This window comes from Lolium perenne, chromosome 6 (genome assembly GCF_019359855.2).
Source record: "Lolium perenne isolate Kyuss_39 chromosome 6, Kyuss_2.0, whole genome shotgun sequence".
Lineage (NCBI taxonomy): Eukaryota > Viridiplantae > Streptophyta > Magnoliopsida > Poales > Poaceae > Lolium > Lolium perenne.
The window spans coordinates 50608572-50680660 of NC_067249.2; the positions used below are offsets into that span (position 1 = coordinate 50608572).

The 72089-nt window shown below is 43.0% G+C and overlaps 3 protein-coding genes across 4 annotated transcripts; 2 read left to right on the forward strand and 1 right to left on the reverse strand.

Annotated features, from left to right (window-relative positions):
* Nucleotides 1-15748: 15748 nt before the first annotated feature.
* Nucleotides 15749-18466, forward strand: LOC127307956 (uncharacterized). Of its 2 annotated transcripts, none has more exons than XM_051338715.2 (4): nt 15749-16057; nt 17745-17824; nt 17911-18032; nt 18139-18466. In XM_051338715.2, exons 1-3 carry the CDS (start codon nt 15830-15832, stop codon nt 18026-18028), a joined length of 426 nt encoding a protein of 141 aa, XP_051194675.1. In that variant the 5' UTR covers nt 15749-15829; the 3' UTR covers nt 18029-18032; nt 18139-18466. The 2 variants fall into 2 exon arrangements, with proteins under 2 accessions (XP_051194675.1, XP_051194674.1); XM_051338714.2 differs by having other exon boundaries at nt 15750-16057; nt 18160-18466.
* A 3435-nt stretch (nt 18467-21901) lies between these two features.
* Nucleotides 21902-24753, forward strand: LOC127307957 (uncharacterized). Its single transcript, XM_051338716.2, has 3 exons — nt 21902-22229; nt 24159-24295; nt 24387-24753. The coding sequence occupies exons 1-3, from the start codon at nt 22008-22010 to the stop codon at nt 24502-24504; spliced, it is 477 nt and encodes a 158-aa protein (XP_051194676.1). The 5' UTR covers nt 21902-22007; the 3' UTR covers nt 24505-24753.
* A 9687-nt stretch (nt 24754-34440) lies between these two features.
* On the reverse strand, nt 34441-35831 carry LOC127307958 (transcription termination factor MTERF15, mitochondrial-like). Its single transcript, XM_051338717.2, has one exon. It carries the CDS (start codon nt 35741-35743, stop codon nt 34592-34594), a length of 1152 nt encoding a protein of 383 aa, XP_051194677.1. The 5' UTR covers nt 35744-35831; the 3' UTR covers nt 34441-34591.
* Between the last annotated feature and the right edge of the window lie 36258 nt (nt 35832-72089).

Below are 72089 nucleotides of genomic sequence, written 5' to 3' on the forward strand. Positions count from 1 at the left end.
CTAGCATGGCCGGCCAGCCCTAAGGGGAAGGAATCCCAGGTGGATTCCACCCATGGTGGCCGGCCACCCCACCTAAGGAAAAGGTGGGAGTCCCACCTTGGGTAGGACTCCCCCCTTGAGTAGGTTTCCCACCTTTGGGAAGTTTTGGTGTTGGGGTCTTATTCGAAGACTTGGACTACAACTCTTGGGGCTTCCACCTATATAATGAGGGGCATAGGGGAGGGGGCTGGCCAACACAGAGCCATAGCTTGGCCGCACCCCTTGAGGCCGGCCACCCCCTCTCCCAAATCCTAGCCGCCCCCTCTCTCCTCCTCTTCTCCCGCACGCTTAGCGAAGCTCCGCTGGAGATCTCCACCGCCACCGCCACCACGCCGTCGTGCTGCCGGATCCAAGGAGGAGCTACTACTTCCGCTGCCCGCTGGAACGGGGAGAAGGACGTCGTCTTCATCAACACCGAACGTGTGACCGAGTACGGAGGTGCTGCCCGATCGTGGCACCGTGATCAAGATCTTCTACGCGCTTTTGCAAGCGGCAAGTGATCGTCTACCGCAGCAATAAGAGCCTACTCTTATAGGCTTTGGAAATCTTCAAGGATTAGTCTTGATCATCCCTTCGTTGCTCCCGTCTTCTAGATTGCATCTTGGCTTGGATTGCGTTCTCGCGGTAGGAAATTTTTTGTTTTCTATGCAACGAATCCCTACAGTGGTATCAGAGCCGTGTCTATGCATAGATGGTTGCACGAGTAGAACACAAAGGTTTTGTGGGCGTTGATGCTCTTGTTGTCTTTAGTTTGAGTACTTTGCATCTTTGTGGCATAGTGGGATGAAGCGGCTCGGACTAACTTTACATGACCGTGTTCATGAGACTTGTTCCTCGTTCGACATGCAACTTGTATTGCATAAGAGGCTTTGCGGGTGTCTGTCTCTCCTACTATAGTGAAGATTCAATTTACTCTTCTATTGACAACACTAGTATCACCGTTGTGGTTCATGTTCGTAGGTAGATTAGATCTCTCTCGAAAACCCTAAACCACCTAAAATATGCAAACCAAATTAGAGACGTCTAACTTGTTTTTTCAGGGTTTGGTGATGTGATATGGCCATAATGTGATGATGAATATGTATGAGATGATCATTATTGTATTGTGGCAACCGGCAGGAGCCTTATGGTTGTCTTTAAATTTCATGTTGAGTAGTATTTCAAAGTAGTTGTAATAGTTGCTACATGAGGTGAACAACCATGAAGACGGCGCCATGAACCTTGACGCTACGCCGACGATGATGGAGATCATGCCCGTTGATGATGGAGATCATGTCTGTGCTTTGGAGATGAAGATCAAAGGCGCAAAGACAAAAGGGCCATATCATATCACATATGAATTGCATGTGATGTTAATCCTTTATGCATCTTATTTTGCTTAGAACGCGACGGTAGCATTATAAGATGATCCCTCACATTAATATCAAGATAATAAAGTGTTCTCCCCTCGTATGCACCATTGTACAGTTCGTCGTTTCGAAGCATCTCGTGATGATCGGATGTGATAGACTCAACGTTCACATACAACGGGTGTAAGCCATGTTGCACACGCGGAATACTTGGGTTTGCTTGACGAGCCTAGCATGTACAGACATGGCCTCGGGACAACGGAAACCAAAAGGTTGAACACGAGTCATATGGATGATATGATCAACATGTTGATGTTCACCATTGAAGCTACATCATCTCACGTGATGATCGGTTTTGGTGTAGTGGATTTGGATCATGTACCACTTAACAACTATGAGGATTGTTGTATTAAGTGGGAGTTCATTAGTAATTAGATTAAAACATGAACTAATTATCATAAACATAGTCTGAGTAGTATTTTGAATTAATTTTGTAGTATTGGCATCCGTTTTCTACCATGCGCTAGTCTTGTTATTGAGATAGAAATACTGTTAAAATCTGACAAGAAACTTTACGGATTGGTACCGTATTAAAGAATCAAGAATTGATTAAGTCCTATTGCAAACTTTTAGTAAACCTCACATTGTTGATTCAAAGAGCTATGGTTTCAATTAGTACCTAAAGTTATCTTGTCTCCGTGAAACTTGAAGTTTCAAATCTATTTGAAAAGTAAGGAGCTGAAAATTTAGTTTTCAGAAATAATCAAGGTATGAGATATATGTGATATCTAAGACCTTATTGCAAGATGATAGAATATAAATTTGGTGAGACTACATAAACTCATAAGTTTTATGGGAATGTATGAAGGTTGAAGACGCCAGGCGTCACAATCCTCCAACTATTGGGGCACTAATAATATTCGCATATCCATGAAGTTATCATCCTTAGTATGCACCGTTGCTAAGACTCGTCGTTTCGAAGCATCACGTGATGATCAGGTGTGATAGATTCGATGTGTACATACAACGGGTGCAAGCCAGATTTGCACATGCGAATACCAAGGTTAAAACTTTACGAGCCTAGCATGTACAGACATATGGTCTCGGAAAGTCGTCATGATATAATTATGAGTGAAATTGTTCATCATATTACAAAGTTACTAATAGTGAAATCTGAAACACTTGTCATATGATGATCAACTTAAAATAAGAACCTCAAGGTTATTGGTATTCGACCAACAAACCTAGAAGTTAATAATGTTAAAGTGTTTTTCTGAATAATGAGGAAAGCTAAAAGAGAAACTGCAAAAGATATTTTGGCAAAAAGAAAAGAAAAGACTAGAAAGTCTAGGTCAGGTGTATATAAATATACATGTTATGGTTGTATTCCTAGTTAAGTCACACTAAGAAATTCTTGGGTATTTGTACCATATTGGTTGGTATGAAGTGTCATACAAAACAACGCAATACAAGAATACAATGGCCTAAGTGACTGACAAGGAATATGATAGGAATGCACGACTGGAACAAAATAAAGTGTTATTATGTTCATCGTTAGCATTCTATCTAGCCCTTAGAATTTATAATAAAGAACTTAATAATTGTTATTTTGCTCTGGTCAAATGAAAACAATGAGTTGTTCAAATTATGACATTACTCCATATACGATGGATAAGTTATTATAAATCTTAATGGTGAAACACACATACATAACACTGACGCTAAAATTCCATAAGGCAAATGATTTGAATTCTACTTATTTGTGGAACCGCCATTTAGGTCATGTTAGAAAGGAACACATGAAGGAACTCCATGCAAATGGATTTCTGGAGTTATTTGATTTTTTGAATCATTTGGCGCTTGCAAATCTTTTCTAAAGAGAATGATTAAAATACCGTTCATAGGCCAAGAGTTGAACGGGCAACAAACTTAGTGGAAAAATACATGATGATGTATGTGGTTCACTAGGCATAGTTGTGTGCGGGAGATTCTTCTACTTCATGAAAACTTCCAACAATGATTTGAGTATATATATGTGGATATATTCGATAAGGAAGAAGTTTGAAATTTTTGAATGGATTCAAATAAATTTCAGCATGAAGTGGAAATCATCGTAATAGAAAAGTCAAATATCTATGATTGGATCATGGTGGAAATATTTGAATTACGAGTTTTAGCGAACATCTAAGAGAGTTATGAAATTGTTCTACAACTCACGTTTCTTGGAGTATCATAGTGATGATGAAGTATCCAAGAGATGTATCCAAACCTTGTTGGGTCAATGATGAGATAAGATATTGACGCCATTATATTTTTGTGGATTATGCTTTAGTGACTACCACTTTTACACTAAATAGAGCATCATCATAATCCGTTGAAATGACACCATACGAGTTATGGCATGAGTATGAACCTTGATAGTCTTTTCTTAAATTTTGGTATGCATAGCATAAGTAAATAAGTTTACAACCAAAATCGGATGAATGTCTTTGTTGGTTATCCCAGAGATTTGATTGGGAATTCTTCCCACGAAACAAAGACAAAAGTGTTTGTCAATGTTTCTTATTTCCGAGAAATTATTTCTAGCGAAGTATTTGAGTGGGAGGACAATAGAACTTGATAAAGTTTATGAACTTGAGCATAATGATCAGAGTAGCGCAGCATTGGAATTGGTTCCGGAAGCGGCCACGACGATCATGGCTCCCATGACTACAAAGTGTTTTAGCCATGTAGATCGAAGTACATATTGAACCTTGTAGGTATGGTTTACTTTGTGATCAAATAAATGATTTGTGGACAAAGGATTGATTTTGAACAATGATAAACCAACTACAAACAAAGAAATTATGATGGGCCCTGACTCTGTTAAAATGGCTATACGCCATGAAATCCAAGATAGATGAATACTTTTTGAAAGTAAATGGATCTATAAAATTGATGGACTTGGATGAAATATCTTTGAAAAAGCTTGACTTGTCGAAAAGTTGTTTACGACAAAGTTCAAAGAGTTGACTACGACAAGATTATATCTTCTGTAGCAATGCTTATAGTCTATATGGATTATTCTAGTAATCACTACATATTTCTTTTATGAGATATGTTAGTAGGATGGCAAAATACATTACTTGTCAGAAGTGTGTATACAAGATACAACCAAGAGTTTTGCTGGTCCGTGGAATACTAGATAGGTATACGAACTTCAATTGGATGAAGTAAGTATCGCGGAGTTGGAATCTTCACCAGATGAAATAGTCAAAGAGTTTTTGATTTCATCAGAGACGATGAAGAAGCTTGCATTTGCAAGAAATTAAGTGGGAGCGCTAAGACACATTTATAATACTTTATGTAGGTGACATATAGTTAGTTATAAATGATGTAATTATATACTTGATTAAAAGGTTTCATTGAGAAATTAATTTCAATGAAAGGATATGGACTGAAACATATCTAGTGTCAAGATCTATGAAGATAGATTGAAACACAAAATAAGTTTAAGTCAAAGTACATAGAATGGATATTGAAATAGTTCAATATAGAAATATTAAGAAAATATTCTTGTCATGTGAAGTTTTAACAAGACTTGAGTGTATCTGATACTCAATGAGTAAAAACACATGAGTGATTATGTATCACGAATAATATGTACACAATCAGATGTCCTGTGCTCTAAAATGTTATGAGCATATACCAGAATGATTCATGAGATGATCATTGGACGACAGTAAGAGTATCCTTGAGTACTTTAGAAGAACCAAGGATATATATAAGTTTTGTATGGAGAAACGACAAACAAATCGCTGTAAGGTGATTACACCGATATTTGTTTTGTCACATATAAAAATAGAATTTCAATCTCAAATTAGACTAAGTGTTGAGCTAGAAGTTGTCTATGTTAGATTTAGAAGAGTTCTAAATATTGTGACGGATTCTACAAACGAAGGCAGAGTATGTCATTGTTTTGACAAATGACTGAGGATGTTGAGTCAAGAAGTTCTTTGAGAACTTGGTGTAGTTCCGATAGTGTCAGAACTTTGAAGCTATATTGTATGTGACAATATTAGTGACTTATTTCAGACCGTGGAATTAAGGTTCCACCAGAAGATCAAACATATTTAATGCCAACTCATTTGGAAATGAGTGATGCGTTGAGACGCAAATGAATTACAAAATACATACGTTTCTGAGCATGTCAGATCCGTTGACTAAAACCTCTCCCGTGAGCAATACATGATAAAGCACCGGAAGGCCAAGGTGTTATATCTTTACAAATGTAAACTAGATTATAGACTCTAGTGCAAGTGGGAGACTGTTGGAGATATGCCCAAGAGGCAATAATAAAATGGTTATTATAATATCTTTGAGTTTATGATAATGTTTACATACCATGCTATAATTGTATTAACCGAAACATTGATACATGTGTGTTATGTGAACAACAAGGAGTCCCTAGTAAAGCCTCTTGTATAACTAGCTTGTTGATTAATAGATGATCATCGTTTCATGATCATGAACATTGGATGTTATTAATAACAAGGTTATGTCATTATGTGAATGATATAATGGACACACCCAATTAAGCGTAGCATAAAATCATGTCATTAAGTTTTTTGCTATAAGCTTTCGATACATAGTTACCTAGTCCTTATGACCATGAGATCATGTAAATCACTTATACCGGAAAGGTACTTTGATTACATCAAACGCCACTGCGTAAATGGGTGGTTATAAAGATGGGATTAAGTATCCGGAAAGTATGAGTTGAGGCATATGGATCAACAGTGGGATTTATCCATCCCGATGACGGATAGATATACTCTGGGCCCTCTCGGTGGAATGTCGTCTAATGTCTTGCAAGCATATGAATAAGTTCATAAGAGACCACATACCACGGTACGAGTAAAGAGTACTTGTCAGGAGACGAGGTTGAACAAGGTATAAAGTGATACCGATGATCAAACCTCGGACAAGTAAAATATCGCGTGACAAAGGGAATTGGTATCATATGTGAATGGTTCATTCGATCACTGAAGTCATCGTTGAATATGTGGGAGCCATTATGGATCTCCAGATCCCGCTATTGGTTATTGGTTGGAGAGAGTACTCAACCATGTCCACATAGTTCGCGAACCGTAGGGTGACACACTTAAGGTTTGATGTTGAAATGGTAGAACTTGAATATGGAATGGAGTTCGAAGTTTTTTTCGAAGTCCCGGATGAGATCCCGGACATCACGAGGAGTTCCGGAATGGTCCGGAGAATAAGATTCATATATAGGAAGTCATATTCCAAGTTTGGAAATGATCCGGTGCATTTATGGCAGGTTCTAGAAGGTTCTAGAAAAGTCCGGAAGAATGGCACTATGGAAGGTGGAGTCCCGGAGGGACTCCACTAGCATGGCCGGCCAGCCCTAAGGGGAAGGAATCCCAGGTGGATTCCACCCATGGTGGCCGGCCACCCCACCTAAGGAAAAGGTGGGAGTTCCACCTTGGGTAGGACTCCCCCCTTGAGTAGGTTTCCCACCTTTGGGAAGTTTTGGTGTTGGGGTCTTATTCGAAGACTTGGACTACAACTCTTGGGGCTTCCACCTATATAATGAGGGGCATAGGGGAGGGGGCTGGCCAACACAGAGCCATAGCTTGGCCGCACCCCTTGAGGCCGGCCACCCCCTCTCCCAAACCCTAGCCGCCCCCTCTCTCCTCCTCTTCTCCCGCACGCTTAGCGAAGCTCCGCCAGAGATCTCCACCGCCACCGCCACCATGCCGTCGTGCTGCCGGATTCAAGGAGGAGCTACTACTTCCGCTGCCCGCTGGAACGGGGAGAAGGACGTCGTCTTCATCAACACCGAACGTGTGACCGAGTACGGAGGTGCTGCCCGATCGTGGCACCGTGATCAAGATCTTCTACGCGCTTTTGCAAGCGGCAAGTGATCGTCTACCGCAGCAATAAGAGCCTACTCTTATAGGCTTTGGAAATCTTCAAGGGTTAGTCTTGATCATCCCTTCGTTGCTCCCGTCTTCTAGATTGCATCTTGGCTTGGATTGCGTTCTCGCGGTAGGAAATTTTTTGTTTTCTATGCAACGAATCCCTACACAAGTCTGGTGCCTCAATAAAATTCGTCTTTACGGACTGTTCTGTTTTGACAGATTTTGCCTTTTATTTCGCATTGCCTCTTTTGCTATGTGGGATGGATTTCTTTGTTCCATTAACTTCCAGTAGCTTTAGGCAATGTCTAGAAGTGTTAAGAATGATTGTGTCACCTCTGAATATGTGAATTTTTACTATGCACTAACCCTCTAATGAGTTTGTTTCGAGTTTGGTGTGGAGGAAGTTTTCAAGGGTCAAGAGAGGAGGATGATACAATATGATCAAGAAGAGTGAAAGCTCTAAGCTTGGGGATGCCCCGGTGGTTCATCCCTGCATATTTCAAGAAGACTCAAGCATCTAAGCTTGGGGATGCCCAAGGCATCCCCTTCTTCATCGACAAATTATCAGGTTCCTTCTCTTGAAACTATATTTTTATTCGGTCACATCTTATGTACTTTACTTGGAGCATCTGTTTGTTTTTTGTTTTTGTTTTTGTTTGAATAAATGCTTGTGTGGGAGAGAGACACGCTCCGCTGGTTCATATGAACACATGTGTTCTTAGCTTTTAATTTTCATGGCGAAGGTTGAAATTGCTTCGTTAATTGTTATATGGTTGGAAACGGGAAATACTACATGTAGTAATTGGTATGATGTCTTGAATAACTTGATACTTGGCAATTGTTGTGCTCATGATTAAGCTCTTGCATCATATACTTTGCACCTATTAATGAAGAAGTACATAGAGCTTGTTAAAATTTGGTTTGCATGATTGGTCTCTCTAAGGTCTAGATATTTAATAGTAAAGTGTTTGAACAACAAGGAAGACAATGTAGAGTCTTATAATGCTTGCAATATGTTCTTATGTAAGTTTTGCTGTACTAGTTCATACTTGTGTTTGCTTCAAACAACCTTGCTAGCCTAAGCCTTGTATTGAGAGGGATTACTTCTCATGCATCCAAAATCCTTGAGCCAAACACTATGCCATTTGTGTCCACCATACCTACCTACTACATGGTATTTCTCTGCCATTCCAAAGTAAATTGCTTGAGTGCTATCTTTAAACAATTCAAAATTTATCACCTCTTATTTGTGTCAATGTTTTATAGCTCATGAGGAAGTATGTGGTGTTTATCTTTCAATCTTGTTGGGCAACTTTCACCAATGGACTAGTGGCTTCATCCGCTTATCCAATAATTTTGCAAAAAGAGCTGGCAATGGGGTTCCCAGCCCCAATTAATTAACTTTCATGATTTTACAAAAATAGACACTCCTCCATGGTATGTGATTGTTGGACGGCACCCGAAGATTCGGTTAGCCATGGCTTGAGAAAGCAAAGGTGGGGAGGAGTGTCATCTAAATAAAACTAAAATAAAAAGGCACTCCTTCATGGTATGAGATTGTTGGCAGGCACCCGAGGATTCGGTTAGCCATGGTTTGTGAAAGTAAAGGTTGGAAGGAGTGCCACCCAAAAATAAAAATGTTTCATGGGAGCCGCTCTTTGAAAGTCTGTCTGGCAAGGGGGTTAGATTGCCCATTACCATTCATTGACAACAACAAACACCTCTCAAAATTTTACTTTTATGCTCTCTTTATGTTTTCAAAACAAAAGCTCTAGCACAAATATAGCAATCAATGCTTCCCTCTGCGAAGGGCCATTCTTTTACTTTTATGTTGAGTCAGTTTACCTACTTCCTTCCATCTTAGAAGCAAACACTTGTGTTAACTGTGCATTGATTCTTACATACTTGCTTGTTGCACTTGTTATATTTCTTTATGTTGACAATATCCATGAGATATACATGTTGAAAGTTGAAAGCAACCGCTGAAACTTAATCTTCCTTTGTGTTGCTTCAATGCCTCTACTATGAATTTATTGCTTTATGAGTTAACTCTTATGCAAGACTTATTGATGCTTGTCTTGAAAGTACTATTCATGAAAAGTCTTTGCTATATGATTCAATTGTTTAATCATTGTCTTTATCATTGCTTTGAATCGCTGCATTCATCTCTTATGCTTTACCATAGTATGATCAAGATTATGTTGGTAGCATGTCACTTCAGAAATTATCTTTGTTATCGTTTACCTACTCGGGACGAGTAGGAACTAAGCTTGGGGATGCTGATACGTCTCCGACGTATCGATAATTTCTTATGTTCCATGCTTGTTTTATGACAATACCTACATGTTTTGTTCACACTTTATGATGATTTTATGCGTTTTCCGGAACTAACCTATTGACGAGATGCCGAAGTGCCGCTCTGTCATTGCTGTTTTGGTTTCAGAAATCCTAGTAAGGAAATATTCTCGGAATTGGACGAAATCAACACCCAGAGTCTTAAAATTGGACGAAGCTTCCAGAACACCCGAGAGCCACCAGAGGAGGGCCCTGTGGGCCCCAGATGATAGGCCGGCGCGGCCAGGGGGTGGGCCGCGCCCCCTACTGTGTCATCGCCTCGTCGACCTTCCGACTCCGCCTCTTCGCCTATTTAAAGGTCCCTGACCAAAATCTTCGAGACGGGAAAATCCACGGTACGAGAAACCTTCCAGAGCCACCGCCATCGCGAAGCCAAGATCTGGGGGACAGGAGTCTCTGTTCCGGCACGCCGCCGGGATGGGGAAGTGCCCCCGGAAGGCTTCTCCATCGACACCGCTGCCATCTCCACCGCCATCTTCATCACCGCTGCTGTCTCCCATGAGGAGGGAGTAGTTCTCCATCGAGGCTAAGGGCTGTACCGGTAGCTATGTGGTTAATCTCTCTCCTATGTACTTCAATACAATAATCTCATGAGCTGCCTTACATTATTGAGATTCATATGATGATGCTTGTAATCTAGATGTCGTTATGCTAGTCAAGTGAATTTTACTTATGTGATCTCCGGAGACTCCTTGTCCCACGTGTGTAAAGGTGACAGTGTGTGCACCGTGTGGGTCTCTTAGGCTATATTTCACAGAATACTTATTCACTGTTATGAATAGCATAGTGAAGTGCTTATTTATATCCCTTTATGATTGCAATGTGCTTTGTATCACTACTATTCTATGTGCTACTCTAGTGATGTTATTAAAGTAGTCTATTCCTCCTCCACGGTGTAATGGTGACAGTGTGTGCATCGTGTAGTACTTGGCATAGGTTATGATTGTAATCTCTTGTAGATTATGAAGTTAATTATTGCTATGATAGTATTGATGTGATCTATGCCTCCTTCATAGTGTGATGGTGACAGTGTGCATGCTATGTTAGTACTTGGTGTAATTGCAATGATCTATCATGCACTCTAAGGTTATTTAAACATGAATATCGAATATTGTGGAGCTTGTTAACTCCGGCATTGAGGGTTCGTGTAATCCTACACAATTAGTGGTGTTCATCATCCAACAAGAGAGTGTAGAGTATAGCATTTATCTATTCTGTTATGTGATCAATGTTGAGAGTGTCCACTAGTGAAAGTATAATCCCTAGGCCTTGTTCCCAAATACTGCAATCGCTGCTTGTTTACTGTTTTACTGCATCTGTACTTCCTGCAATATTACCACCATCAACCACACGCCAGTTGTAGCAGCAAGCTATTTTCTGGTGTCGTTACTACTGCTCATATATATTCATACCACCTGTATTTCACTATCTCTCCGCCGAACTAGTGCACCTATACATCTGACAAGTGTATTAGGTGTGTTGGGGACACAAGAGACTTCTTGCTTTGTGGTTGCAGGGTTGCATGAGAGGGATATCTTTGACCTCTTCCTCCCTGAGTTCGATAAACCTTGGGTGATCCACTTAAGGGAAAACTTGCTGCTGTTCTACAAACCTCTGCTCTTGGAGGCCCAACACTGTCTATAGGAAAAGGAGTGTGCGTAGACATCATGTGTCACCCTACGGTTCGTGAACTATGTGGACATGGGTGAGAACTCTCTCCGACCAATAACCAATAGCGGGATCTGGAGATCCATAATGGCTCCCACATATTCAACGATGACTTTAGTGATCGAATGAACCATTCACATACGATACCAATTCCTTTTGTCACACGATATTTTACTTGTCCGAGGTTTGATCATCGGTATCACTCTATACCTTGTTCAACCTCGTCTCCTGACAAGTACTCTTTACTCGTACCGTGGTATGTGGTCTCTTATGAACTTATTCATATGCTTGCAAGACATTATACGACATTCCACCGAGAGGGCCCAGAGTATATCTATCCGTCATCGGGATGGACAAATCCCACTGTTGATCCATATGCCTCAACTCATACTTTCTGGATACTTAATCCCACCTTTATAACCACCCATTTACGCAGTGGCGTTTGATGTAATCAAAGTACCTTTCCGGTATAAGTGATTTACATGATCTCATGGTCATAAGGACTAGGTAACTATGTATCGAAAGCTTATAGCAAATAACTTAATGACGTGATCTTATGCTACGCTTAATTGGGTGTGTCCATTACATCATTCATATAATGATATAACCTTGTTATTAATAACATCCAATGTTCATGATTATGAAACTAATCATCTATTAATCAACAAGCTAGTTAAGAGGCCTACTAGGGACTCTTTGTTGTTTACATATCACACATGTATCAATGTTTCGGTTAATACAATTATAGCATGGTATATAAATATTATCATAAACACAAAGATATATTATAATAACCATTTTATTATTGCCTCTTGGGCATATCTCCAACATTCAAGACCAAGTCTAACCACATACGTGAACCCTCTTCGTCACATCTATGGATCTCGCCGCCGGCAGGTATGATCTTGACTAATGTTGATGTTTCTCTATTTGCCTTTTCTCGTCGCATGGGAGCGGGAGTGGTGATCCAAGACCACAGTGGTGAATGTCGCTTGCAGTAATGCTTACAAAGAGGTCATCATTCCTGAGATAGCTGAAGCAATGGCGGTGTGAAGGGCACTTACTTTTGCTAAGGAGGAGATGCTCCCTTTCCCCCGGGGATCCAACGCATGGCATCCTCCTCTTTCTACGCATGCCACGTGCCCCATGCATGCCCACGTAACCCTTTCCCAAACCTTAGCGTTCTCTCACTTCCGTCCCTCATCTTCCCTGTAAGGCGCTAGCAGCGCAGCCACGGGGAGCACTGGCTCCACCCGCTCACCCAGATTCCTCTTCTCCCTGTTGCGCGTGTTCCACCTATGTCTTGCATCGCTGCCCCTCCCGCTCTTCCTCATTGGGCTTTCTCTTCCTCACACGACCTTCCGCCGCTCTCACTTGTCTCTATAAAGTTGATCCACCATCTGCTCCGGTCGCGACCGGCCCCAACTCTCTCCAACGCCGAAAAATGTTGGCACCACCTTGCACGCTCTCCTCCTTCCTTGACTATCTCTTGCTAGCGGTGGGGCGTGGTACTACGAGCGCGGGTGCACACTCCTACAAGGGCCTGGTGGTGTTGCTGCCGGCAGTGGGGCGAGGTGCTACAAGAGCCTTGCGACATTGCTGTCGTCGTTTGGGTGCAGTGCTACAAAGACTTGGCGACGCTGCTACCGGCGGTGGGGTGTGGTGCTACAAAGGCTTAGCGGGGCGGTTGTCGACGTTTGGGAGCGGTGCTACAAGCGCTTAGCGGAGCTACTGCCGACATTTGGGCGCAGTGGTACAAGGGCTTGGCGGCGCTGCTGACGGAGTTTGGGCCAGTTGCTACAAGCCATGGGTGGTGTTGTTGCCTGATAGCTCCAAATTTTGATGCTTTTTACTACAGATGTTCCACCACCTATCTCTTGGTTTCATTGCGTTTTCATTGGATTTTGTGTTTCAACTAATGTTAATATCGCAATCTAGGTGAAACCTTGCTTTTGAATTATGTATTTCAGGAAACCATCATTTCTGGAGAATCCGAGGACATTTATGGGCTAACTGCAATGAAATAAAGACATTTCATTTTGAGGCCAAATCCATCTTGGCGATCCAGGAACTTTAGCGGGCATCGGTACAGGCGAAGGTGCCTGTACTGCCAGCCCATACTGGGCGGCGCCACCTCCTTCCCCTTATCAAACCAAACCCTTTTCGTGAAGGGCAACAGACGAAAAACACAACGCAGCAGCCACCATTCCAGAACAGAAGAGATCAGATCTGAAGAAGGAGAAGACCATCCTTGACTCCATCGAAGATCAATCTCATCAAGATCACCACCTCATCCATTATACCCCACTTGTATTGACAGAGAGAGATTCATACTTGTAAGATTAGGGATTGAAACCTCTATTCCATCTTGGTTTGTATTTGATTTGATCTTCAACTATTGTGGCTTGCTACGGTAATATCGAGATGAATTCTATTTACTTTGATATGATATCATTATGTTATTCTTCTCTCATGTGTGAGTAGATCCCATTGGCGTGGGAGATGTACGAGATTGGTGAGATATGATGTGCCAATTTTATTCCATCTATTTGTGAATTATGATTAAGATGATTATATATGAGTATGAATGTTTATGTGCACCTAATGTTGTTATCTAATTTAAGAGCCCAGATAGCATGATCTAAATAACTCATAAACATGAACTTGTGTGCTAGTGAATCGATGACCCCTAAGTGACACGACTGATATAAAAGAGGATCTAGCAATACTCAAGGAATCACAAGGAACCACCAAGCTTAAAGCTTTACTCCGATTTAACCACCTTAATTAATGCGCCGACCATAACTTTGGTAACAGGCAGAAGGATTACTAGAGGAAGATGAAATCTATCAAGAGGAATCTTTCTCTCTTGCAGGTTACTTGGGTTCTTAGATATAAATAGGAAAAATCATATCCACTTATCACTTTTATTTCATCAGGCACATTCACTATCACCATGAACTGAATCACCCCGCGCCTACCTTTTCATCTGCAGAAACCCGTTTATTTCTTATTAGCTGTTTAATTTTATGCACTTCACTTTATTGCATTATCAACACTCCAAAATCCTATCATTTACACTCACCATTTTCCATTTCAATTCTTGCAATCAATTCACCTATGACTTGTGACACCTTGGGTGTGACAAAAACATCGCAGATAAACATCCTCATACGCTCCTTGCTGGGACACGATATAAAAACCGAAAATAATACTTCCACGAAAATATGCACGAATTACCATGTGTTCTTGCAGGCTATCACTGCCGGCGGTAGGCGCATTGCTACAAGGGCTTGGCAGCGCTGCTCCCAGGATTTAGGCACGATGCTGCCATGGGAAGGACGACGCTATTGCAACGACGTGGGATGCACTGGGTGAGGAGGTGCTTCCAGCACCGAGACGCGGTGCTACGAGCGCGGACGTGCGCTTCTACGATCGTCCAATCACGGTGCTACGAGCATCGAGGGGCGGTGCTACCAGCGCCCAGGGACTTTTGCTGCAAGGTGGCGAGGATGGCGCTACAGCGAGAGCTGACGATCTTGCTACACCAGCGCACCGTGCGGGGAAAGGAGAGCAGAATTACATTGTCAGTCAGAGTTCTCTCGCACGGGGTGTGTGGGGAGAGGTTCAGAGGACATGGTGGGGAATTTTTCTTCAATCATAGTGAGATTTTTTCTATGGTATGGTGACGTCCACGTGTGCTAGTTGACCGATGGAACAATCTTATCTCAATCGAACATCCTGCACATCATGATCGGACGGTCTGGGAGGCAGGGGATCGGAGCGCACGATCCCCAGGGGAAGCTTAACTCTCCTCATTAATAGAACACATAAGTTCTCTCTCAAGAAAAAGTACATCCCATGAAGCAGTTGCTTCAGGCGGAGCCCAATTGAAGCGTCACTTAAAGCCGAGAATAGGGACACCCGACCTACAACCTTATATGTGGGTTCTAGTTTCTTCAGCCTCTGAGGTTTGCGGATCTCTCCTACGGCCTACAATAAGTCTCCCCACAAACCAAGGCTTCTCAACCGGATAGAACTTTGGTGCACATGAGTACCAGTGGTTCTTTTTCAGAAAAGTAATTAAAAATCATATTTCTAAGTTTCAGAAAAATCTAAAAATAAATCATGATTTAGTAAGTATTGTATCCCACAAACGTGTAAATTTTCAACTGGAAATTATATGTATTTTGGGCTGCACAAAAATAACAAAAATGTGGATATAAGTATAGTGATTCAAATCTCCAAAAAAATCAGACTTTGTCATTTTTTATTGTAATTGAGAATTTATAGGTTAGTGGAATAAATCATTAGCTACTTTAGAATTTTGTTACATAAGTTTTTGAAATATATAAATATATTTTTCTAATTTTTTAATACAATAAGAGCACTGGTGCGGTGGTGCCCATGATTCGTCCTCAACAAATCTCAAAACAAACAAAAAAGAGTAAAGAAAAACCTAGGTTGCTCGGCGCAAACCCTGGTAGCTCCACCATGTCGTCTCTGCTGCGCTCTCCAGCCATCCGCCGCGCTCTCTCGGCCGCCTCATCGGGAGGACCGCAGGGAGGTTCCTCCCTCCGTGCGCCCTCAGCAGCAGCCCCTGCCGCTGCAGGAGAGGGAGGAGCGACCGTCCGCCGTGGTCTTGGGCTCCCGACCGTGCCGCGCCGCCACCTCTCCGGACAAGAGCAGAACGGCAAGCCTCCTACTCTTTCCACCGATCAGGTGAGGAAAATACCCTAAATCTCTCCGCGATTTCCTTTACCTTGCGAGGCACTAGCCTTTTCCAGTTACTGATGCCTGTGACGGTTGCAAATTACCAAAATGTCACAGTTGCTAGATTATCACCGAATTGACACTTTTTATCTGCAGGCAAAGCTTCTCCATCCAACAAGTTCTTTGTTAGGATTCAATATCTAGCGCTCCCTCTGATCCATAATAATTGTACTAAATCCCCGACACTTATTATGGATGGGAGGGAGTAATGAAAGTCCGAACTATTTTTCCTCCATTCTATTTGTTATTTTTGAGTGACTTGCAAAAAAAATCTAATCAAAATATTATATAATTTGAGAGATAAAAAAGAAAAAGACAAAAAATGAGAAGGTGCGTGGACCGCACCTGCTCCACCACACTTTTCCCCATTAAGTATCCAAATTGTACATCTTTTGTTCAGGTTGAAAGTGTCCCTACAGGCTACAGGGTCCTTCTGAAATCTATTTTTCCAATGCACTGTTAGGCTTAGATACCACATAATCCCGGATGCATTGTTTGAAGGCGTAGCCATAGCATGCTTAAGTGCTGAGGTGCCCCGGGATTATGAGTGGTCTGCCTTGCCCACTTCACAGCTCTCCAGCGAGCATCCTGGCATGACTCTGATTTCACATTGCACTGGTGTTGTTTTGAGGAAGAAGGGATGCTGGGGCAAGGGAGTTGGGGACATAAGGAGAAGGGAGGAGATTTAGGGTTGTGTGCTGCTACCATGAGGAAAGAGAGCAGAAAGTCTGTTGCGGCTGTGGTGAGAGTATAGAGGAATTAGGTCATGGGGAGGAGTATATCACTAACTGGGCGTTTGGCAACGGGTAAATGTATAAATATTGGCCCCAGTCTTTCTTATTTTTGCTTGCAATGTATGCGTTAAACTGCTGATTGTTCTCTGTGTGCAATGTCTACGGCATTTCCACCCTCGCCTTGAGCGCTTATAAAAGGTAAGGCGGGGGTTAGGCGCCTCGCCATGCAACCTTGAAGACAATTCCCCAGTGGTTCTGAATGCTGTGAACAACCTGCGATATATTTGATTCAATGGATTGTCATCAGTCGATTTGTCCTCCCAAAACCTGGTTTACTCATTTGACTCATGGCTTGTCATCAGTCGATTTGTCCTCCCCAAACCGGGTTTGCTCCCACTCTCAACTTTTCTTTGCACCAAGTGAAGAAGGTATCTTTAGCTTTAATGAGGCCTGACTAAAATGATTTTTCTGCTGTGATCTTTTCCCCTGAGAGAGTGGTATCACTTGGTATTTTCTTATATACCAGCTGTTTCAACATGTCATATTTATTTTCTAATTATTTGTTCAACCAATTTCGCGTTTAACGTTCATGGTTCTTAAGTCCAATACCCCTGAGCCTTGGGTTGACCACATGGAATATTCTCTTACAGAAAAATTGCCTTGGGACCCTTAAAGGTTTTGTAACTTGTTTAATACTGTTTGATTCCATTCTGTCAGACAGATTGATGACATCTCCATTCATGTTATGCAAGTTTTAGCATTTTTCTGAGAAAATAACGAGCTCTTTTCAGAAATCCTGAAATTATATTCTCTAGTAAGGTTTTAGGCAACAACGACGACACTACGAGGTCTCTCACTTACAGCCGGCTGACAATACTATTTGATTTTCTGGTGGTGTGCAGATCAATGTGATAAATCAGAATCTGAAGAAAATGCAAGCTGCTATGGACAATGGATTAGTTGTATGTGGAACCATTAGATTGTAAGTATTAGCCCCAAAATTTGCTTAGATGCGCTTCTAACTATGTAATTGGCGTATCCTTATATATTCAATACTTGCGAATACAGTCTTCTTGAGGAAGGCAAGCTACGCAGTCCGTTTGTTCAGTGTGCGTGGATGCTTGGTGTTACTAGCTTGCTTGGTTTCTTCTGCCGGACAAGTGATGAGTCAGCGAAGGGAGGCTAATTCGGTATTCTTGGCGCTTTTCTTTTGATTAGTACTAAAAACATCGGCTTCTACTTACGAGAATCATTAATGCATTTTATGAGTACAATTACATGCTGACCTTCATCCAGGCGCTTTATTGTCATCTGCAGACCGTAATTTGACCTGAAGAAGGGAACCATTTCGAGAAATGCCTGAGGTATGCCTCAAGGATCTAGATGCACCTGAAGAGTATTTTTTGTTTTGTTTTGATGGTATTAATTAAGGGCACTTGTTAACCTGTTTATGAAAAAGACTGCGTGTCTTCCCTTTTAGCAACAGAGGAGGAGTCCCATATAACTCCTGGAACGAGTTGCTGTGGCACTGTTTGCATATCTAATCTCAACTTATGTTATTATCGATCCAGGTTGTATATGAATCTAAGTGTATCTGATGAATTTAAACATGTTTAATCTTTAACCCAGGTTGTATGAGCGAGTTGCTGTGCACTGTTAGATCAGTATTGTTTGGTGTTTTCGAAGAAGGTTCCCAGTCATGATTTCACAATCAATTATGTGTCATCCTGCTGGTTTTATGCATACTGTTGGAAGAATATTAAGATCCACATCCAAGTAATAATATGTTAAAAATATCTCGGAAAGTGTCTTTGACACATGGGCACCAATGCTCTCTTGACTTTCAGATTTTTGAAAATTTCAAAAACTCATATTTCCAAGTCTCAAAAAATTATGGCGTTAAATATATAGATAGATATATACGGGAGAGGTGTATGAAAAAAATCCGCTAAAAATATTTTGTATTTTGAACAATATGAAAAAGACAAATTTCTGACAGTAAATGGTAGTAAAATAGTATTACAATACTACATCCTTTTGTCAGAATTTTTTTTGTATATTTTAAAATACAAAGTATGTTTTACTGGGATTTTTTTGCATACACTTCTCATGTACATATCTATCTACATATTTAACATTATAATTTTTAAAAACATAAAAAATGTGAGTTTTTGAATTTTTTAAAAAACTGAAAGTAAATGGAATTGGTATCCATGTGCACCAAATCCCAAAATATCCTACTTTCATCCTTCCCGGTTCGTCGTGCTTCACCTTCCTTTCTCCTTTCTCCGTGAAAGCCATGGACATGTGAAACGCTGCGACTTGGCCACTACACCTGCATTTCAGATCACCTAGCTGACACGAGGGGGGAAAGCCGGAAAGAATATCTCGGCGATGCCCAGTGCATGCCCCCTACTCAATGGAACTCCAGACTGCACAACGCCCGATGATGGATGGATCAATTGTCACGGCCGGTATGTACACACAGTCCGAGCATAAGCGATTTAGGGTATGTCGAATAATTGATCGCCTTCAACCCACGTGCCCGAAACACCGATTTAGGCCGGCGCAACCCAATAGAGTGTCCGGCATGTCGAGCTGGTCCCCTCTACACATGTGTTGTTGTGGAGGTGTTGGACGCAGCGCGGGGTCGTGACGACTTGCGGGCTAGTTGTGCCATCGGCAGAGAACCGAAGCGCCACACCTTTTCCTTAATGGTGGTGATGGTTTACAAGGCGAAAGCAGGTGAGACGTCCCGTCGGCGTTGCCCCCCCTTCACGTGTTGTCGCCGTTTGTGCGACACCACTTCTTCCTACCCTTTTCCCCACCGCTTCCCTGCCTTTCTTCGGCTCATTCCGTGCCGCCTCCGCCTATAAAAACTCGCCCTCCCCTCTCTAGCGCCACCACAATCGCTGTTGTAGTTCTTCCACGCATGCTTCCACAACCCTAGCAACCCCTCCACCTCTCCCCACATGCTCCATGGCGGGTTCCAGGGGTCACGGGCGCCAGGTCCGCAGCAGGGCTCGCCATGGTCGATCACCATCCACCGTGCGCTTGTTGTCGCAGATGAAGGAGAAGACGAAGTACTTCCACGGCATTGAGTTCTTCGACTTCGTCTTTCTCATCATTGAAGACCCTTTCCAGCAAAAAGAGGCTCCCGAAGAAGTTTGCGCGATTTCTCGGCGGTCGGCCGAGGTGCAGCTGCAGTTTTTGCTGGTGGCCCATCGAGATCCTATTCGATGGGCAAGGCCAAATGTATCTCCGCAATGGTTGTGACCAGTTCTCCCGTGCCCACAACCTGGAGGTCGGCTGCTTGCTAAACATCGTGTACGAAGGCCAGAGTGAGCTTTGCGTGAACATATTTGACAACACCGATGTGACGTATGCATTACCATGATAACTATGAAAGCGACGACGGCGACAACAACGATGCACATAAGCCTCTAGGTTAGCAAGTGGCAACAACGATGATTTGGTAGCTATGTTTTACTTCCATTTCTTCCATGTGAACGATTGAATCATTAAAAAAATGTTAACAAAAAATGCGTGGGGCCACGGTTTGGTACGCGTCCCAAAAGCGGCACCACTAAGTGGCATACCTCATTCAGCCGATCCGATGCTTTTGCCGGATGCCGTTTAGGGGACGTGACTAAAGATGCTCCTACCACGTCATAGGTAGATTCTCTCGTGTTGTTAGGACGTCATTGGCCCATTGCGCTTCTAGGATTTCGTATGGTCAATTGCTTCACTAAAATATCATATTATTGGCATTTACTCTTTGTGTCCACAGATAATTGTACTCTAGATATATCTTAAATCAAACTTTATTAGTTTTGACCAAGTCACTAGAAAAAGTAGCGGTATTTATGATACTAAATTAATATTGCTAGATTGATGTTAACATGTAGTTAAAAAATATACCAATTTAATGTCATCGTATGTTGGTACTTTTGCATAAAAATTCAGTCATTAAAAAGATTAACTTCCAAAAAATTAAAATCGTGCTGACGGAGGGAGTAGAAGTTGGAAAACGTTTTTTTTTGTGTGAATAGAACACTAACATTAAAAGAAACAGCAAACAGTGCAAAACACCCCAAGAAAAATAAAAATTACAACGAGATCCTTGAGAAGCTCTTCATCTTTAACCTTCAGACCGTGTCGACGGCATGTTGCCGCTGCCACTCCTCCCTGAGTCGGCTTGACGTTGTTGGTTGCGGACGGGAAGTCGCCGAACGAGTCAAGAAGACCATATCCGATCCAAAGACGAAGAAGAAGGATGAACTACCGCTGAAGCTCCTTGACGATCCGAAGATCTCCACAACCAGACGAAAAACTCGAAGACGACACCACTCCCACAAGCCTCTCGACGTTGCCACCGAGATGGGGTTGAAGAAAACGTTCTTTTTATATACAAAAAAATAGAAACTCCCTTTTTTCAATATTGCTTGCAATGGCAATATGCACCTATGAGCAAAATGTAGACACAATATACTATGCTATGGGTATAGCCATGAATTTGTTCGTTTGGTTTGAGATGAACCTTCATACATACATGATAGTCCATGTTGACAACACTTCTCCAAATGTTGTCATATTACAAGTTTGATATTTTTCCTGGAAACTATTGCCCCTGCGCGTGGTGCAGTTGGGCCAGCCCACTTGCGAGTTGGGACTTGGGACCAGTTCTCTTAAAAAAAATTGTTTCTTCTGATTTCGCTATTTTTTTTCTAGTTCCTCAGTTTTGCTGTTTATGTTTGGTTTTTTGTTTTTTAGATGGTTATTGTGAGCTTTTAAAAAATTTGGAACTGTTCAGATTTAAAATTTATCCAAATTTAGAATTTATTCAAATTTAAATTTTGTTCAATTCTAAAAATGCTTGAATTTGAGAGAAAAGAACAGTACATGTTAAATGTTTGAATTTTTTAATTTAAAAATCTTTTCAGATATAAAATTTATTTAGGTTAAGAAATTTGTTCAAATTTTATTCAAGTCTAAAAAGTTCGAATTTGATAGAAAAGTACAGTACATGTTATTGGGCTGTTTTCGGGAGAGAGCCCAGGGGGAGGTGTTCAGTACGTGCGCTATTCCCGCACGCACCGGAGCGAGCGACTCCTCGACGTCGGGAAATCCCTGCGCCGTCGCGAGCCCTAGTAACCAACCCTACCATGTCGTCTCTGCTGCGCTCGCAGGCCATCCGCCGCGCTCTCTTGGCCGCCTCATCGGGAAGACCTCAGGGAGTTTCCTTCCTCCGCGCTGCCTCAGAGGCAGCCCCCGCTTTTAGCGGAGAAGGGGGGGCCACCGTCCGCCGCGGAATTGGACTCCTGACCGTGCCGCGCCGCTACCTTTCCGGACAGAACGGCCAGCCTACTGCTCCTCCCCCAGATCAGGTGAAGATATGCTCTAGATCTCTCCGCGATTTCTTGTTGGATAAAATTGAGTATTATCCTAGCCTTTTCCAGTTACTGATGTCTGTTGTTGCAAATAGTCTTTGTGGGTCACGGGTTAGTGCACCACATTACAGTTTGGACCTTGCCTACATATCACTATCGCATGGATCAGCTTGCGGTAATAATTTGCACTCCAAGTTTCACCACTCTTTGTAGGTAGTAAATCATTGTATACAGTAATAATGTACTCATGTTGCCCGCGGTTTTGAATCAGTAGTTTGGTACTGAAAAGCTCGTTGAAGCTTAAACTTTAAACTTTGTCTCGAATCATGTGGCATATAGTTCATGTGAGATGCCCCATGTATGTAAAAAAAACATCTTTTTCTCTTCAGGGTTCCATTGAGATTCCTTGCTTACTGGAGAGTGTGAGTACACTTCATTTAGCTACAGAGTTGGTTTACCTAAATATCTACGATGCAGTTCCATTTTTTCTCCCAAGAATGTTTGGTTACAAACTTTAGTAGAAGAGATGAACTGATTTTCGCACAATCATGGTCTGTATTTTTCCAAAGGCCCATTATATTAAATAATTGAGGGATGTGGTCTCTAATCTCACTATGGCGGACTTGTCTCTGTCGTTGCTCCACGTGCATCTGCATAAGGACAGATTGATCTCGTCAATCTCCTATCCACTGTCGGCTGCTCCATATTTTTCCAGCAGACTTATAGTTGTCAGTCATTCTTCTTCATGTGATTGTCACTGTAGATGATCTTGAGGTCACCTACAATCAGTCGGGGCCTAGACTTCACTTGGTCTTCAGGGTAACATCTTCTCCTGCATGAAATGTCTATACATTGTTCTTGGATGCCTTTTCAGTTTTCACATTGTTCAGATTCTGAGGGTCAAGGATAAAAACGATTTGTTGCAATCAGCATGCCCACCAGAAAAAATTGGTTGCATACATTTATGAAATTTTGATCTTACATCCAGGTTTAGTTACACTTACACACACATACTGTTTCCCACAATGTAGATTTTGTAGGTGATGTGAGAGTATAAGTCCACTCAGGTAGTATGTATTTTTTTTTTCAACTAACACCCGGTTGTAAGATGTTACTTTTTGCTATCTTTTGTTTGTATGTTTGCCGTAGCACTGTTGAATGTTTCGATGGTGTACAAGTTCTGAAAAATACGCAAGAAGTTCTGTAACGTCATGATATGTATACGATTTTATATGGACACCATACAATCATTTGGGTTAAGTTTTTGAAGAGGCAACATAATGCCATTTTTTCAATCACTCAATTAGCCATCTTACTCTTTTTTTTCCTATGATATTCTAGTGATTTGTACCAGATTTTGGAAATCTTTTCAATTGTTGAAATCTTTGGATCATTGTATAAGTGGTTTAGTTCTCATTTTTTAGATACTCCGTATCATATATTTCCAGTTTCTGCTTTTTTTTTCAGATTCGGGTTTTCAGCATAGGGGGCATATAGAAATATAAATGATTCATAGATTGTCGAATTTCAGTTGCCTTTCTGTGTCATGGAGAAACAAATGCTTTGTAGTCCACCAAACTTCAGATTGTGCTCTATTTGTATCTAACCAAAGAGGTCAAGTTCAGAGATTTGCCAGATGGTGTTATAGATTTTGGTGAAAGCAGTGGGAGAGTATCCCACTGCACATAAATCTAAAAAGAGTTATGTGTACAATGGAAAAAGTCCTAGCTGTGTGATGTGATCACTGTTATTAGTTAAATAATTAATTATGAATCTTCGAGAAGATTAACATCTACACTCCACTAGGCTGATCAGTTTTTTATAATTTCATTTTGACTATTGAAGTCAGTGTTGTTGTTTCAATTTAATGACGTATTGACGATGGATAAATTCAAGCCATCACTGATTGTTGCAAGTTTTGAGCAGGCTGGTCAGGCGCTAGAGCAAGTTCAGCAAGTGGAGGAACTAGCTCAGCAAGTGGAGGAACTAGTTCAGAAGGATGTTGATACATTTGTGGAGCTGTACAGAGAAATGCGCATTGGGGACCATGGCTATTTTGAGAGGTATATTGTTGTTGTCACTCTTGTAGAGAGTTCATATGCAAGGTTTTTTCTTTAGAGATGTGGCCTCATATCAACTACGTGTACATTTCAGGCTTTTGAGTAACAGTGGGGTGCCCAAAAGCCCATCTCGTGATCGTTTCGTTTGGAGCTGTCAACTTGGAATCATATTTGCTGGGTCTTGGATGGCCGGTTACCTGAAATCTGAGTGAACCTGCATGTTAAAGGTTTGTGAGAAGAGACGTAGTTAATTAACTGGCTTAGCTGTATGTATTTTTGACCGTGCTGAACGGAATAGCCTATGTTGAATGTATGTACTTTGGCATTCTTCACTGCAACTGTCGTAGAAATTCACGCTACTATTACTACTAGTACTTAATTTCAATCTGTTCGGTGGCACACAGTTTAGATGGCAAGGGTTGCGGGATGTGGGCACACAGTTTTGCCTAAACCAGCTTTAATTTCAATCTATTCGGTGGCTCCTTTTGCACTAATTTTTCATTTGCAGGATGGTATGCAGGCACCGCTTGCAGCCCTAACTATCTCTTCACAACTTGTTTTTCTTTTCTGTTTGAAGTCTCTCTGTTGTTATTGAATTACTATGCCACCTTAGAGTTCAGCTGAGGCCGGTTACTTTCTTTTGTAAGATCTATACTACATTAATCAGGAAGACATCACTAACATAATACAAATGTGGACGGCTAATTAGTGGACAGTCTTGTCAGTGAATATTTTGACCAGAAAGCAGAGCCACAAATTTTGTAAGCACAATCTCAAATCAATGAAAAAATCGTTAACCAAAAAGCTACAGCAGCTTCAAACAAATTTTGCTTCGCCAAAAGCTTCCAGATTGAAATACAATGCAAAGGGTTACAAAATAAGCACTAGTGCTTAAACGAAATTTGATTTGGGTGAAGCAAAACTGTATACTGAAACTGGATGCTGCCAGATTTTACCATCACCTCTAAAACTGTATCCTGAAAATATTGCAAGTATTCATACCGCTCGAACACCAAATCTCGGCCCATAAGCTGGATGCAGGTTGCAACTCGATATGAACGTGGGAGTTTAATCACCATTCGTAGTTACTTCCATAGTTCTGGAAAATTACACAACAAGAAGAAGAGAAACTACATACAGAAAACAGGGACAAACCCAAATGACATACATACATCAACGGTACATCCATGGACACCCAAAATAAATGGAACCAGACCTACTTCTGCCCCCTTGAACCACTTGGCCCCAAACTCACCAAATCAGATGCCTGTATATCATGCATTACGGATACTGTAGCTGCTGTTGCGTTTTGATCTCGGTTTCCCTTCTAAGTTCTAAATAACTTACATGAACGAAAATAAAATAAAGTAGTTGCGTGTAAAATTGTTCATTCTGCCCTCACTAACATCCTCTAGACAAACATGCTCTACTGCCAATCAGACTGCGGGGAACACTGAGAAAAAAACTGATTTTCAGCAAGGACTTGCATCAACGGCAAAAAAAAAAAAAAAAAAAACCTGAAAAATTGTTGCTGCTGCCATGACTTGATGTAATTCTGAAGCACTTTCTTCACTTGCCAGTTGCCACCCCACTGGAAAAGTTACTGTTTGAAGATAGCTTGATTAATGTGCGAAAAAAAACAGAGTAAACCAATCTGGAACTCTGCACTAGTCCTATGTGCTATCAGCCTATCACTAAACTACATGTGAACTATCCACTAAAACTTGCTACCACAAACTACATTTCTAGTACCACTACAATCCATCCAGCACATGTAAGGCTACACCTGAGTTAGGACTACAAAGAACATCAGTACTTCCACTAAACTACGACCATCACATCCCATGCCATACTTTTCACGTATGTGATAGGACTAAAACTATGTCTACTAGTAAACTGCACGTGCTTTGCACGCTCGCCAAAATATACGACATTGTATTACCTTATTAAGGCAGAATAATACCCGGGATGATTCGGAAGTTGGGTACCACACTTGTTTATCTAGAAGTAGCAACGACTTTGGGTAACTCTGATTTTGCATGACTGCAGATATACATCTGCATGAATATTGATCTGCAAACTATTCAAATGTGTCGACCATACCAACAATAAGTATATATCTCGCCAGAAACATTGATTTGAGCCTTCAATTGCTAGTATGTGTACGTTTTGGGCTGTTTATCTAATTCCAAAAGACTTAACTAAAACTACTATCAATTCCAGTGGTGCATGAAATGACCGAGAAAGAGTCGTGACCATTTTTTTAATCATATCTAAAAATATTTCTATCACATCTTAATAATTTATTGATTTTTTTACCATCTCACGAAATATTGCATGACACAACAAATATTTTCATTAGCCAGGAAAATGTTACCATCATACAATAACATAATGTGGCCAATTGCAAGAATCTATGACACAGGAATTGGTTTCCATCACAATAAGACAATACAATGACCCGAAGGGACATTATTAAACTTGCGATGGTTGGGTGCTAAATTTTATGACTCAATAAATGTACAACATACTCCCTCTCTCGAAGACTATAGGGTTCCTTTATATTTCGGTCAACGACTTACAATTTAACTATGACTGTTTTTGTAATATGTTCAAATTTTTTGCATAAATATATATTGAAAGAGAATTGCAAGATAAGCGCACCGATATCATTTTTAAATTATCAGCCCATAAACTTTAGAATATATTTGTGGCTAATATGTGCATCAAAGACTGTATGAAAAATCGTTCCTTATATTTTGGGAATGGACGGAGTATATTCATGTGAAAACTCGTTCTTTATATTTTGGAATGGAGGGAGTATATTCATGTCAAAAATCGTTCCTTATATTTTGGAATGGGGGGAATATATTTGTGGCTAAGATGTCTTGTCTTAGAACGCATGCAATAAAAAATTATTATATTGAAGAATTAACCTTGGGGAATTGCAACAATGTAATAAAAAAAATATTTAGTATATTTCAAAAAAGAACCAAAAAAATTATAGCCTCTTAGTTTTACATTTTTTGACCTCAGGTAATTATACTTGAAATAACGATATAAAATTGTTACATGGTAGAGACTATATATCTCTGGTATGCTGTACTTATATAATAGCCTATACAATGGTATCTTGTTCTCTTCCTCTTTCTGAAGATTTTTTTTTGTAGATCTTGTCTGAAGAACCATTTACCTGGTAAGACCGTTCAAAAAGAGATCAGTTAAGGTCTTGGGCTAAGTGTGGACTTAGTGCCTTAGTGGTAAAATGCTCATATTTAATGGTACCAACCAGGCCATGACGCGACAAAGCAAGTTAGAGGATGCATGCCACATGGATGGGGCCCTCAACCTAGCAACCGAATGCTGATGTGGATTTTTTTCTCTTCGCTGGCGCAGTAGACAACACCCGAACTATTCAGAAACTTCAGCAGAGTCCGGGCGCGCGGGAAAGCAGGTGGCGAATCCGAGCGCTTACGGCCGTTAGATCAGGTGCGTTTTGCTCTGATGAACGGCACGTAGGAGCTTTGACATGCAAATCAACGGCTCGGATTGTTTCAAATGTGCTTTGAGAGGAAGGTTGTGGAACAAAGTGGTAAATCCAAATTCGAAAACTCGTGCTATATAGTGGTATAGATATAGATGATAGCACTAGACTCCATCTGAACTAACACTGAACTGTATCCAGCAAGAAATGTCAATCCGGTCATCCCGCAGAAAGAAATCACAACACCAACCAGTGAAAGAAAGAGGAAGCCCATGTATGTGCTAGATAACAAAGGAGGAAGCAGATAAGAGCACTGTGGTAAATTTCAAGACCACTTGCTTGGGAGTACAACAGTTTCTTCCCCTGTCATGTCAAAAATAAATCCAGGCACAAGTTACTGGCCCTTTGTACTGATTAAATAGCACTAAAATTGGGCGTGTAAGCCGCAGCCCCTAGGGAGTAAACTCGTTTTTGTGAGCCACAGCATTCGGCGAACCCACAGTCCTCACAAATATCTGCAAAACTTGGTACGGTCCTGGCCCTCACCAGATTCAAAATCGAATACCAAAAATGAAGAGAGAAAATTAGTGCTCCAAATCAGCATCGCAGTAGGGACTAGGGACACAATCTTGCAGGCACTAACCTGTATAAACATGGGAAGTTCCGGCAAAAAAGAAGCAACACCAAACCGACTGGAGAGGAAAATAACCAAACCCTTGCTGCATAAACAAATAGGAGATTAGGTGGAAAATCACGCCTCCAAAGTCCAAAACAATGAACAAGCCATGTAGAAACATAAATGCTTACATTCACTCGCTCTCACTCGTGTGCCAAAACATAAAGCACCTGCACCATGTGATGTGGTCACATGTTCCCATCCGATTGGTCTACCCCACCCGCACTGGTGGCAACCACACAATGTGCATTGTGCAACGAGTGATCTGACCACACCAGAAGACATAACGAGGTCGACCATGATTCAAAATTGTGTATATTATACGGGGCCGGTCCATACACGATGGGGCCCCGGGGCAACACCACAACTTGGGGGCCATGTCCACACAAAAGTACTTAAATGATTTCCATTGCAATAGTAAGATAACCAAGATTTTTCCCTAAATAAAACATAACGAGGGTTTTAGTATAGCGTGCAGACGTACAATTTGATGATCTCAAAACTAGTTGATTCTCACTTTCAAAAGTTTAGGACTACCATCGCGGGGAAAGTGTGAAATCTCGCACTACGGCGCAGCACAACTTGGTCCACATGATTTATGTTGGCAACGGTGGGTAGAAATTTAAAAAAAAAAGACGTTAGTTGCCATTTACCCTGGCAACTTTGGAAAAGCGTCGCCCCGAGGAGCATGGACATGATGGCCCACTAGAAAAGTTGAAATGTTAACATTTGCTTCTGCATCAGATTCTTCATCGAAGAACAACAATTTTGATCTTGGAAGACAAATTATAACTGTTTCTGTTTAAAATATATTGAAATCGCATGTCTTTGTTAGTGTGCCTATTCTTTCCAACACAAAATAAGAAAAACTGCATATCACTTGAACTTGGGACCCTCCTAAATCTCTGCCCAACAATCCATATCACCATATCACCCTCCTAAAACTACATTGTTGTTCTCCTATGCATGTTCTTGTTCCAACACATGTCATATCTAAACGGCTTTGAAGGAATTATTATAGAAGGAGAATTGCAAGGTTTTCCTGCATTAATGGTAGCCACGATCAGGCCATCTCAGGAAGACAGTGCAAGCGGCGGCTCTGTTTTCCTAGCATGGGGCTCTGTTTTGGGGGATGCATTTAAAAGGAGTCATGCATACACAACACAGTGCGGTTGTGGGATTTTGTTATTTTCTTTTCGGTTCATGAACCAGGGCCCCTGCCGCTCGGGGGCTCAGTGCAGTCGCACCTTCTGCCCAGGCTATGGGCCAGCCCTTTATATTATCGCTTTGTTGCTTATCGCATGGTTATCCATATAGCAGAACAGTGAAGGCAGATGCAGAGCTAAGGGGCTGGTCCGTCCTTTTCCAGGGGAGAAGACAGGCAATACAAGAAGAGAGTTAGAGGGATGCATGGTTGTGGAAGAGAAACGCAGGGGAAGACACAAAAGTTTGTCCCAACTTGTAGTTGGGAACCGCGTGCAGTCGTATCAACGCACAGATATCTAACTAATAATTAACCTAATAGTAGAGACATAGAGCTATGTCAGGTTAAGCGGCAATGCCGTAAGTGGTACCATCTGCATATGAGTGCAACTGTCTCTGCTTCTCAAGTCCCATTTTTATGGTTTGATCAAGTACCATTCTTAGTGAAGAGGTGCGTGGTAGATCAATTAATTACCATGTGCACAAATATTGAAAAGTTATGCATGTAGAATAGTTCCTCATGGCTGAAAACTTAAACTATGAGACAACCAAAGGTTAAAGGACTAATATGAATCTTTTTCTAAGTATAATGGATATGAGTCTTTTTCTTAGTAAGCATACTGGCATAAAGAGAATTTATGATGTTTCACTTGGTAAGTATACTGGCATAAAGTTTCTAAGCATAAATAGTTAAGATTATTTTCTAAGTTTAATGGATATGAATCTTTTTGTAAGTAAATATTTATTGTCCACATAACCAGGATGTTGGATCTAAACGTAAAAAGTCTAGAATTTTTGCCTGGCTAAATTTCTTGCAAGCATCTGAACATGGATATTTAGACTTTGGGCACTAACCGGAGATACCATAGCATTTGGAGAACTTATCAATTAATACCACACTAGCAGCTGTAGGTTGCGAACTGCAATGCATACAAGTTTCTGAAGTAAAGAAGCAACAAATCCCAAGGCATGAATGATCTCACATCCTATTCATTTGAGTGTTGCCTTCTGGATCAGGTATTGTAGTTGTTTTTCACTTTGCACCAGATACTGAAAAGCCAATCACTCTGCACTAGTGAGGCCAAGATAATTACCACTTTGCACAACAAAAGAGGAAAATCAAAACATTTTTTCCTCTTCGACACGCCAAACAACACTCAGTCTAGTGTCACGGCTAGTCCATGGATGCACCCACCCTGCAGCCCTAAGTGAGTCAACATGCACAGGGGAGGGAAGAGAGAGAGTGGCCAGGAAATGGCAAGTCTCGACTTGATATGTAGCATACTTGGTTTGACATGGTGTCAGGCTGGGAAACGGTTCGGTTTTGCTTTTACCTGCTGCAAAGTGCTAGATTGGAGCAGCCTCACTAGTGCAGAGTGATAAGTTTTTCCAATAACTGGTGCAAAGTGAAGAAGCAACACAATACCTAGTGTACAGTAAACTCTAGTCTTGTTTTCAGAGGATGTCATAAGTTTCCTCGGCTCTATCTCTTCCCCTCTCCCCCTCATTATTCATCTTCTCTTTATCTATCTTCCATGCTCTCATGAAGCATCCAGCAAAGAAACCACCTGCAGTCGCAGCACAAACCATCCATGTCCTTTGCATACCGTTCTGGACAAACTCAGCACGAGCATTCAAGCAGCTAGAAGAAGTAGAAAAAGACCTTCAGTACCTCTTCCCATAGAATGACCAAACGGTAAGTAGTTTCTGTGAGGCAAAAATAATAAACACTTGTCTATACCTTTCCACAATGCGCTCAAGGATATCATTTTTCAGCGAGGTCACCTTTGTTCCTCGAACTACCTCATACAGTGCATCACACTATACAAAAAGAAATATAATAGGTTTATCAAAAGTGAAATGCGAAATTTTCTAAAGATAGGAAAGCTTGAAATAAATAGCGACACAGCATCTTATGCTTTACTAGCAGCCGTACATGAGCAATGGACATTTCCTTCTTTTTAAAACTCCAACAAGAAACATACAAGTTATCAAACCATTCAAAACACACATTCGTATGGCATTCAAGTAATATCATCCGAATCATGGAAACCGTAAAACATGATATTGGTCAACGTGCTTGCAATGTATTTTATTTAAAGTTAACAGAAATCACATAATTTCATAAGAATTAAATAAATTCATACTTACACAGATCACATTATGCACAATATATATGGCTAGAAATATACCAATAAAATCAACGAAAACCATCAGAACCTCGATGTTCACCTAGCAGTTGACTACGAAAATGCTATTATCAGACAGCCTAATTAATGTACAAGTTGTGTTAAATCCGTAAGATACTGAATTTGCAAGGCTACAACTAAATCTGCAACCTTTTATCTTCCTATAAAGATCATACATATCATTTTATATTTTGAAGCAGATTATCCTTAGAAATAATTAAGAATATGCAGAACATCGAGTTCAGAAACTTAGAAGCAGTGTGACACATACTGCAAGGAGTTAAGTTCTTGAGAGGGTAGCTATGGGTGGTGGAAGGTCTGGGGCGACGGTACTTGGGGTTGGTCGCAAATGACGTTGTGGTATGGTCGATAGATGCTGGTTAAGCAAATACTAGAAGCTGCAGTGGTCGGTGCGTACCCGGCTGCATTGCATGACTTAATTTGTAGCACCGTGTCAAACCAAACCAGACCCGGACACGTCACAATAACCATGAGTAGTTGGATTTTGAGACCACCAAATGTGTGGATTGCGCTATGAAGTCCCACAACGTAAACCTCCCTTGACAGGTCGCTGCAGCTGGCAACAAGGTTAAGGAATTTAACCTCATACTCGTCCAGCTTGCCCACTTGTCGAAGATTATCCATGCCGCCTAATTGATTGGGTCTGTTGAATCTTGGGGCCAAATCGCTTGTGGAGCACTATTTAGTTTGCCCACCTATTGGTGGTAGAGAGGCGAGCCAAGTCTTGCCATGTCGGCGGTCCCCTGCCCCTTGATGAATTCCTCAGCACAAGTCAAGTAGAGCAGGGAATCTTCCTTGATATCAAAGGGTTGGAATTCCGATTTGTGGAGTTTCAGTTTGGCACCACCGACCTTGAGATGCTCGACACGATCATCAGCCTGAGCTAAAGTCATCATCCTCATGGTCTGTTTGGTTGGGCTTCTTTCTGGCTTTTAGATTTTGGCTTATAAGCCACAAAAGCACCTAAATATAAGGGTTTTTGCCTTTGGCTTTTAGCTTTTGAATGGATATTGTTGCATGATGGTATAAGCCAAACGCTAAATTTTTTTTTTTTTTTTTTTTGAGAAACACAGTACAAACGCAGACGTTCACATACACGCGTATACACTCACCCCTATGAACGCACACACGCACACCCTACCCCTATGAGCACCTTCGGAAGACTGAGCCGGCGGATTGGATCTTGAAATTGACGAAGTCACCACAGGCGCCTCGCTGTCGACGGGAACGTCGCCTCCCACTGAATGAATATTCCGCCTTTATGAGACACACAGATGTCAAACCTGGGGTTTGAACTCTGGTGGGCTGGGGGTACAACCACCCTCCTAACCACCCAACCTCAGGTTGGTTCTCGCCAAACGCTAAAATTTAGGTGCTTTTGTGGCTTATAAGTCAAAAGCCAAATTTAAGCCCAACCAAACAACACCTCAGAAGTGGTATCCTCCTTGACGTGAGCTTGGAGGCACCTGCTTGCTCCAAGTGCTTGATTGCAGCTTGGTGAGTTGTTCCGTTTTTTCAATTCGTCGATGTCCATTTCTACCTTCTCAGATTTGGTGGCGAACTTGGAGTCAAGTGTCTCCTCCAGAAGATTCTTCAGGTCGGCATTAGCAAAGGTGTCCATCGCAGCAACAACTTGGTGAGCAGAGTTAGGAACGGAGTCTCTTATACCAAGATGCCAGGAGCTAAGTTCGATCCTAAGATGGTACCTATGGGTTGTTAGAGGTCCGTGGCAAGGGTAATTGAGCCTGAGTGCCAAGTGAGAATTAATACGACAATAGGGCAAGTGGAGGCCGCGGTTCATGTGCTGAGCTCTCCACCGTAATTCTCATATCACAATTGTGAGCCATTGATATGATGAAGAACCAAGTGCGCAAGAGTAAAACAGAGGAACTATTGTACACATTGTTAAAACATATAATTCTTAACACAGAAACTCACAGTTTCACGTGGACAAACATCGATGGGTATCCAAGAATATACATGTTCTTGCTAGTTGGTACCCATCGAGCCAAGAATTCTCAGATTTTTTTTTACTTCAAACACAATTGTTGAAATTACTTTTGGAGACACTTTAATTGGTGGACAGGGTCGATACCATGCACACTGCAAATTTAGGTTACTCGTAGATGTTTAAAATGAAAGTTCAGTAAAATCACTCCAAGGTATCAAATACAGGATGTGCAGTCTGACCTCAAATGATTGTAACTTGGCAGCTTGTGAACTAGAATATAAAACTTTTCATATATGATGCATGTAAGTTGTAACTCTAGGCTCTAGCCAGCGTTTCTATATTGATTTCTTTGATCTAGATGCGGAAAGCTATGAAACTCATCAACTGCAGGGACAGCTGAGAAATAATAATTTTATTATCGTGCTAACTAAAACACAAAAAAGATCTCGAAATGAATCACACAATCAAATTGAAAGCATTCATAATGCAGAGAAGAATCACCTGATCTCATACTTTCTTCGTTCCAACAGGTGTGTCAACATGGCAAGAGGATGAACAAGTTCATAACCGTGCCATGCATTCTTCTCTACAGAATGATGACATAGATGTGTCAGGACAGGAACGGGAGTAACAGTTTCCAAACCAGCACTTAACAGACCAAGCCACCATTGAGCAAGGGAAAGAACACCTAATCAGGAATTACATGCTTAATACACAGGCAAAAAAATTTATGCTGTGTCATACGCAGTTGCCAAATTCCATGCCTGTTCTTGGTTCATGCAAATCTGAATCTAGTCGGCACTTCGCCTCTGCAAGCAGTTGCATAGTCTTCCGCAAGGTGCGGCGCAGCTTCCTTGTGAGGGCATATGAACTTTTCCATGAATACCTTCTCGGTGAGCTTGACAACTGTATCGTAGCTTAGATCACGCTTGAGCAATCCATTTTCCTTGAGAAACTTCACGGCATAATAGCGGGGTCTAAGCCGGCCCTCCAAGCTACAAGTGAGCAATGCCGGCCGATGAGCAATGTAGGCCGGTTCCAGCCCCACCTCAGAGATGAGGAATTCTGACCTGCGCTGCATGTTCTTCGGCCTCACCAGCGCGTATGGGACCTTAGACACAACGATGCCCACCTCGGCATCCGACCACCTGAACATCTTTTTCAGGTAGTCCAGTTTGGCAGCGACATCCTCCTCGCTGTGAAATCTAACAGCACTCATGGCATGCCTGAACATCCCAGACCCACAGGGTATACCGAGGCCTTGGGCACATGCCACCATCGCCTGTAAACGCTCTGGTTTCATGCCAATTACCCATGGCGTACCAATGAACAGGTTGGCAATATCACAAGCACCTAGCCCGCAATTCTGCAGGAACGCAACATTGGGCTTGACCTTCTTCGCGAGGCTGGCTCGGAGGATACTGGAGTTATTCTTGATTAGGCGGAGGAGGTTCTCGTAGGAGCCGAAGAGCGACAGGTAGTAGGGTAGGTTGGAGACGATGGATTTACACCGGAAGCAGGCGGGGACGAGCGAGACGAGGCACGCGATCTCAGTACGTGAGAGGCCGAGGCCGGTGAGCTCGACGATATTAGGTCCCAGAGTTGTGTCCACGCCGGAGCAGAGGAACAGCGGGTCCTTGGCGACGAGGGCGGCGATGTCGGCGCCGGAGAGGCCGAGGCCGGCGAGGACGGCGAGGACGGCGTCAGGCTTGTAAGGGGACTTGAGGTGGGAGAGCTTCGCGGAGGCCTTGAGGGCTCGCGCTCGGGTGAGGCCGCAGGTCTCGACGAGGTACTCCTGGATGGCGAAGCTAGGCTTCGGTGGACCGGCGGCCGCGGCCGTGGAGAGGAGGCGGTGCAGTGGGAAGATGGGAGAGGCGGGGGAAGACGAGAGGAGACGGGCGAGGATGGAGTTGCGGATGCGGAGCATGGCTGCGCGACGGCGAGGCGGTGCCGGCGGCAACGGGATGATTCCCCACGGTTTACTGGCGCTGGTGGGCGGCGTCTGCGAAGAGGAAAGAGATAATAGCCAAAATACCACTAGTTAAAACTAAAAGTGCCAAAATACCACTAGTTAAAACCAAGGTGCCAAAATACCACTCAAGTTCAGTTTTTTCATGCCAAAATACCACTACCGTCAAATATTAAACATGTTCTGTTAGTCAAACTTTGAGGTTGTTGTGACTTACCAAAACTGCCCTTGTCTTCGTGTAAGGAAAAGAATAGGAAGAAACCATCTGTTCTAGACTATCTGCTCTCATCCCCTTCTACAGAGCGGAACAATGGCGGCGCCGCCCATGTTCCGCCACCTCTTCCGCTCGCCTCCAACCCCCCGCCTAGCTGCCACTCCCCGTTGCCCCGGAGCCGCTCCATCGCACCCTGTTGTTGCTAGCTCCGAGCGGCCGCCTCCCTCAGCTCGCCGCCACAAACGCGCCGGCACAGCCGCCGCTTATTTCCAGCCACGCTGCAGCTTCCTCACATCTCCCAGCCACCGTTTATCTCCAGCCTCCCCGCAACATCCTCACCTCCCCCTGCTCCGACCTCTTCTGCTCCGCGCGTGGAGCGGCAAGGGCGCTGTCGCCTCGGCCCGAACGGTAGCTGGTCGTGTCGGAGGTGGCAGCAGAGGCACGCACGCCCAACACGTGCGGCGCTCGGGCACTGAGCAATCTCAGCTGAAGAGTTGATCCAGCGACCGACGCCTCCTCCAAATTTGGCTCGCCCACCTGCCCTTTCCCCGGCAGTCCGGCTCCAATACGTCCCAACGTTCTCTCTGTTTACTTCCAACGACCACCACGCGAGGCCACCATCATGCCACGGCAGGAGCCACTACAGGTGCTGAAATGGTGAAGGGGCTATCGACACGTGAACATGTGAGGGCATATGTGTCCTATTTTGAGAAAGTTAGCCTCAGTTACTCACTAGTGGTATTTTGGCATGAAAAACCAAAGTTGAGTGGTATTTTGGCACTTTAGTTTTTACTAGTGGTATTTTGGTACTTTCGGTTTTAACTAGTGGTATATTGGCTATTCTCTCAAGAGGAAATTGCAGCAACACCAATTGTTGGGGACTTGGGGGGCACTTGTGCAAAAACGACAACCACAATATTTTTTGCATAAAACATCACTTTTCCCATAATTGTTGCACAGAACACAAATACCTTGGCTACCGTCTTTACATCGAATTAGTCTTGTTTAGCGCACCTTAATTACCTACCTGGCATTCACTATGGCATGAATCTCTCTCACTTTTTCCAAAAATTCGTCCGATTAGGGTTGGCAATGGCCTGATTTCTATCCCCCGCAGCCACGAGCACGCCGTCCCTCCAAGTCCGGTGGACCTCTAAGTTGTGTCCAATAGCTCAGCTCTGAAAGTGCATGGAGCCCCCATGTGTGGTTTTGGTAATTAATGACAATCCCTATGGACTAATGTTTACATTGAGTTATATTTGTAGGAGTTGTCCATAGGCAATTCTTGAATCATTTGTTGGCTTCAAGGTTGCAATAAGAAGAAATTGATGAAGGATATCAAGTGTCAAGTATGTCTTGAAGATGAAGATGAAGTGAGCCCTCAAGTTACTTCAAGACATCAATATGATGAAGAATGAAGAATGAAGTGCAAGTTCAAGATGAGCCAACTCGAAGAGTTCATAAGCTTGAAGCTTGCCATGAAGAAATGAAGTGCAAGTTCAAGATGAGCCATCTCGAAGAGATCCTTTGCTTGAGTCTTGCCATCCATATGGTGATCATGGATATGTGAAGATGCGCCGAAGAAGAAGCTCTCCCATGGTGGATTATGGGGGAGCAATCCACATGGTGGTCATGGTTATGTGAAGATGCGCCGAAGAAGAAGCTCTCCCATGGTGGATTATGGGGGAGTGATACGTCTCAAACGTATCTATAATTTCTTATGTTCCATGCTACTTTATTGATGATACTCACATGTTTTATACACACTTTATGTCATATTTATGCATTTTCCGGCACTAACCTATTAACAAGATGCCGAAGAGCCAGTTGTTGTTTTTGGTTTCAGAAATCCTAGTAAGAAAATATTCTCGGAATTGGATGAAATCAACGCCCAGGATCTTATTTTTCCACGAAGCTTCCAGAAGTCTGAAAGGGAAACGAAGTGGGGCGACGAGGCGGCCACACAATAGGGCGGCGCGGCCCAACCCCTGGCCGCGCGGCCCTAGCGTGTGGGCCCCTCGTGGCGCCCCCTGACCTACCCTTCCGCCTACATAAGCCTTCGTCGATAATAACTCCAGTACCGAGAGCCACGATACGGAAAACCTTCCAGAGATGCCGCCGCCGCCAATCCCAACTCGGGGGATTAAGGAGATCGCCTCCGGCACCCTGCCGGAGAGGGGAATCATCTCCCGGAGGACTCTTCACCGCCATGGTCACCTCCGGAGTGATGAGTGAGTAGTTCACCCCTGGACTATGGGTCCATAGCAGTAGCTAGATGGTCGTGTTCTCCTAATTGTGCTATCATTGTCGGATCTTGTGAGCTGTCTAACATGATCAAGATCATCTATTTGTAATGCTACATGTTGCGTTTGTTGGGATCTGATGAATATTGAATGCTATGTTATGTTGATTATCAATCTATCATCTATGTGTTGTTTATGATCTTGCATGCTCTCCGTTATTAGTAGAGGCTCTGGCCAAGTCGTTACTTGTAACTCCAAGAGGGAGTATTTATGCTCGATAGTGGGTTCATGCCTCCATTAAATCTGGGACAGTGACAGAAAGTTCTAAGGTTGTGCATGTGCTGTTGCCACTAGGGATAAAACATCAATGCTATGTCTAAGGATGTATTTGTTGATTACATTACGCACCATACTTAATGCAATTGTCTGTTGTTTGCAACTTAATACTGGAAGGGGTTCGGATGATAACCTGAAGGTGGACTTTTTAGGCATAGATGCATGCTGGACAGCGGTCTATGTACTTTGTCGTAATGCCCAATTGAATTTCACACTACTCATCATAACATGTATGTGCATTGTCATGCCATCCTTATTTGTCAATTGCCCAACTGTAATTTGTTCACCCAACATGCTATATCTTATCGGAGAGACACCACTAGTGAACTGTGGACCCCGGTCCATTCTTTACATCGAATACAATCTACTGCAATACTCGTTCTACTATTTTCTGCAAACATCATCATCCACACTATACATCTAATCCTTTGTTACAGTAAGCCGGTGAGATTGACAACCTCACTGTCACGTTGGGGCAAAGTAATTTGGTTGTGTTGTGCAGGTTCCACGTTGGCGCCGGAATCCCTGGTGTTGCGCCGCACTACATTCCGCCGTCATCAACCTTCAACGTGCTTCTTGGCTCCTACTGGTTCGATAACCTTCGTTTCTTACTGAGGGAAAACTTACCGCTGTACGCATCACACCTTCCTCTTGGGGTTCCCAACGGACGAGTGCTTTACCGTCACAAGCATCACTTTTTCTGGCGCCGTTGCCGGGGAGATCAAGACACGCTGCAAGGGGAGTCTCCTCTTCCAATCTCTTTACTTTGTTTTTTGTCTTGCTTTATTTTATTTACTACTTTGTTTGCTGCATTATATCAAAATAAAAAAAATTAGTTGCTAGCTTTACTTTATTTACTATCTTGTTTGCGTTCTCCATATTAAAAATAAAAAAAAAAGTTACGCGCATTTACTTTATCAAGTTTGCTTTATTTACTGTTACTAAAATGGGTACTCCTGAAAATACTAAGTTGTGTGACTTCACAAACACAAATAATAATGATTTCTTATGCACACCTATTGCTCCACCAGCTACTACAGCAGAATTCTTTGAAATTAAATCTGCCTTACTGAATCTTGTTATGAGAGAGCAATTTTCTGGTGTTAGTTCTGATGATGCTGCTGCCTGATGTCTACGCCCCCTCCTTTTCCTGTAGACAGTGTTGGGCCTCCAAGAGCAGAGGTTTGTAGAACAGCAGCAAATTTCCTTTAAGTGGATCACCCAAGGTTTATCGAACTCAGGGCGGAAGAGGTCAAAGATATCCCTCTCATGCAACCCTGCAACCACAAAGCAAGAAGTCTCTTGTGTCCCCAACACACCTAATAGGTGCACTAGTTTGGCGAAGAGATAGTGAAATACAGGTGGTATGAATAAGTAGTAGCAACGGCACCAGAAAAGTGCTTTGCCCAGGACAGTAAACAAGCAGTAGTAGCGCAGCAGTAGTAACGCAGTAAAACAGTAAACAAGCAGCCGATAGCGATATTTAGGAACAAGGCCTAGGGATCATACTTTCACTAGTGGACACTCTCAACATTGATCACATAACAGAATAGATAAATGCATACTCTACACTCTTGTTGGATGATGAACACCATTGCGTAGGATTACACGAACCCTCAATGCCGGAGTTAACAAGCTCCACAATATTCAATGTTCATATTTAAATAACCTTAGAGTGCAAGATAGATCAACACAGCCAAACCAAGTACTAACATAGCATGCACACCGTAACCTTCACACTATGAAAGGAGGAATAGATCGCATCAATACCATCATAGTAATAGTTAACTTCATAATCTACAAGAGATCACAATCATAGCATAAACCAAGTACTTCATGATGCACACACTGCCAACATTACATCATGGAGGAGGAATAGACTACTTTAATAACATCACTAGAGTAGCACATAGATGAATAGTGATACAAAACTCATATGAATCTCAATCATGTAAAGCAGCTCATGAGATTATTGTATTGAGGTACATGGGAGAGAGATGAACCACATAGCTACAGCGGAGCCCTCAGCCTCGGGGGTGGATTACTCCCTCCTCATCATGGAGGCAGCGATGGCGGTGAAGACGGCGGTGGAGACGGCGGTAGAGATGGCTCCGGGGGCAATTCCCCGTCCCGGCAGGGTGCCGGAACAGAGAGTTCTGTCCCCCGAATTGGAGTTTCGCGACGGTGGAGGCGCCCCTGGAGTCTTTCTGGAGTTTCGTCAATCGGTACTGCGTTTTTAGGTCTAAAGGGGTTTTATAGGCGAAGAGGCGGCACAGGAGGGCTGACAGGGTGGCCACACTATAGGGGGGCGCGGGCCCCCCCTGGCCGCACCGGCCTAGGGTTTGGTGGGCCTGTGCCCCCTCTCCGACTCTTCTTCGGTGTTCTGGAGCCTTCCGGGAAAAATAGGAGGTTTGGCGTTGATTTCGTCCAATTCCGAGAATATTGCCCGAACAGCCTTTCTGGAACCAAAAACAGCAGAAAACAACAACTGGCCTTTCGGCATCTCGTCAATAGGTTAGTTCCAGAAAATGCATAAATATGACATAAAGTGTGAACAAAACATGTCGGTATTGTCAATAATGTGGCATGGAACATAAGAAATTATCGATACGTCGGAGACGTATAAGCATCCCCAAGCTTAGTTCCTGCTCGTCCCGAGCAGGTAAACGATAAACAAAGATAATTTCTGGAGTGACATGCCATCATAACCTTGATCATACTATTGTAAAGCATATGTAGTGAATGCAGCGATCAAAACAATGTAAATGACATGAGTAAACAAGTGAATCATATAGCAAAGACTTTTCATGAATAGTACTTCAAGACAAGCATCAATAAGTCTTGCATAAGAGTTAACTCATAAAGCAATAATTCAAAGTAAAAGCATTGAAGCAACACAATGGAAGATTAAGTTTCAGCGGTTGCTTTCAACTTGTAACATGTATATCTCATGGATAGTTGTCAATGCAAAGCAATATAATAAGTGCAATAAGCAAGTATGTAAGAATCAATGCACAATTCACACAAGTGTTTGCTTCTTGAGGTGGAGAGAGATAGGTGAACTGACTCAACATAAAAGTAAAAGAATGGTCCTTCAAAGAGGAAAGCATCGATTGCTATATTTGTGCTAGAGCTTTGATTTTGAAAACAAGAAACAATTTTGTCAACGGTAGTAATAAAGCATTTGTATCATGTAAATTATATCTTACAAGTTGCAAGCCTCATGCATAGTATACTAATAGTGCCCGCACCTTGTCCTAATTAGCTTGGACTACCGGGATTATCGCAATGCACATGTTTTAACCAAGTGTCACAAAGGGGTACCTCTATGCCGCCTGTACAAAGGTCTAAGGAGAAAGCTCGCATTGGATTTCTCGCTATTGATTATTCTCAACTTAGACATCCATACCGGGACAACATAGACAACAGATAATGGACTCCTCTTTTATGCATAAGCATGTAGCAACAATTAATTTTCTCATATGAGATTGAGGATATATGTCCAAAACTGAAACTTCCACCATGGATCATGGCTTTAGTTAGCGTCCCAATGTTCTTCTCTAACAATATGCACGCTCTAACCATAAGGTGGTAGATCGCTCTTACTTCAGACAAGACGAACATGCATAGCAACTCACATGAAATTCAACAAAGAGTAGTTGATGGCGTCCCCAGGAACATGGTTATCGCACAACGAGCAACTTAATAAGAGATAAAGTGCATAAGTACATATTCAATACCACAATAGTTTTTAAACTATTTGTCCCATGAGCTATATATTGTAAAGGTGAAGAATGGAAATTTAAAGGTAGCACTCAAGCAATTTACTTTGGAATGGCGAAGAAATACCATGTAGTAGGTAGGTATGGTGGACACAAATGGCATAGTGGTTGGCTCAAGTATTTTGGATGCATGAGAAGTATTCCCTCTCGATACAAGGTTTAGGCTAGCAAGGGTATTTGAAACAAACACAAGGATGAACCGGTGCAGCAAAACTCACATAAAAGACATATTGTAAGCATTATAAGACTCTACACCGTCTTCCTTGTTGTTCAAACTCAATACTAGAAATTATCTAGACCTTAGAGAGACCAATTATGCAAACCAAATTTTAGCAAGCTCTAGGTGTTTCTTCATTAATGGGTGCAAAGTATATGATGCAAGAGCTTAAACATGAGCACAACAATTTCCAAGTATCACATTATTCAAGACATTTTAACAATTACTACATGTATCATTTTCCAATTCCAACCATATAACAATTTAACGAAGAAGAAACCTCGCCATGAATACTATGAGTAGAGCCTAAGGACATACTTGTCCATATGCTACAGCGGAGCGTGTCTCTCTCCCACACAATCATTTATTCAAACAAAAACAAAAACAAAAACAAACAGACGCTCCAAGTAAAGTACATAAGATGTGACCGAATAAAAATATAGTTTCAAGAGAAGGAACCTGATAATTTATCGATGAAGAAGGGGATGCCTTGGGCATCCCCAAGCTTAGACGCCTGAGTCTTCTTGATATATGCAGGGGTGAACCACCGGGGCATCCCCAAGCTTAGAGCTTTCACTCATCTTGATCATAGTATATCATCCTCCTCTCTTGACCCTTGAAAACTTCCTTCACACCAAACTTCTCATAAACTTCATTAGAGGGGTTAGTACATAATCAAAAACTCACATGTTCAGAGGTGACACAATCATTCTTAACACTTCTGGACATTGCTCAAAGCTACTGGAAGGTAATGGAACAAAGAAATCCACCCAACACAGCGAAAGAAGCAATGCGAAATAAAAGGCAGAATCTGTCAAAACAGAACAGTCCGTAAAGACGAATTTTTAATAAATACTTCCGTTGCTCAGATCAGAAAACTCAAAACTAATGAAAGTTGCGTACATATCTGAGGAACACGCACGTAAATTGGCATATTTTTCTGAGATACCTACAGAGAAAACAGCCCAGATTCGTGACAGATAGAAATCTGTTTCTGCGCAGAAATCCAAATCTAGTATCAACCTTCGATTAGAGGCTTCACTTGGCACAACAAAACACAAAACTAAGATAAGGAGAGGTTGCTACAGTAGTAAACAACTTCCAAGACACAAATATAAAACAAAGTACTGTAGCAAAATAACACATGGGTTATCTCCCAAGAAGTTCTTTCTTTATAGCCATTAAGATGGGCTCAGCAGTTTTAATGATGCACTCATAAGAAATAGTAGTTGAAGCGAAAGAGAGCATCCAGAGGCAAATTCAAAACACATTTAAGTCTAACATGCTTCCTATGCATAGGAATCTTGTAAATAAACAAGTTCATGAAGAGCAAAGTAACAAGCATAGGAAGATAAAACAAGTATAGCTTCAAAAAATTTAGCACATAGAGAGGTGTTTTAGTAACTTGAAAATTTCTACAACCATATTTTCCTCTCTCATAATAACTTTCAGTAGCATCATGAGCAAATTCAACAATATAACTATCACATAAAGCATTCTTATCATGAGTCTCATGCATAAAATTATTACTCTCCACATAAGCATAATCAATTTTATTAGTTGTAGTGGGAGCAAATTCAACAAAGTAGCTATCATCAAATATAGGAGGCATATCGTAATCATAATCAAATTTATCCTCCATAACAGGTGGCAACAAAAGGCTACTATCATTATAATCATCATAAATAGGAGGCAAAGTATCATCAAAGTAAATTTCCTCCTCATTGCTTGCGGGACTAAAAAGATCATGCTCATCAAAACCAGCTTCCCCAAGCTTAGAATTTTCCATAGCATTAGCAACAATGGTGTTCAATGTGTTCATGCTAATATGTTCCATGGGTTTTTTAATTTTCGGATCAAACCATCCATGTCTTAAATCAGGAAATAGAATAAGAAGCTCATTGTTGTCCATTATGCCTTACTAGTGTAAACAAGAAACAAAAAGATGCAATTGCAGGATCTAAAGGAAATAGCTTCGAGTACTTACAACGGCGCCGGAGAATAGCTTAGTAGCCGAGATCCGGAGTGTGAGTACCATTTACCTTTCCTCCCCGGCAACGGCGCCAGAAAATAGCTTGATGTCTACGCCCCCTCCTTTTCCTGTAGACAGTGTTGGGCCTCCAAGAGCAGAGGTTTGTAAAACAGCAGCAAGTTTTCCCTTAAGTGGATCACCCAAGGTTTATCGAACTCAGGGAGGAAGAGGTCAAAGATATCCCTCTCATGCAACCCTGCAACCACAAAGCAAGAAGTCTCTTGTGTCCCCAACACACCTAATAGGTGCACTAGTTCGGCGAAGAGATAGTGAAATACAGGTGGTATGAATAAGTAGTAGCAACGGCACCAGAAAAGTGCTTTGCCCAGGACAGTAAACAAGCAGTAGTAACGCAGTAAAACAGTAAACAAGCAGCGATAGCAGTATTTAGGAACAAGGCCTAGGGATCATACTTTCACTAGTGGACACTCTCAACATTGATCACATAACAGAATAGATAAATTCATACTCTACACTCTTGTTGGATGATGAACACCATTGCGTAGGATTACACGAACCCTCAATGCCGGAGTTAACAAGCTCCACAATATTCAATGTTCATATTTAAATAACCTTAGAGTGCAAGATAGATCAACACAGCCAAACCAAGTACTAACATAGCATGCACACCGTAACCTTCACACTATGAAAGGAGGAATAGATCGCATCAATACCATCATAGTAATAGTTAACTTCATAATCTACAAGAGATCACAATCATAGCATAAACCAAGTACTTCATGATGCACACACTGCCAACATTACATCATGGAGGAGGAATAGACTACTTTAATAACATCACTAGAGTAGCACATAGATGAATAGTGATACAAAACTCATATGAATCTCAATCATGTAAAGCAGCTCATGAGATTATTGTATTGAGGTACATGGGAGAGAGATGAACCACATAGCTACAGCGGAGCCCTCAGCCTCGGGGGTGGATTACTCCCTCCTCATCATGGAGGCAGCGATGGCGGTGAAGACGGCGGTGGAGACGGCGGTGGAGATGGCTCCGGGGGCAATTCCCCATCCCGGCAGGGTGCCGGAACAGAGAGTTCTGTCCCCAGAATTGGAGTTTCGCGACGGTGGCGGCGCCCCTGGAGTCTTTCTGGAGTTTCGTCAATCGGTACTGCGTTTTTAGGTCTAAAGGGGTTTTATAGGCGAAGAGGCGGCGCAGGAGGGCTGACAGGGTGGCCACACTATAGGGGGGCGCGGGCCCCCCTGGCCGCGCCGGCCTAGGGTTTGGTGGGCCTGTGCCCCCTCTCCGACTCTTCTTCGGTGTTCTGGAGCCTTCCGGGAAAAATAGGAGGTTTGGCGTTGATTTCGTCCAATTCCGAGAATATTGCCCGAACAGCCTTTCTGGAACCAAAAACAGCAGAAAACAGCAACTGGCCTTTCGGCATCTCGTCAATAGGTTAGTTCCAGAAAATGCATAAATATGACATAAAGTGTGAACAAAACATGTCGGTATTGTCAATAATGTGGCATGGAACATAAGAAATTATCGATACGTCGGAGACGTATCACTGCCCATCTTAATAATTTTGTTGAACTATGTGAAATGCAAAAGTATAAAGATGTAGATGGTGACATTATAAAATTAAAATTGTTTCCTTTCTCATTAAGAGGAAGAGCTAAAGATTGGTTGCTATCTCTGCCTAAGAATAGTATTGATTCATGGACTAAATGTAAGGATGCTTTCATTGGTAGATATTATCCTCCTGCTAAAATTATATCTTTGAGAAGTAGTATAATGAATTTTAAGCAATTGGATAATGAGCATGTTGCCCAAGCATGGGAAAGAATGAAATCTTTGGTTAAAAATTGCCCAACCCATGGACTGACTACTTGGATGATCATCCAAACCTTTTATGCAGGATTGAATTTTTCTTCGCGGAACCTATTGGATTCAGCTACTGGAGATACTTTTATGTCCATCACTCTAGGCGCCGCAACAAAGCTTCTTGATAATATGATGATTAATTACTCTGAATGGCACACGGAAAGAACTCCACAAGGTAAGAAGGTAAATTCTGTTGAAGAAACCTCCTCCTTGAGTGATAAGATTGATGCTATTATGTTTATGCTTGTAAATGGTAGATCTAATGTTGATCCTAATAATGTTCCGTTAGCTTCATTGGTTGCGCAAGAAGAACATGTTGATGTGAACTTCATTAAAAATAATAATTTCAACAACAATTCTTATCGGAACAATCCTAGTAACAACTATAGGCCATATCCTTATAATAATGGTAACGGTTATGGTAATTCTTATGGGAATTCTTACAACAATAATAGGAATACACCCCCTGGACTTGAAGCCATGCTTAAAGAATTTATTAGTACACAAACTGCTTTTAACAAATCTGTTGAAGAAAAGCTTGGGAAAATTGATATACTTGCTTCTAAAGTTGATAGTCTTGCTGCTGATGTTGATCTTTTGAAATCGAAAGTTATGCCTAATGAAAATAAAGATATTAAGTCATTTGCTACAGCAAACGCCATCCAAGTTAGCATTAATGAGAATATAAGATTGATGGCCGAATTGCGTGCTAGGTGGGAAAAAGAAGAAAATGCTAAAGATAACAATGTAGTTAAAGTTTGGACTATTACCACCACTAGTAATGCTAATGCTTCACATGTTGCTACACCTCCTACTATCAATGGTAAAATAATTGGTGTTGGCAATGTTTCTACTCCTAATGCAAAGCTTGCAAAACTGCCTGAAACTGCTAAAACTGCTGAAACTACTTGTGATAAAACTGCTGAAATTTTTTCACATATTGGGGACAATGATCCCATTGCTTTAGATTATAATGGTTTAGATTTTGATGATTGTCACATCTCTGAAGTTATAAAGTTCTTACAAAAACTTGCTAAAAGTCCTAATGCTAGTGCTATAAATTTGGCCTTTACAAAACATATTACGAATGCTCTCATAAAAGCTAGAGAAGAGAAATTAAATCGCGAAACTTCTATTCCTAAGAAATTAGAGGATGGTTGGGAGCCCATCATTAAGATGAAGGTCAATGATTTTGATTGTAATGCCTTATGTGATCTTGGTGCAAGTATTTCCGTTATGCCTAGGAAAATCTATAACATGCTTGACTTGCCACCATTAAAAAAATGGTATTTGAATGATAATCTTGCTGATAATTCTACAAAGAAACCTTTGGGGAGGATTGATAATGTTCGCATTACGGTTAACAATAACCTTGTCCCCGTTGATTTTGTTGCCTTGGATATTGAATGCAATGCATCTTGTCCCATTATATTGGGAAGACCTTTTCTTCGAACTGTTGGTGCTATTATTGATATGAAGGAAGGTAATATTAAATATCAATTTCCTCTCAAGAAAGGTATGGAACACTTCCCTAGAAAGAGAATGAAGTTACCTTTTGATTCTATCATTAGAACAAATTATGATGTTGATGCTTCTTCTCTTGATGTTACTTGATACACACTTTCTGCGCCTAGCTGAAAGGCGTTAAAGAAAAGCGCTTATGGGAGACAACCCATGATTTTACTTCTGCACTTTGTTTTATATTTGAGTCTTGGAAGTTGTTACTACTGTAGCAACCTCTCCTTATCTTTATTTTATTGCATTGTTGTGCCAAGTAAAGTCTTTGATAGTAAGGTTCATACTAGATTTGGATTACTGCACAGAAACAGATTTCTTGCTGTCACGAATTTGAGCAGTAGTCTCTGTAGGTAACTCAGAAAAATCTGCCAATTTACGTGAGTAATCCACAGATATGTACGCAACTTTCATTCAGTTTGAGCATTTTCATTTGAGCAAGTCTGGTGCACCTAAAAAAATCGTCTTTACGGACTGTTCTGTTTTGACAGATTCTGCCTTTTATTTCGCATTGCCTGTTTTGCTATGCTTGATGGATTTCTTTGTTCCATTAACTTTCAGTAGCTTTGTGCAATATCCAGAAGTGTTAGGAATGATTATGTCACCTCTGAACATGTGAATTTTGATTATGCACTAACCCTCTAATGAGTTGTTTTGAGTTTGGTGTGGAGGAAGTTTTCAAGGATCAAGAGAGGAGGATGATACAATATGATCGAGGAGAGTGAAAGCTCTAAGCTTGGGGATGCCCCGGTGGTTCATCCCTGCATATTTCAAGAAGACTCAAGGATCTAAGCTTGGGGATGCCCAAGGCATCCCCTTCTTCATCGACAACATTATCAGGTTCCTCTAGTGAAACTATATTTTTATTCCATCACATCTTATGTGCTTTACTTGGAGCGTCTGTTTGTTTTTGTTTTTGTTTTGTTTGAATAAAATTGGATCCTAGCATTCATTGTGTGGGAGAGAGACACGCTCCACTGTTTCATATGAACACATATGTTCTTAGCATTATTCTTAATGTTCATGGCGAAGGTTGAAACTGCTTCGTTAATTGTTGTATGGTTGGAAACAGGAAATGTTGCATGTGGTAGTGTATAATAAAACACTTGTAGATCATTGAGCTTTGATGGTTTGATTCCTTGCAAATGTTTTGAGGTATTTAGATGGTGAGGCTTGCTGAATAAATAAGTTAAAATTAGTAGTGGGTTGTTGTCTTTAAGCTTGTGCCGTACTACAAACTCTATTTAAATAGTTGAAGGTGTAGTTGGACTTGATAGCTTTCCATGTCTGAGAGTTCATCGTAATAACTAAGTTGTGCTGAAGGTCGAGGGAGCTAGCGGGGTACTTGTGCCACCGTGAACGGCCCTCCTTGGAGTAAATTTTAATCATGCTCTTAATGTTGAACCTGCTAGATGTTTGCAATAAGCTTGTGAGTTCTTTTTGACTAATGTTAAGCTACGGTTTTTGGCACTTCCACCATCCAAATTTGCTAGCCTCTTCGGTACTGTGCATTGCCTTTTGCTCACATTGAGAATTGTGCATACTTCGCCAGTACATCCAAACCCGTGGGAGGACTTTCTCTTGTTCTCCTACACATAAGCCCATACATCTCCTCAAAACAGCCACCATACCTACCTACCACAGCATTTCCATAGCTGTTCCGAGATATATTTCCATGCAACTTCCATTTTACATTACATGTTGTCATTTATTATTTATATATTGCTTTGCATGATCATATACAGCTGATGTGTGGTTTACGCATGTTACGCTAGATCATTGCACATCCTGCTACACTGGCAGAGGCATACAGTTTCATACATCATGTTTCATTCATTATGAGTTATTTGTACCAAAAAGTGTGTTGTCATATTAGGATGTTGCCCCTAAAAGTGAAAAGAGCCATGGAGGCCATCAAAAAGAGAAAACGAAAAGAAAGAAAAAATAGAAAAGAAAAAAAAGAAAAAAAAGAGAAAGAAAAAGGGGCTGCATTACTATCGTTTATCCACACTTGTGCTCATGTTTTAGCACCTGCAGTATTCATAGTCATCATTTGTGCTCATTTTTAGCACATATACTCCATATGAGAGAGTTTTCATGTTTTACTAGTATAACTATGTGGGGAATTTACACTATAGAACTTGGGTTGTATATTCCAATGATGAGCCTCCTCAAAAGTGCTCTAGGTCTTCATGAGCAACCAAGTTGGATGCACCCCCACTAGTTCCATTGGAGAGCTTTCATACACATATAGCTCTATGTGCATCCGTTGCATGGCAATCACTACTCCTTGCATAGCTTCGATTATAAGACTTCCTCTTGTCTAATAATCACTTATAGCTTTGTAAGACTTTCTTCCATTTGGCCTTCCAAACCCCCATTAACGTTCTTTATGCCATAACATCCTGGTGCTAATACCAAATGCTTGCGCTCACCGGTTGAGTAGACTTCGAAACAGTTGATTCATGACGTTCATGTTTATTTTTACTTGACTGAATCCTTCTTATGTTGTGAAAATTTACTTGATGCTTGGAATGAAGGATAGAACTTCTACGCTGAATACTTAACACATCCTTAATGAACTTTGTACGGTTTCATGTCTTTAAAGCAATAGTTCATGAAAACTTCTAGCTTGTTTAACTCTTGCATTATCATCTCTTATATCAATATAGATATTTGCTTTGAATGATTTAATCTCAGCTCATATGCTTTACAATAGTATTGATCAAGATTATGTTGGTAGCATGTCACTTCAGAAATTATCTTTGTTATCGTTTACCTACTCGGGACGAGTAGGAACTAAGCTTGGGGATGCTTGATACGTCTCAAACGTATCTATAATTTCTTATGTTCCATGCTACTTTATTGATGATACTCACATGTTTTATACACACTTTATGTCATATTTATGCATTTTCCGGCACTAACCTATTAACAAGATGCCGAAGAGCCAGTTGCTGTTTTCTGCTGTTTTTGGTTTCAGAAATCCTAGTAAGGAAATATTCTCGGAATTTGACGAAATCAACGCCTAGGATCTTATTTTCCCACGAAGCTTCCAGAAGTCCGAAAGGGAAACGAAGTGGGGCGACGAGGCAGCCACACAACAGGGCGGCGCGGCCCACCCCCTGGCCGCACGGCCCTAGCGTGTGGGTGAAGGAGATATGCCCTAGAGTCAATAATAAAGTGGTTATTATTTATATCTTTATGTTTATGATAAATGTTTATATATCATGCTATAATTGTATTAACCGAAACATTAGTACATGTGTGATATGTAGACAACAAGAAGTCCCTAGTATGCCTCTTAAACTAGCTTGTTGATTAATGGATGATTAGTTTCATAATCATGAACATTGGATGTTATTAATAACAAGGTTATATCATTATATGAATGATGTAATGGACACACCCAATTAAGCGTAGCATAAGATCTCGTCATTAAGTTATTTGCTATAAGCTTTCGATACATAATTACCTAGTCCTTATGACCATGAGATCATGTAAATCACTTATACCGGAAAGGTACTTTGATTACACCAAACACCACTGCGTAAATGGGTGGCTATAAAGGTGGGATTAAGTATCCGGAAAGTATGAGTTGAGGCATATGGATCAACAGTGGGATTTGTCCATCCCGATGACGGATAGATATACTCTGGGCCCTCTCGGTGGAATGTTGTCTAATGTCTTGCAAGCATATGAATGAGTTCATAAGAGACCACATACCACAAAGATTTAGTAAAGAGTACTTGTCAGGAGACGAGGTTGAACAAGGTATAGAGTGATACCGAAGATCAAACCTCGGACAAGTAAAATATCGCGTGACAAAGGGAATTGGTATTATATGTGTATGGTTCATTCGATCACTAAAGTCATCGTTGAATATGTGGGAGCCATTATGGATCTCCAGATCCCGCTATTGGTTATTGGTCGGAGTGAGTACTCAACCATGTCCGCATAGTTCACGAACCGTAGGGTGACACACTTAAAGTTGGATGTTGAAATGGTAGTACTTGAATATGGAATGGAGTTCGAATATTTGTTCGGAGTCCCGGATGAGATCCCGGACATCACGAGGAGTTCCGGAATGGTCCGGAGAATAAGATTCATATATAGGATGTCATTTTATGTGAATTAAAATGTCGCGGAAGGTTCTATGGAAGGTTCTAGAAGGTTCTAGAAAAGTCCGGAAGAAACCACCAAGGAAGGTGGAGTCCACATGGGACTCCACCTCCATGGCCGGCCAACCCTAGTGGGGGAGGAGTCCCAAGTGGACTCCCCCTTAGTGGGCCGGCCACCCCCCCATATGGGAGGTGGAACTCCCACCTCTAGTGGGAGTCCTAGCTTGGCTAGGTTTCCCCTCCATATGGAAGGTTTTGGTTTCGGGTCTTATTCAAAGACTTGGAGTCCAACACTTGGGGTTCCACCTATATAATGAGGGGCCAAGGGAGGGGGCCGGCCACCCCAAGACCACAAGCTGGCCGCCCCATTGAAGTGGCCGGCCACCCCCTCCCAAACCCTAGCCGCCCCCCTCTCCTCCATATCTTCCGCGTAGCTTTAGCGAAGCTCCGCCGGAGTTCTCCACCGCCACCGACACCACGCCGTCGTGCTGTCGGATTCAAGAGTACTTCCGCTGCCCGCTGGAACGGGAGGTGGACGTCGTCTTCATCAACAACCGAACGTGTGACCGAGTACGGAGGTGCTGCCCACTCGTGGCGCCGGAACCGATCGTGATCAAGATCTTCTACGCGCTTTTGCAAGTGGCAAGTGAACGTCTACCGCAGCAACAAGAGCCTCCTCTTGTAGGCTTTGGAATCTCTTCAAGGGTGAGACTCGATACCCCCTCGTTGCTACCGTCTTCTAGATTGCATCTTGGCTTGGATTGCGTGTTCGCGGTAGGAAATTTTTTGTTTTCTATGCAACGTTATCCTACAGTGGGCTCCTCGTGGCGCCCCCTGACCTACCCTTCCGCCTACATAAGCCTTCGTCGATAATAACTCCAGTACCGAGAGCTACGATACGGAAATCCTTCCAGAGACGCCGCTGATACGTCTCCGACGTATCGATAATTTCTTATGTTCCATGCCACATTATTGATGATATCTACATGTTTTATGCACACTTTATGTCATATTTATGCGTTTTCCGGAACTAACCTATTGACGAGATGCCGAAGGGCCAGTTGCTGTTTTCTGCTGTTTTTGGTTTCAGAAATCCTAGTAAGGAAATATTCTCGGAATCGGACGAAATCAACGCCCAGCATCTTAGAATCCCCGGAAGCATCCAGAACACCCGAGAGTCGCCAGAGTGGACCCACATGGGCCCCAGGAGGTAGGCCGGCGCGGCCCAGGCCCTGGCCGCGCCGCCCTATGGTGTCACCGCCTCTTCGACCCTCTGACGCCGCCTCTTCGCCTATTTAAGCCCCCTCGACCTAAAACATCGAGACGAAAAAGCCACGGTACGAGAAACCATCCAGAGCCGCCGCCATCGCGAAGCCAAGATCTGGGGGACAGGAGTCTCTGTTCCGGCACGCCACCGGGACGGGGAAGTGCCCCCGGAAGGCTTCTCCATCGACACCACCGCCATCTTCATCACCGCTGCTGTCTCCCATGAGGAGGGAGTAGTTCTCCATCGAGGCTCGGGGCTGTACCGGTAGCTATGTGGTTAATCTCTCTCCCTATGTACTTCAGTACAATAATCTCATGAGCTGCCTTACATGATTGAGATTCATATGATGATGCTTGTAATCTAGATGTCATTATGCTAGTCAAGTGGATTTTACTTATGTGATCTCCGAAGACTCCTTGTCCCACGTGTGTAAAGGTGACAGTGTGTGCACCGTGTGGGTCTCTTAGGCTATATTTCACAGAATACTTATTCACTGTTATGAATGGCATAGTGAAGTGCTTATTTATATCTCTTTATGATTGCAATGTGTTTTGTATCACAATTCATCTATGTGCTACTCTAGTGATGTTATTAAAGTAGTTCATTCCTCCTGCTCGGTGTAATGGTGACAGTGTGTGCATCGTGTTAGTACTTGGCGTAGGCTATGATTGTGATGTCTTGTAGATTATGAAGTTAACTATTGCTATGATGGTATTGATGTGATCTATGCCTCCTTTCGTAGTGTGAAGGTGACAGTGTGCATGCTATGTTAGTACTTGGTTTGGTTATGTTGATCTGTCATGCACTCTAAGGTTATTTAAATATGAACATCGAATATTGTGGAGCTTGTTAACTCCGGCATTGAGGGTTCGTGTAATCCTACACAGTTAGTGGTGTTCATCATCCAACAAGAGAGTGTAGAGTCTAGCATCTATCTATTTATTTATGTGATCAATGTTGAGAGTGTCCACTAGTGAAAGTATGATCCCCAGGCCTTGCTCCTAAATATTGCTATCGCTGCTTGTTTACTGTTTTACTGTATTTGTACTGCCTGCAATATTACCACCATCAACCACATGCCAGTCCTGGACAGCAAAGCACTTTTCTGGCACTGTCACTACTGCTCATACTTATTCATACCACCTGTATTTCACTATCTCTGCGCCGAACTAGTGCACCTATTAGGTGTGTTGGGGACACAAGAGACTTCTTGCTTTGTGGTTGCAGGGTTGCATGAGAGGGATATCTTTGACCTCTTTCTCCCTGAGATCGATAAACCTTGGGTGATCCACTTAAGGGAAACTTGCTGCTGTTCTACAAACCTCTGCTCTTGGAGGCTCAACACTGTCTACAAGAATAGAAGCTCCCGTAGACAAAAAGCACTTTTCTGGCGCCGTTGCCGGGGAGGAAAGGTAAAAGGCTCTCATACTCCGGTCCTAGGTAAAGTACTTTTCTGGCGCCGTTGTGTGTGTGCTCGAAGCTATTTCCTTTAGATCCAGCAATTGCATCTTTTTGTTTCTTGTTTACACTAGTAAGGCATAACGGACAACAATGAGCTTCTTATTCTATTTCCTGATTTAAGACATGGATGGTTTGATCCCAAAATTAAAAAACCCATGGAACATATTAGCATGAACACATTGAACACCATTGTTGCTAATGATATGGAAAATTCTAAGCTTGGGGATGCTGGTTTTGATGAGCATGATCTTTTTAGTCCCCCAAGCATTGAGGAGAAAATTTTATTTGATGATACTTTGCCTCCTATTTATGATGATTATAATGATAGTAGTCTTTTGGTACCGCCTGTTATGGAGGATAAATTTGATTATGATTACAATATGCCTCCTATATTTGATGATGAGAATAATAATGATAGCTACTTTGTTGAATTTGCTCCCACTACAACTAATAAAATTGATTATGCTAATGTGGAGAGTAATAATTTTATGCATGAGACTCATGATAATAATGCTTTATGTGATAGTTATATTGTTGAGTTTGCTCATGATGCTACTGAAAGTTATTATGAGAGAGGAAAATATGGTGGTAGAAATTTTCATGTTACTAAAACACCTCTCTATATGCTTAAAATTTTGAAGTTGAGCTTGTCTAGTTTTCCTATGCTTGTTACTTTGCTCTTCATGAACTTGTTTATTTACAAGATTCATTTTCATAGGAAGCATGTTAGACTTAAATTTGTTTTTAATTTGCTTTTTGATGCTCTCTTTTGCTTCAAAAACTATTTCTTGCGAGTGCATCATTAAAACTGCTGAGCCCATCTTAATGGCTATAAAGAAATAACTTCTTGGGAGATAACCCATGTGTTTATTTTGCTACAGTACTTTGTTTTATATTTGTGTCTTGGAAGTTGTTACTACTGTAGCAACCTCTCCTTATCTTATTTTATTGCATTGTTGTGCCAAGTAAAGTCTTTGATAGTAAGGTTCATACTAGATTTGGATTACTGCGTAGAAACAGATTTCTTTGCTGTCACGAATCTGGGAAAAATTCTCTGTAGGTAACTCAGAAAATTATGCCAATTTACGTGAGTGATCCTCAGATATGTACGCAACTTTCATTCAATTTTAGCATTTTCATTTGAGCAAGTTTGGTGCCTCAATAAAATTCGTCTTTACTGACTGTTCTGTTTTGACAGATTCTGCCTTTTATTTCGCATTGCCTCTTTTGCTGTGTGGGATGGATTTCTTTGTTCCATTAACTTTCAGTAGCTTTGGGCAATGTCCAGAAGTGTTAAGAATGATTGTGTCACCTCTGAACATGTGAGTTTTTGATTATGCACTAACCCTCTAATGAGTTTGTTTCGAGTTTGGTGTGGAAGAAGTTTTCAAGGGTCAAGAGAGGAGGATGATACAATGTGATCAAGAAGAGTGAAAGCTCTAAGCTTGGGGATGCCCCGGTGGTTCACCCCTGCATATATCAAGAAGACTCAAGCGTCTAAGCTTGGGGATGCCCAAGGCATCCCCTTCTTCATCGACAAATTATCAGGTTCCTTCTCTTGAAACTATATTTTTATTCGGCCACATCTTATGTACTTTGCTTGGAGCGTCTGTGTGCTTTTGTTTTTGCTTTTGTTTGAATAAATGCTTGTGTGGGAGAGAGACACGCTCTGCTGGTTCATATGAACACATGTGTTCTTAGCTTTTAATTTTCATGGCGAAGGTTGAAACTGCTTCGTTAATTGTTATATGGTTGGATACGGAAAATGCTACATGTAGTAATTGGTAGAATGTCTTGAATAATGTGATACTTGGCAATTGTTGTGCTCATGTTTAAGCTCTTGCATCATATGCTTTGCACCTATTAATGAAGAAATACATAGAGCATGCTAAAATTTGGTTTGCATATTTGGTCTCTCTAAGGTCTAGATAATTTCTAGTATTGAGTTTGAACAACAAGGAAGACGGTGTAGAGTCTTATAATGTTTACAATATGTCTTTTATGTGAGTTTTGCTGCGCCGCTTCATCCTTGTGTTTGTTTCAAATAACCTTGCTAGCCTAAACCTTGTATCGAGAGGGAATACTTCTCATGCATCCAAATACTTGAGCCAACCACTATGCCATTTGTGTCCACCATACCTACCTACTACATGGTATTTCTCCGCCATTCCAAAGTAAATTGCTTGAGTGCTACCTTTAAACAATTCAAAATTTATTACCTCTGATTTGTGTCAATGTTTTATAGCTCATGAGGAAGTATGTGGTGTTTATCTTTCAATCTTGTTGGGCAACTTTCACCAATGGACTAGTGGCTTCATCCGCTTATCCAATAATTTTGCAAAAAGAGCTGGCAATGGGATTCCCAGTCCCAAATTAATTAATAAAAATAGACACTCCTCCATGGTATGTGATTGTTGGACGGCACCCGAAGGATTCGGTTAGCCATGGCTTGAGAAAGCAAAGGTGGGGAGGAGTGTCATCATAATAAAACTAAAATAAAAAGGCACTCCTTCATGGTATGAGATTGTTGGCAGGCACCCGAGGATTCGGTTAGCCATGGTTTGTGAAAGAAAGGTTGGAAGGAGTGCCACACAAAAATAAAATAAAATGGGAGCCGCTCTTTGAAGGTTTGTCTGGCAAGGGGGTTAGAGTACCCACTACCATTCGTTGACAACAACAAACACCTCTCAAAATTTTACTTTTATTGCTCTCTATATGTTTTTAAAATCAAAGCTCTAGCACAAATATAGCAATCGATGCTTTCCTCTTTGAAGGACCATTCTTTTACTTTTATGTTGAGTCAGTTCACCTATCTCTCTCCACCTCAAGAAGCAAACACTTGTGTGAACTGTGCATTGATTCCTACATACTTGCATATTGCACTTGTTATATTACTTTGCATTGACAATTATCCATGAGATATACATGTTACAAGTTGAAAGCAACCGCTGAAACTTAATCTTCCTTTGTATTGCTTCAATGCCTTTACTTTGAATTATTGCTTTATGAGTTAACTCTTATGCAAGACTTATTGATGCTTGTCTTGAAAGTACTATTCATGAAAAGTCTTTGCTATATGATTCATTTGTTTACTCATGTCATTTACTATTGCTTTGATCGCTGCATTCATTACATATGCTAACAATAGTATGATCAAGGTTATGATGGCATGTCACTCCAGAAATTATCTTTGTTATCGTTTACCTGCTCGGGACAAGCAGAAACTAAGCTTGGGGATGCTGATACGTCTCCGACGTATCGATAATTTCTTATGTTCCATGCCACATTATTGATGATATCTACATGTTTTATGCACACTTTATGTCATATTTATGCGTTTTCCGGAACTAACCTATTGACGAGATGCCGAAGGGCCAGTTGCTATTTTCTGCTGTTTTTGGTTTCAGAAATTCTAGTAAGGAAATATTCTCGGAATCGGACGAAATCAACGCCCAGCATCTTAGAATCCCCGGAAGCATCCAGAACACCCGAGAGTCGCCAGAGTGGACCCACATGGGCCCCAGGAGGTAGGCCGGCGCGGCCCAGGCCCTGGCCGCGCCGCCCTATGGTGTCACCGCCTCTTCAACCCTCTGACGCCGCCTCTTCGCCTATTTAAGCCCCCTCGACCTAAAACATCGAGACGAAAAAGCCACGGTACGAGAAACCATCCAGAGCCGCCGCCATCGCGAAGCCAAGATCTGGGGGACAGGAGTCTCTGTTCCGGCACGCCGCCGGGACGGGGAAGTGCCCCCGGAAGGCTTCTCCATCGACACCACCGCCATCTTCATCACCGCTGCTGTCTCCCATGAGGAGGGAGTAGTTCTCCATCGAGGCTCGGGGCTGTACCGGTAGCTATGTGGTTAATCTCTCTCCCTATGTACTTCAATACAATAATCTCATGAGCTGCCTTACATGATTGAGATTCATATGATGATGCTTGTTATCTAGATGTCATTATGCTAGTCAAGTGGATTTTACTTATGTGATCTCCGGAGACTCCTTGTCCCACGTGTGTAAAGGTGACAGTGTGTGCACCGTGTGGGTCTCTTAGGCTATATTTCACAGAATACTTATTCACTGTTATGAATGGCATAGTGAAGTGCTTATTTATATCTCTTTATGATTGCAATGTGTTTTGTATCACAATTCATCTATGTGCTACTCTAGTGATGTTATTAAAGTAGTTCATTCCTCCTGCTCGGTGTAATGGTGACAGTGTGTGCATCGTGTTAGTACTTGGCGTAGGCTATGATTGTGATGTCTTGTAGATTATGAAGTTAACTATTGCTATGATGGTATTGATGTGATCTATGCCTCCTTTCGTAGTGTGAAGGTGGTGTGCATGCTATGTTAGTACTTGGTTTGGTTATGTTGATCTGTCATGCACTCTAAGGTTATTTAAATATGAACATCGAATATTGTGGAGCTTGTTAACTCCGGCATTGAGGGTTCGTGTAATCCTACACAGTTAGTGGTGTTCATCATCCAACAAGAGAGTGTAGAGTCTAGCATCTATCTATTTATTTATGTGATCAATGTTGAGAGTGTCCACTAGTGAAAGTATGATCCCTAGGCCTTGCTCCTAAATATTGCTATCGCTGCTTGTTTACTGTTTTACTGTATTTGTACTGCCTGCAATATTACCACCATCAACCACACGCCAGTCCTGGACAGCAAAGCACTTTTCTGGCGCTGTCACTACTGCTCATACTTATTCATACCACCTGTATTTCACTATCTCTTCGCCGAACTAGTGCACCTATTAGGTGTGTTGGGGACACAAGAGACTTCTTGCTTTGTGGTTGCAGGGTTGCATGAGAGGGATATCTTTGACCTCTTCCTCCCTGAGATCGATAAACCTTGGGTGATCCACTTAAGGGAAACTTGCTGCTGTTCTACAAACCTCTGCTCTTGGAGGCCCAACACTGTCTACAAGAATAGAAGCTCCCGTAGACATCAGCCGCCGCCGCCAATCCCATCTCGGGGGATTCAGGAGATCGCCTCCGGCACCCTGCGGAGAGGGGAATCATCTCCCGGAGGACTCTTCACCGCCATGGTCGCCTCCGGAGTGATGAGTGAGTAGTTCACCCCTGGACTATGGGTCCATAGCAGTAGCTAGATGGTCGTCTTCTCCTAATTGTGCTATCATTGTCGGATCTTGTGAGCTGTCTAACATGATCAAGATCATCTATTTGTAATGCTACATGTTGCGTTTGTTGGGATCCGATGAATATTGAATGCTATGTTATGTTGATTATCAATCTATCATCTATGTGTTGTTTATGATCTTGCATGCTCTCCGTTATTAGTAGAGGCTCTGGCCAAGTCGTTACTTGTAACTCCAAGAGGGAGTATTTATGCTCGATAGTGGGTTCATGCCTCCATTAAATCTGGGACAGTGACAGAAAGTTCTAAGGTTGTGGATGTGCTGTTGCCACTAGGGATAAAACATCAATGCTATGTCTAAGGATGTATTTGTTGATTACATTACGCACCATACTTAATGCAATTGTCTATTGTTTGCAACTTAAAACTGGAAGGGGTTCGGATGATAACCTGAAGGTGGACTTTTTAGGCATAGATGCATGCTGGATAGCGGTCTATGTACTTTGTCGTAATGCCCAATTGAATTTCACACTACTCATCATAACATGTATGTGCATTGTCATGCCATCCTTATTTGTCAATTGCCCAACTGTAATTTGTTCATCCAACATGCTATATCTTATCGGAGAGACACCACTAGGGAACTATGGACCCCGGTCCATTCTTTACATCGAATACAATCTACTGCAATACTCGTTCTACTGTTTTCTGCAAACATCATCATCCACACTATACATATAATCATTTGTTACAGCAAGCCGGTGAGATTGACAACCTCACTATCACGTTGGGGCAAAGTAATTTGGTTGTGTTGTGCAGGTTCCACGTTGGCGCCGGAATCCCTGGTGTTGCGCCGCACTACATTCCGCCGTCATCAACCTTCAACGTGCTTCTTGGCTCCTACTGGTTCGATAACCTTGGTTTCTTACTGAGGAAAAACTTGCCGCTGTACGCATCACACCTTCCTCTTGGGGTTCCCAACGGACGAGTGCTTTACCGTCACAAGCAGGGAGCAATCCACAAGACTTCATCAAGCAAGCACAAGCAAGAAAGGCGTTCCATCTTGTTGAGGTCAAGATCGTTGTCATCGAGCTCAAGTGGAATGCGCAAGTATAAGGTTTGCTCTTGATAGGGTTTCTTTCTCACCAGTCTCATAGTGTAGTTGGAGACTGGTTTATAGTTTAGTTGCCGTACTATCAAGAGGGCTCTCGAGTGAGTAACTCGATCGTATCGCTCGGAGAGAGCTCAAACCTTTGCATCCTTGCATCATCTTTCTTGGTTGTTATTTGGACCTTATCCATGTGATGTTTTAGAGCTTGTGCATATTCTCATGACAAGTTCTAGTTCATCGAAAACGGATTTCGCATAGATCACTTCTTGAGTTTTCGAGTTTGATTCATCATCTTTCTTGGTTGTTATTTGGATCTTATCCATGTGATGATTTAGAGCTTGTGCTTATTCTCATGACAAGCTCTAGTTCATCAAGAATGGTTTTTGCACGGGCAACTTGTTGCATTTTCGAGATTGGAGGTTTTACCGGTATGTCTTTTTTAGATAGGTCAAACATTTCATCATTTGTTTCTATCCTCCCTTGTTGGACTATGATGATTTCCTGCATGATCTTGTAGAGCTTGTTCCTAGCTTCAAAACAAGCCCAAGATCATCAAAATCGGAGTCCGGATGCTAAAGTTATGCCCGTTTTAGTTTTGGTGTTTCTGTAGTTTGCCAGGCTGGATTTTCCGGGCCGGATTATCCGGGCCGGATAAATATCCGGCCCCCTCGAAATCGGCTAAGGACCAGAAGAAAAGCAGCTCTGGACAGGGGCCGGACTTTTGGCCGGACTTTTACCAGGTTTTGTCCCTGAGGCCGGATTATCCGGGGGGGGGGGGGGGGGCGGATTATCCGGCCCTTACTTAGGCCGGATTATCCGGCCCTGGTTTTGCCCAACGACTCGATTTTCTTGGGGGTATAAATACCCCCCTTCTTCCTCCTTGGGCTGTAGCTTCTCTCACTCTCTCTCTCCTCCATTGTTGAACTAGAGAAGCTTGCACTATCTCTCAATCCCTCCATGATTCTTGCCCCCATTTGAGGGAAAAGAGAGAGGAGATCTAGATCTACATTTCTACCAATCAAATCCATCTCTTTGTGAGTGGAACTCTCTAGATCTTGATCTTGGTGTTCTTTGTGAATTCCTTTGTTCTTCCTCTCTTATTCCTCCAATAGCTTTTGTAGCTTTGTTGGAATTTGAGAGAGAAGGACTTGAGCATCTTTGTGGTGTTATTGCCATTGCATTTGGTGCATCGGTTTGAGTTCTCCACGGTGATTCGTGGAGGTGAAAGCAAGAAAGTTGTTACTCTTGGGTTCTTGGAACCCTAGACGGATTCTAGGCCTTTGTGGCATCTTTGTGGTGTTCTTGGGGACTCCAATTAAGTTGTGGAGAATCTTCAAGGGCAAGGCCTTTGTGGCATCTTAGTGGTGTTCTTGGGGACTCCAATTAAGTTGTGGAGATTCTTCAAGGGCAAGGCCTTTGTGGCAATTTGTTGGGAGCCTCCAATTAAGTTGTGGAGATAGCCCCAAGCTTTGTGCGGGTTCGGTAACCTCCCTAAGGTTACATAGTGGATCGAGGACATCCCTCTTGGTGGGAATTCTCGAGGAGAATACGGTGGCCCTCGTGCATTTGGAGTGACTTGTCCTCCACACCGCTCCAACGGAGAGTAGCACTCGCAAGAGTGTGAACTTCGGGCTACATCATCGTCTCCCGCGTGCCTCGGTTATCTCTATACCCGAGCTCTTTACTTATGCACTTTACCTTGTGATAGACATCGTGCTTGAAGTTATATATATCTTGCTATCACATACTTGCTTGTATTGCTTAGCATAAGTTGTTGGTGCACATAGGTGAACCATAGTATATAGGCTTTGGGCTTGACAAAGTAAACGCTAGTTTTATTCCGCATTTGTTAAGTCCATCTCGTAAAAGTTTTAAATCGCCTATTCACCCCCCCTCTAGGCGACATCTGTGTCCTTTCAAGCTCATATTGCTGAACTTCCCACACGAAGGAATCAACTCGAGGTGCTCGAGGCCGTCGTCCTCATTGCCTTCTCCAGCCTGGTAGGTGGCCGCCACCACCTCCATCCACTCCTCCAGCACGCCCCCGTCCTCGTTATGGACCTCCTGAGCTCGTCGTCGCTAGGCTGAGTCCGTTGTCGTCTTCTAGAGGATTTGTGCGCCCGTGCATCCCCACCGCGATGGACCTCCCACGTCTCTCCGCTTAGGGTCCCACTGTTTGCGGTCAATGCCAACTACCAGTAGGCCCAACTTGTTTAATACGTGATTAATCACGGTATTTGTGTTTTGTGCAATAATTACGAGAAAAAGTGGTGTTTTGTGTCGGGGGGAAGACCCAGAGTAGGGCAATGGACGCGGAGCAGCCGGCTGGCGACTGGCCGGCTCGCGGCAAAGGCCGGCTGAGGAGCAGCCGGCTGGAGCCGTGGCCGGCTGGTCCGGAAGCCGGCTGGCTCTAAGTCCTAGTCGGCCTGGCCGCAGCCGACTTCGCTGTGGCTGGGCCGGCTTCTACAAGCCATATCCGACTGGGGTTTATACTCCAGACCGACTCGAGGCTGGCGAGTCTTGCACTAGAAGGAACTGGGTAGGTGGTCCGGGTTCGCAGGTCCACGCTGACCTCATCTCCCGTAAAGCGCGGGGCACTGGGGAGCAATAGTGCCACGCGCCGGACAGGCCATCATGGCCTACGTCGGTCCGTACCGGCTACAGGGCGTGATGGCGACAGAGACGCTTCCTCTCCATACCGCTGACTCAGGCAGCCGGATGGGACAGGCCATGAGGCCTCAACGGCTACTAACGTCAACTCCTCGGGAAGGAGCGGGAGCCGAAGCCGACCAAGCCAGCCAGTAGACTATAGGGTCTTTTATGTAAAGTGTCGGCGCCTATATAAGCCGCACCACCCCCTCTCGTGCAGGGGATCGATCATTCTTACTTCACTCTAGCCTTAGTGCTGTCCTGTGAGAGAGACCATCGTCTACCTTAGCCTCCCAGGGCAAGCCGGATACAGCTCAAGGAGCGCCATTGTACTGTGTGATCATCTTATACACTCATAGCAGGAGTAGAGGTGTTACCTCCACGGGAGGGCCTCGAACCTGGGTACGTCGACCGTGTCACTCGTCCCCATACCTGCATTCGGATACCGCCGTGAGACCATCTAGGAACCACTCTCTTTAGCCATCCTATGGCATATGCCGTGACGATACCACGACATTTTGTGAATTTTTTTTTGTTTGGTTATGTGTAACAAATGCCCCAACAATTGGTGTTATGTGCAATTTTCTCAGCTACGAAGGGTTCCAAGTCAAAGAGTGGGTTGTCCTTCAATGGCTCCCGCTTGGGCCGTTCGCGCCAACGTGTAATACTCCTTGTTTTGCCTAGGGTATCGTAGTCAATATTCCTTCTGAATATTTCCCACAAAAAATGCTTTCTGAATATGTTGGAAACAAATGAAAACAAGTTGAAGGAGCATTTCTCATGTTTTCATCTTGTGAAATTGCACCATGTGTTCATTACAGGTCGCCCTACAAGGAATGCTATTATTGAGTGGTGGGGGGGGGGGGGGGGGGGGACTCGGTGGGTTTAGAAATGCACGAATATTTGGGAAGAAAGGGTATGTGAAAATAGGCTGACACAAATACAGAGTGGAGGGCCAGAGCCTTTGGGATGAATAGCTAGGGAGGATGACTACAATGGCCCAGGGTAAATAGGGGACTTTCTAAGGGAAGATGGTGATCTAGAGACGGTTGATGGTTGCCAAAAAAGGAAAAAAGAAAATTAAGAAACAAAAGTCCCGCTACAGCATTCTAGGCCTATCAACAGCAATACATCCACCACCAAGAAAACACCTGAAATACAGACTCTCCAAAAGCGACGCCTCCAAGAGGGAAACAGTGCACCAGCGCTGTCGTCGCCCGATCAAAGATCTTAGGTTTTCACCCTAAAGATAGTCCCCGCTCTCAAAAACAATGCCTCCAACAAGGTCATTGCCAGGCACAACCAGTTAAGGCCAGACCTTGGATTTTCACCCTAAAAATTAGGACTCTGAACTTCACCTGTGCTGCCGCCCCCACTTGCATACCACTGCTGCGAAGCCCGGAACACCAAGCAAGTCCCTCAACAGCGCGGAGACTTGAATCCCCATTAGCTAGACCTCCGATCCGGCCTTCATGATATTCTCTTCTTCTGACTTCACCATGGACCAAAATGTCACTTGGTGTCAACACAGAATAGAGCTTCGCGCCGCTCCCTCCAAAACCAAACGGCTGGAATAAAAACATGGGTGCGCACGACCGAATACCACCCGATCCAGCAAACTCCAGGCAAAAGAAGCACTGTTATATTCGCCGGCGGCGCCTTCCGAAACTCAACACTCCGGCTAGATCAAGAAGGGCAGACCTCAGGAAGGTCTCCATCTTCGCGCAAGAGAAACCCTAGGACCACCACCTTCAAACTGCGAAACAGATTAACAGGCCCCCTCACCGTCATCTGCTAGCCAACGAAAACGAAGGAGGAATCGGTGAACACACCATCCGAGACCCACGCGACCCAGATCAAAGATCGGGCCTGTCACGCCACGCGGTCTTGGACGCCGGTACCACACCATCCTCACCTCGCAAAGTCGCTGCCCCCTCCTCGCGCCGTCAGGAGAACCGACGACGGATCTGTGTGGGAACCAGACCCGCGGCCACCACCACCCCCCATCGCCGGGAAGCCTTGGAAGGAGCAGTTGCCGCCGCACACCAGGGGATCGCCGCCCCGGATGCCGTGCTCGCCTCCCCGCAGCAGCCGCCACATCAGGTCGTCGCCACGGCCACCCCCCGACTCTCTTTGGCGCCGGGGCCTGCCGCCACCGTGGCCAGCGCCGACGGCAGCGGCGAAAGGAAGGGGCGGAGAGGAGGCGGCGGCTGCCGGCGCTAGGGTTCGCCCAGGCGTGACTGCACGTTGTTGTATGCTTAATCAGGCATGTCATCCTGGAAATTTATAATCACCATTTTGTTTTTCGAAAGATCATAAAAGAAAATAGTTGAAGCTTGTATCTTGGGAGTTCCTGAAAAATTGAGAGCGCATCCTTCCGTCAGTTTTCGAGGCCTAATCTCTGGAGTTTTGTGGAGGCCAATGAATGAGAGTTTGAATTATTTGTCATTTCGTTTTTGTGCCTCTAGACGCCCACATAGAGATGGCTATCGCATCATGCCCTGATCGGCACAGATGCTGCGACGCGTGTAGAGGGAACTCTTCAAGATCCGGTACATCGTCCATGATTGCTTAGCGAATCCAGTCGCCGTCAAGCCGTCGACATCGTTGGAGCAACGACGTACGGTGTGTTGTGTGAACTCGTATGTAGCGCAGAGCAAGTAAATTGAAGGTGCACAGGGGCAATCATGGAGGTCCGAAAGGAAATGCAACAGCAGCACACACGTGAAACGAGCCATTTCAAGATATTGCCCACCATAAGCTACGATACCCCTTGGCTTCAACTCTACCATTGCCCATATACATATAAAAAAAAACACTACCATTTCCAGAGGACGTGTGAAGGTGTGTATCCGGCGGTTCTAGCTGAATTTGATTGATGTTTTTTTATCTACGCTTTTCTTTACCGGCGATGGTTGTGGTCTTTTGACGCTTAACACTATGACTTCTTATCTGTTTACTATAATAAGCTCTATTACGACAAATTTTGATTAGCTCAAGTGAGATAGGACAAGAATGGCGGTGCGTATTCCGCATGCCCGAGTACTGCTTGTAGTCACCGATAGGTGGTTCAAATAGTAGTTTGTAATTTCCCCGTTGAGGATTATGAATAATTAATGGATTGGATTTTTCGATCGCAAAGAAAAGACGATATTGCACAGCGTGAAAGATATGTAGGTAGAAAAGAAAGTACTCCGTATATACTGTGAGATTGGTAACATTGTAGGAACATGCATGCAGCGGTCAAAAATTCCTGGAAAGCAAAACACAAATTCCTTACACGGTCACGGGCGAGCTAGGTGCGTGCAGAGTGCGTACGCCCACGCTGGTTCGTCGAAGCCAGAAGTAGAAAACTGCGAGGCCTTCTCAGACCTGATCGCCATCGCTATAGCGCACCCGTATCATGAAATTTCCTCCATTTCTCCACCTCTTGCCCGTCACGGAGCAGTTCGGGCTCTATAGAAAACCAAGTACTCGTCCCGTGCCCTCGTCGTGGCCGCCACACTGCCGCCACACCGACGCAAGAGGATCTCACGCTTGGCGGTTGCGCTCCTGGATCTGGCCAGGATAACTTGCTTTTACCGGTTTTACGGTCAGCCACACACCAGCGAGTTGCCACCCACAACCTATTCGGCCAAATGCACATCCAAGTTGTGAGGTACAAATTTATCGCAAATTGTCATCGATAATTATTTAGTAATGTATGCGTGACGTCCTTCCTACAGTTTTGATGCATAGATCATGGAGGATAGCTCCGATGAGTTTTTTACATCCATTTCCTAAAACATCGTCTCACGATGATACCAACTTTTTGATGGCGTGCGGCAGTTCTTCTCATCCATAACCACAATGAGAAAACGGCCAAATTTCAAGGGCTCGGTAAAGGGACGTGCAACATCGTTGGATCATGAAAGAGAAGCCGACCATGTTCAACTCTTCCATGACTAACGCCATCACACAGATGAACTATACCCTTCCATCGACATAGCCAGAGAGCAGATGGCTTTGAAGTGGGGGCATGGCCCAAGCCTTCCAGAAAAGGTAAGTCTCGAGGGTGAGTTTGATCATTCATATTGGCGAAATTGAACAAAGCAAACTTAGTGTTGTCGGCCCAAAGGGGAGAGAAAGACCCGTCGTGTGGGCTGCACTTTGTACATGATGTCAGAAGACGTGATCGCGGAAGATGTAGCCATGGTGGCAGCCGAAGAGCTAGGCGAGAAGGATCGTTGGCTCTGATACTATGTGAAGAGGCTAGTTAGGGTTTAGATTTATAGGGGATCACATGTCTATGATGTGGACGTGTATGGTGGTGTGTGCTGCCATCCTCGGTGTGGAAAGCATAGATTGTTGGTTTCACATCACCACCTAGCATTCTAGCCGTTACACTGGGTTCTTCATCATTTCGATTTTTTGACGAACAGTAAAAAACCGTGATTTGTGATTTATCGAGGGTAGGTCCTCTCAGCTGAACCCATCACAAGTTCAAAACACGCAGCACAGTGCGATAGTGCGTAGCTAGCAGCAAGCTAGCCACATCGCGTCTACTCCGTATAAAACGCGCACCAACAGGAACTCCTCTGCTCGCTAGCTCCTCCTCGCTCGTCGTCGAGCGCGAGCGCCAGGGCCAGCCAATAAGATGGGGCAGACGGACGCTCGCCCCGGGCCCTCACGAGCTATAGGGCCCTGACTTAAGAATTTTTTTCCACTTAGTAAATTTGTACTTATATTTTATGTAATATAATTTAAAATAATTTTAGAAAATATAGATGCTCTAAGTTGCAGCTTGTCGTGCGGAAATGCATTTTGGATCATAAATGAAGATACACCCACTGCCCAAAAACCATATTTTAAAAGATTAAAAAATATGACAAAAAATTCTATGTGTACACCCGGAGATTCTATGTCCACATATAAAGTCTTACGGAAATTATTTTTTTGATACTTGTATAAAAAATACAATTTTCAGTGCTTCAAAATAGATTCTCACAAGATCTTTATTTTTCTTTTTTACACAGTCCACAAAAAAATATGCCTTTCGTACAAAATTTTGTGTGCAGACATTGCATGTCTAGATGTACATCAAGGAAAAAAAATCGTAATTTTTGAACATTTTAAAATACTTTTACAATGCACTTTTCATAATAGGTGCATTTAGACCTCTGAATCAAAACATTATGTCCCCTTTATCGTGCCTCTATATATACTCTGACTTCTCTTACCAAAACAAATATTTCAACATTTATTCTTTAGACCGTATAGTTTCGAATAATTCTAGAAAATATAGAAGGCCAATGTGCAGCTTGCTGTGCCTCCATTCCATTTTCTTTGAACAAAACATATTTCAATATTTCTAAATATCTTTTTCCCGATAACATGATTTCTTTCTTGCCTTCCCAAATATGGAAAACAACACCGGCACACTTTTTTTGTGATTAATTCTAGAGATACATATATATACACATATACACACATAGCTATTGGTAGAAACAGTAATTATGGCATATAGTTAGCTCGGTCATTATAAATAAATAATTTTAAATGTGTTCACCAAAATTCTGAAGACCATGGATAATATCATTTAATTTTCTAGTGTATTATTCTAATATTTCTCTTGCGGAATACTAATATTTTCTAAGTATTTTCTGTCTCACCAAGCAGGTAGCTTGATGGAGATTGTTAAGCGGCCCAGAACACCAATCTTGCTTAAACTTTGAGTAACATTTAAAATTTATCATATATAAATATCTTTAAAAAAAATTCTAGAGTAGGGGGGCCATGGCCCCCTCCTCCAGAAAAACTTGTCCACTATAACAAGGGGTCATTAATGTTGTGTCGCCCTAGGACCCCCGAAATCTATGAACTGTCACGCTTGGTACTCCTCAATCCTAGCGACCTTGGCGGCCGCGTTGGGCACTGCTCTCGTGGTTCCCTGCAGCATCTCTACACGTACACGGATGCGTTGCACGACTTTGCCGCCACTCTCTCTCGCTCAGAGCTTGCGCGGTACGCCGCACACCCGACATCCTATTGGCGCACCCGGACCGCCGTGCCGCCGTCGCTCATGACACCACACACTCCCAGGAGTTCCTTGGCCTCCGCTCGGCCAGCGGGTTGTGCCCTGTGACGAAGCTCAGCGTGGTCGATAGGGTGTGGCCCGAGAGCGCGAGCTTCGAAGACACCGGCATGCCTCTGGTGCCTCTCAGGCGGCGGGGGGCTTGCGATCCGGGCAAAGCTTTCCCCGCCACCACGTGCAATCGGAAGCTGATTAAAAAAAGGTTTATTTTTAATATTCTGCAAGAAAATTCTAAATTTTATAGCAATTTGACTACTCCGAAATAAAAAAAGAACCCACAAATTCTTTTTTGAAATTTAAAGTAAGCGCGCTATCGGAGCACAGTGTTAGAATACATGTACGGCTGCGCGGTTAGTCTCACGATGCCAATTCTAACTCCCAAGTCCTCCAATCACTTTCGCATTGTGCCGCTCCTAAGAAGATTAATCTCCTAGGGGTGCGTCATCCGATTTTATCAAAGATTAGATCGGTTCTTAGATATTAGATCCGATTTTCAAAATATTCTTAGTAGTTGCCAATTCCTATATTAGATTCGACTAGCCAAGTGAACTCCCGTAAATCAAGATCTCCCGGTGAAAATCAGTGCATACGGCGGCGCGGTTTGGCACCATCACCTCGCGCGGAGGAATTCAATCTGCAGCGTCTTCGCACGGCAGGTCCCTCTGCATCAACACGGGACACTGGGACAGGTCCCTCGACGTCCTGCGCAGATCCGACCGGCAGGTCGAGCACGCGTACGTACGTTTGGACGCCAACACAACGCGCAGAGCGGCGAAGGGACTCATGCATCGCACGATGCCAGCAGCTGACCTCACGCGGGCACGCGGTTATTCACGGAGGGCGCACATACGGCATTCACCCTGGAACATGTGCAGCAGCCCATCGCGCATGCAAAGAAGAAGAGAGAAAAAAGAGGTACACATTACATACGTGTATATTGCTTGCACAGAGGCTGCTGCCGATCAAAGTCTCCGCCATATACCGGCTCCGTGACTACAACCATCCGGCATCGATGCCGGGAGGGCAACCTCCCACACCAGGCATGACTGATCTGCTGCACTGCACCGAGCTCAAGTACTCTACAACAATCTGAATAACTACTTAATCTGTACGACTACATGAAGATTTCATCCAGTTTTACATCGCCAACACAAATCATCGCTGACACTCCCACTGTTACGGCGGGAGTGAAGAGAAGAACCTAAAAGGGGATGATGATGATGATGATGATAAGGTGGAGAAGGCGACAGATGCGCAAGACTTCTCCAGTCGTAAGTGTTCGCTTTACTCCCGCTACGTCTGAGGAGGAATGCTAGCTAGAATAGATGTATGGTTGAGATTAAACTAAGATTAGATCTTCTTATAGTCCAAGTTTTCTTCCCTCGTTGTACTTCTATATATATAATCCTTGCAAGGGTCAAACCAATACAACACAGAAATTAGGATTCTATATTTTTACACGCGGTACTTCAACATGGGCTTCGCGGCGAAGAACCCTAGCGTCGCCATCTACATGAACTCCACGTGTGACAGAATGGCCACGGCACCCACGCTACGTCCACCGCCGTGGGAAGCCCTGTGGAGTGTGCATTGTTCTTCGGCTACGGGCATGGCATGCCCCATGGAGCTGCTCCGCGCGCACATATCGCCTCGTACAAGGTCTTATGGGACGACACGATGATGTCCGACGTGCTGGGCAGCATGGATGCTGCCATCACAGACGTCGTTGACGTCATCTCCGTCTCCATTGAGTTCGGCCTTCAGCCGTTGTACACGGACCCTATGGTCGTCACCTTGTTTGCCGCCATGGAGTGCGGCATCATCGTGTCCGCGTCAGCGGGGAACGATGGCATGGAGGGTCTCAACACTTTGTACAACAGCGTCCTGTGGCTGCTCACCGTCGCGGCTGGCACGGCACGGTGGATCGGTGGATGTTCGCTGGCACTGTGGATCTGCGGATCCCCGGGGTACGATTGGCGCCGGTGCTAGCCAAGTACTCTGGTTGAGGGCCATCCGCTATCCCGGTGTCCTCAAGCCCAATATACTAGCGCCAGGGGACATCATCATGGCGTCATGTGCAAAGGGTTAACCTTGTTAATGCCCATGATGATGGATTTGGTTTTCTAGGAAGAAAGACACTGGCTAATCAACTAACCGCTCAGCCAAACTAGGCAGCCGACGAAAAGTATGTTCAAGGGAAAATCGTCGAGATTGTATTGTATGAAAACTAGGGTTACAAGGTGTCATGTATGGTTGAATCCGTCCGTCCTCGGTGGCTCCTCCTAGCTCTTAGATAGCGAGCTAGGTCTCAGAGTCCACGTCGAGGTCATT

Bases quoted from the DNA above. Each gene is read 5' to 3' on its own strand.
- LOC127307956 (XM_051338715.2), top strand. From the start codon at position 15,830: ATGTCGTCTCTGCTGCGCTCTCCAGCCATCCGCCGCGCTCTCTCGGCC. The intron at 16,058-17,744 runs GTGAGGAAAATA...GGTGGTGTGCAG, and splicing joins CTACTCTTTCCACCGATCAG to ATCAATGTGATAAATCAGAA. The intron at 17,825-17,910 runs GTAAGTATTAGC...TTGCGAATACAG, and splicing joins GTATGTGGAACCATTAGATT to TCTTCTTGAGGAAGGCAAGC.
- LOC127307957 (XM_051338716.2), top strand. From the start codon at position 22,008: ATGTCGTCTCTGCTGCGCTCGCAGGCCATCCGCCGCGCTCTCTTGGCC. The intron at 22,230-24,158 runs GTGAAGATATGC...AGTTTTGAGCAG, and splicing joins CTGCTCCTCCCCCAGATCAG to GCTGGTCAGGCGCTAGAGCA. The intron at 24,296-24,386 runs GTATATTGTTGT...TGTACATTTCAG, and splicing joins GACCATGGCTATTTTGAGAG to GCTTTTGAGTAACAGTGGGG.
- LOC127307958 (XM_051338717.2), bottom strand. From the start codon at position 35,743: ATGCTCCGCATCCGCAACTCCATCCTCGCCCGTCTCCTCTCGTCTTCC.